Below are 72,089 nucleotides of genomic sequence, written 5' to 3' on the forward strand. Positions count from 1 at the left end.
CTTTATGATATAGAGGTGTTATATTTTGACTTTTACAATCCGCTGGGGCCTTTCCATAATCTAGGGAATTTTGGTACATTACGAACAATGCATCCACTGTCTCTGCAGCCACTTATTTTAAGACTCAATGTTGCAGCCCATCATCCTGTGTAGCTGCCAGTCGTTCATCCCATCAGATTTCCCAGGGCTTTTTCTCTAGTGACAGTGATTCTTTTAAGATTTTCCACCGCCCTTTCCGCTTGATTTTCTTCTTTTATTATGGGACCACTTTTCGTGCCTTTAACAACGAAGAAAGCTGCAAAATCATGGCTGAAAACTTTTGTCTTGCTATTTTCCATATTGTTAATCACACAACCCCATCAACTAAGGGGCTAACACTTACTTTAAATGGTATTTTATACTCGTTTAATCTTATTTGCCAAATTATTCTTCCTTAAGTGATCCTTTTCTGGCTTCAAATAAAACCTATCTCTTGACCTACAATTAAACTTCACTGCATAGAATGCCTTTTCTTTACACGTGACTCTATCCATAACTTTCCTAGTTAACCACTGATGGTTGGCCCTTCTCGTGGGGTCTTTCTTTCTCAATTGACTGTACATTTGTTGAGAGTTACAAAATATCTTCCTACATGTCTGACACTGATTCGCTACTGTCTTATCTTTAAACATATTTCTCAATCCACTGTTGCCAACTTTGTGCTCATATCTTTGCAACTGTTGTATTAGCGTTTCAGATACCGGTTTCTGACCCAAGCTTCTCACCCACAAATTGAATTTGAAATTCTATAATGTTGTTATGATTCTTTCCTCGGGGATATTTTTCTCTGAGATCATTACACTTCATCAAATGTAAAACAGCCTGTTTGAAGGTTGGCTCCAGAAGATATAGACTCATCCTCAATGTGACCTTTGCCAATGTGATTCGTCCAATCTTCGTTAAGGTTAAAATTGCCATCGATTATTGCAGTAACTTCCTTACAGTCCTCCATAACTTCTTTACTTATGCCATTTCCTACAGTGCAGCTATTTTTAGGAGACCTTTAAGGTGATCTTTCCAGTGACTTAATTCCTCATTATTTCTTATCCCCAACATATCATCCATCATCTTGAACTTCTCAGCCATGTGTTTTTTTTCTCTCACAACTGTATTGAATTGCTCTGACATTAACAGAGCTAACCCACCTCCTTCGTTTCTTCATATCCTCCTTAAATGGCAATACCCTTGAATATTCATTCCGGAGCCTTGATCACCTTGCTCCCAGAATTTTGCATTTATGTTAATTTTGTTATTAATTCATCCATCATCCATCTTATCAATTGCAGAGCTTGGAGCTGTTTGCATTGGAGAATAGAACTATTTCCTTTCCTTGGCACCAGCTGAATCTCTTATATCAACGCCCTACATCTACAACACCTGTCGTAGCACTCAGATTATTAAAAACGCTTTCTCCTGTGCTCTGTCCCCCGAAAATACCGATCCCCCGCCACCTTTTTTCTGGTCAGCTTAAAATTGCTCTCAGTCGTCGAAAGCCTCCAGTGTAATACTCCAAAACCATCTTTGTATTCACTCATTTCATGCTTCCCTGTAGCGTACTGTAAATTCACTCGGCCCGATGACACCGCCCCAGAAACCTAACGTTTTTCTGTACCGTGATTACCTTCCCTTTTCCTTGCTACTGGCGGATGTGCCATTTGTCAATTAGCCCTCAACAAAATTAAATTGAAATGAATGGTTGCTCATCCTGGTTTAGTTAAAGGAAAGTCAGCTGGATTATTCTGCTGAACTCAGAAAGGGCACAGCTTCAAAAGAGCGATGTTTTATCAATGAGAGTTCAATTGGATGGCACTCCAGAATTCGCCATTGCTGCAGCTTAGAAGGAACCAAATATAAACCACGTGATCCACTTACTCTTGGGTTGCTTTTGCTTTTGCCGAGGCTCACTTTGATTATAAGTAAATTGCTATGCTACAGCTTGAAAGGAAAAAAAACAGAAATAACGTCTTTTTTTTGGTTTGGTACAGCAACACGCTTCCAATTGGAAAGAGCCTCTCATATAAGCAAACACCTCAAAACTTTTTGGAGAGGCTCAATTAACGAGGAAAGGCAAGGCTGGAAGCGGGGCGCATCAGAATAAAAGGTGAGGCCAAGCGGTGGAGAGGAGCAGAATAAAAGGCGAAACAGGAATGAAGCCAAGCTGCATAAACGGGCAGCACAGGAGCAGAGCGAAGCAGCTGGATGCTCGTGATCCCATTGTGAATCTGAATGTAACGATGGGAATAAGACATTCACAGTCATATGAGAGGTCAATGAATCAGATGGGCTGAGTGTACTGGCAAATGTTTTATTTAATTTACATGAAACAAATATAATGTAAAGCTAGATCAAATAATTAGTATGAAAACTAAAGCCAAAATGATAACTTATCACGCAATCATGGCTCAATTAATTAATCAGACATACAAATAAAGTTGAATGCAATAGCAAGGGTTAGTAATAATAATGAATTCTAATATTATGGCCAAAGGAAATCCAAAATATATAGTTAAGTAAGATTAAGTAAATATTCAAGTTAACTCTCTAAAAATAAAATTGTGTCAACAACAATGAAGCAGCTGATCTGCGAGGAGTTTGTGCCTCTATTATTTAAATGCCAAGCTTGTTTCCGTTAAGTCAGTTAATTGTCTTACAAGTCGAGGCATGAAATGTCATTTCAGAATTTTGGAATGTGCACCCAGCTTCAGGGCACGTCTCATGTCCGAGGCAGGTACATATGATTGAAGTCTCGTCAGCTACAGCAGATTGAGGTCATGGTTTCTGAGCTTGAGCAGCAGCTGGACTCACGGCGGTGCATACACAAAGCTGAGTGTTTAATGGATAGCAACGTTAAAGCAGTGTTCAATCAACAGTCTTACGGTAGGCCGGTAGATAGCATATTGATGAATACCAGGCAGTCATCGAGGACCATTTAAGCAGTGAAGTCATCCTCAGAGTGCAATTCATTTTCCAGCTGCTATTCAGTTCTGAACACTAGTGAGATTGTTGACTCCTCTGCTTAGTGCAACCAGACTCAAGTCCATTTCACAAGCTTGGCTCAGCTCCTAACTGTATAGGAGGAAGAATGGGAACAACAGTGATTGAAGGTTCTAAAGTTGAAGGAACAAAGAGAGATTTCTGGAGCTGTAGATGTGAATCCAGCACAGCATGTTGCCTCCATGATTCCAGGGCAAGCGCTGAGCACTCTGAATAGGGAAGGTGATCAGGCAGTTGTAGTGGTCAATATCACTAACAACAGCATATGTAGGGTGGCAGAATCATACTTAGGGGTCGAGGTACGAAAATAGCAAGCAATATATAAAAGCTAGTAATCATTGGATTACTTCCAGCACATGGTGGCTTTTAGTATAAAAATAGGAGGATCGAGCAGATGAATGTGTGGCTGGATAGATGGTGAAATAGGGAGACGTTTAGATTACTGAGACTTTGGAATTGATTTTGGTGGTGATCGGACCACTACAAGGCAAAGAGATTCATGGAAACATTCTATTCGGCTAGAGCTAAGATATAATACCTGTGTCATTGCATTCGAGGATGCACCCTGTAGGCCACCAGATAGTGGGAAAGCTGTATTAAAATGAAGGGGAAGATATCACAGAGGGGCATAAAAACTGTAAAATAGTTATAGTAGGAGCATTAATTGCCCTGATTGGGATATTATTAATGCAAAGGGCGGAGAGGTGGAATACTTTATTAAGCCTTCTAGGGAGAATTTTCTACAGCAATATGGTCCAAATCTAACGTGGAAAGAAGCATTCATGGACCTGGTTCTCGGGAAGAAGTGCGTCACGTGAATCAAGCTCAAGAAATGAACCTTCAGGAAAAGTGAACACAGTATCACAAGGTTCATGTTAGCCATGGAAATGTCCAAGGTGTATTCCAGTGTACAAATAATTAGTTTGGAGGTGAGGGGTAGGGGGAAGTCAATTTCAATGTCGTGCCAATGGGTCTGGCTCAGGTAAATTCGAATCTGATTAGCAGGCAACATTTTAATGGGTTAAGAGGCTTCCTTTAAAGAATAAATAGTTTTGTTGCAGAAGAGTTACATTCCCACGATAAGGAAAAGCAGGACAAGAAAAGCATGAGTTCCCTAGATTGGTTTTTATTCATTCATGGGATGTGGGCGTTGCAAGTTAGGCCAGAGTTTGTTGTCCATCCCTATTTGCCCTTGTTCAGATGGCATTTAAGAGCCAATCACATTGAGGTGGCTCTGTCGTGATATGCAGGCCAGGCCGGCAGATTTAATTCCCTAAAGGAAATTAGTGAACCAGATGGGTTTTTGTAACATTCGAAATGGTCATCATTAGACGTTTAAATTCCAGATTTTTATTAAATTCAAACTCCAGCACTTGCTGTGGCAGGATTCGAACCATGGTCGGGGAGCATTACTCTGGGTGCTTAGATTACATATCATTGGACTAGCAATCCAGAGACTAAGGGTAACGTTCCAGGGACTTGGGTCGAATCCCGCCACGGCAGATTGTGGAATTTGAATTCTATAAACATTTTGGAAGTAAAAGTGCAATAATGACCATGAAATCATTGTCAATTGTGGTAAAAACCCATGTGGTTCACTAAAGTCTTTTAGGGAATGAAACCTGCCGTCTTTACATGCCCTGTCTTATGTGGTTAGCTCCTAAATAACCTCTGAATAAATTAAATTTGGAGTGGGCAATAAATGCTGGCCTAGTTGGCGACGCCCACATCCCATGAATGAAAAAAGAGAGATAGAGTAAAGTGAAACAGGCAGAAGAAAATGGTGTATATCACAGATGTTATTCAAACAAGTGAGAACCGGGCTGAAAATATTAATTTCAAGGGGTAAGTAAAAGAAGAAAAAACAATAAGAGAAGCAAAGCTAACGCATGAGAAGAGGCAGCTAATGCAATAGGGAACACGATAGTCATCCACCTACCTTTAAATAATAAAAAGGATGACAAAAGGCAAATTGGAGAGTGTAGGAGACTAATAAGTAGATTTGTGCGTGGAGACAGAGTTCATGGTTGAAGAATTAGATGAACACTTTGCATCTGATGCATCAAGAAAGACGATGCTGTCAAAGTCGTAGTGAAAGAGTAGGCATTTGATACACTGAATGGGCAAAGAACTGATAAAGAGGAAATATTGAAAAGGCTGGATCTGATGAGATGCAGCCAAGGAAACTGAAGGAAGTAAGTGTGAAAATTGTGGAAGCACTAACCAGAATCTAACAATCACCCTTAGATACAAGGGCACTGATAGAGGACTGCAGAATTGGAGTTGTTACACCTTTGTTCCCTTAAAGGTGTAAGGCGAGTGTCTTTAAGCTCGTTGGTGTGAAAGCTTATAGAAACAAAAGTATCAAAAGAAAATTAACAGCCAACTGGAGAAACAGGTTTTAATTAAGAAAAACCAGCTAGGAAAATCGTGTTTCCTTTGATTACGTATTTCCTTGAGTGACAGAGGGGGCTGATGAGCACAATTTCGTTGTTGCAGTGTAACCTGAGGGTATATTTAAAGATATCATTGAAGCTGGCAGAAAAAGTTAAGAAAGTGGCACACGGATACTGGGCTTTATAAATGGAGGCATAGACTATAATAACAACAAAGTGACAGTGAACATTTATAAGCAAGTAATTTGGCCTTAAGGAGAGAATGGTATCCATTTCTTAGGGCCCTGCTTTAGGAAAGCTCTGAAGGGATTAGAGAGGGTGCAGGAAATATTTGTGTGAATGGTTCCTAGATGAGTGGCTTGAATTTCGTGAAACTATGAAATGTCTGGGACTGTCCTACGTTGAAAAGAAAAGTTTGAAAATGGATTAGATGGAGCTGTTCAAAGTCATGAGGCTACAGATTTGATAGGAAGAAACTGTTCCCATTGTATAATGGTCGAGAACCAGAAGACACTGATTCCAGGCGATTGTCAAACGACCAAAGAGAACATGAAGAATAACTTCTCACAGTGCGAGTGTTTAGGCGTGAATGTACAGCCTTAACTAATGAATGAGGCAGGTGCCATCGTGGGGAATTCAATAAGAATACGAATCGGAAAATGTCGCAGGCTGTGGTGAAAAGGCTTCGAGTGCGAGAAACTGATTTGACACTGGGAGAGCCAGCGTGAACATAATGGAGTGAATGGCTTCCCTCTGTGCTGTAGCCATTCTATAATTCTATCATTAATCCAGGTGCTGAAGCTTCTTTGGTGTAACAGCAGAGTCACATGATCCTCTGACGTCAGAATTGAAGATGATGCGGATTCGGATCGAGATGTGAACATTTGTGCTCCTGTCGGGACATGAAGCTGGAGCTTTTCAAAGCTGAGAGGAAGAACACCGGCAAAATTATCCATATAACGAGTTCAGTAACATTTATGCAATGAAATCATCAACTTCTAGCTTTAGCCTCAGTCTGGATTCTTGCAGTGACTTCAAGTCTCTCTTCCTGCGTATACCGACCCCACAACCTGAAACAAATGACACAGAAAATAAATAAACAGGTTTCGCAACAGTTTATGTAACATGCAGACTCGCTCAATATTTCAAAAGTAATTACAGACAAATATTACCCACATAAATGATATTACATTGGTCAATAACAAATACTAACCCAACCCACTCCAGACTCCTGCAGCTCATTATAAGACAGCGGAAAGCAGTGACAGATCGGTCTGTGAAGAAGTTTGATTCCAGGGACAGCACTATCAGTGACTGGTTTATACTGAGAGCAGAGGTGAGATCCTCGACACAAGAATCTGTGAGGGCGTTTTCGTCCAACCTGGGCCCGGAGAAAGATAAATAACATGAATTATATGGGGATTATAATGGCATAGTGGTATTATCACTGGGCTAATAATCTAGGTACCCAGGGTAATGCTTTGGAACCTGTGTTCGAATCTTGCCATGGCAGATGGGGGAATTTGAACTCAATAAAAAGAAATCTGGAACTTAAAGTCTAATGATGACCATGAAACCATTGCTGATTTTTGCAAAAACCCACCTGGTTCACTAATGTCCTTTAGACAACGAAATCTGCTGTCCTTACCTGGTCTGGCCTACATGTGACTCCAGGCATTTAAGGATGGTCAATAAATATTGACCTAGCTAGTGACGTCCACATGCCATAAGTGAATATAAACAAATAGCGTAAATGATTGGCACGTCATTAAACATTCACCCCTTCCACCAGCGACGCAACGTGCCCATACACGAGATGCACTGCAGCAACTCAAGAGCGGTCAGTCGACAGTAGTTTTTAAACCTCCAACGCCTGCCATCTAGGAGAAAAGCATCTGGCGGAAGGGAACACCACCGCCCGCGAATTCCCCTCCAAGACACATACTATCCTGACTTGGAAAGTTATCTCCTTTCCTTCCCTGTCGCTTACATAAAGCCGTTGAAATCCCTTCCCAACAGCACTCTGGTGTGCTAACAACAGTTGATCTATAACAGTTCAAGAAGGCAGCTCACGATCATATTTCCAAGGGGTAATTAAGGATGGGTAAGAAATTCTGGCCTTACCATCGACGCTCAGATCTCATGGAAGAATGAAAAAGTCACCAACGTTGGCTAATGGCACTAATTTTGACGGTAAAAAAATACTGTGATGATTGCAGGTTATTCGCAGGTAACTATTATGGGATGGCTTTCCACTGTGGTAATTGGCATGAACGTCAGGAACGGAATAAACCAATTACATAGGAAGATACAAATTAGGAGAAGGATTAGGAAGGAGTAGGCCACTCGCCCTTTGAAACTTCTCCATTATCCAACAAGATTACGGGTGATCTGACTGTCAACCTCAACTCAACATCTGCGCCTACCCCCGGCAGCTTTCCATTTCCTTGCTAATCAAGGATGTATCTGCCTTTTGCCTAAAAATATTCAAACATTCAAATGATTTGCTTCCAATGCCTTTTGAGGAAGAGAGTTACAAAGGTTCACAACACTCATAGAACAAAAAAGATCTCCTCACCATTCTTAAACGGGCGACCCCTTATTTCTAAACAGTGGACCCTCGTTCTTGAATTCCCCACAAGAGGAAACAACCTCTCCACAACCAGCCTGTCAAGACCTCTCAGGATTTTAAATGTTTCAACCAAGCCGCCTCTTAATTTTCTAAATTCTAGCAGATACAAGCCTAGCCTGTCCAACCATTCATCATAAAACAGCCTGCCCAATCCAGGTGTTAGTTCAGTGAACGTTATCTGAACCACTTCCAACGCATTTATACCCTTCCTTAATTAAGGTGACCAATATTGTAGAGAATACTCCAGATGTGGTGTCGCATAGCTGAAGCAAAACCTCCCTACACTTGTATTAAATCCCTCCTCGTAATAAATAATCCATCCCATTAGTGTCCTTAATTATTTGCGGTACTTGCATATTAACCATTTGTTCTTCTTGCACGACGGCACCTACATCCCTCAGCAGTTAGAGCTCAGTAATCTCTCACCATTTAGATAATATGCATCTTTATTTTGTATTTGTCAAGCTGAAATGGGAACTTTCATACTTCTCCACATTATACTCCATTTTTTTTAGTTCTTTGCTCACTCACTTAACCTATCTATATCACTCTATATCCCTAACTTGTGGTCTTCACATCTTACTATCTTGCCGACCGTTGTGCAATCAACAATACTTTTTCTGCATGCTCTTGAGAAGCCGGGGGTCAATAACTCTCCGATTGGAAGGGCGCTGATGTAAACAAACTCTTTCCACTGTTTGTGCCTTTATGTATCACCCTCGTGTCTGTTTCGTTCAAATGTTCTTGTTGCTTTCCTGATTATCCTATGCAAGCTCTTTCCAGACACCAGCTTCCACATTGTCAGCCAGAGTATTTTCAAATGTTATTTGAAGAGTCTGCAAGATGCAGCTTGGTCTCACCCATTAGAGTGATAGACTGTTTTTGACCCTCTGTATTCTCCATGGAAAGGGCATGCCCTACCCAGCATAACTGACGTTTTCAAATAAAACGTTCAATATTGGGCAGATTGGGCCTTTTCACATCACAATTTCATTATTTGTGATGCTTTGCTACCATCTGACGTTCATGATACAATGAAGACACGTAAATGGCAGCGATCTAACAGTCACATTTGCTCCCTCTGCAGAGCCAATTGCTCTGATCCATACTTGAGGGTGGTGATGAGAACCACTTTGTATAAATGAGTTTTAGTAGAGAAGTGTAGTGAATGGTTCGCGAGTCACACTTCTTGAGGGGACTGAAGGAGCTGTTTACCAGGGACATTTTATTCTCTATATCCTTGTTGACAGTGGTGTCATGACATCATGCAGGTGTTTCTTTCTTTACCGCCCATTGGCAATATCATTGTGTGTGAGTGGTGTGTGTTTTCTTACCCTCAGAGTGATTGTCTCAATTAGCAATATCCAGCATCAGGCTTTCTTGAGTATTTTAAAATAAAGAAGGTTATTTATTATCACATAGTAATCCCGGATGCTAAACTGTGCAGTCTTATCACTCGTCACACACGTACTATCACATGCAGATCAATTGGATACATGAAGATAAAACAATGCAATTGCAAACTATTATTATTTCAGTATTGTTTGTGCAGAACCTGTAGGTTCTTAGATGAATCAATGCTTAAGTTGAAGTGAAGGTATTGTAAAGCAGAAAATTCACAATAAGCTGAGAGGCTTCTTCTAGTCGAATTTCCAGAAGTTATTCATTCAATAAACTTGAAAGTTGAAAAAAATTGAGGAATGGAAGCAATCATTCTTCCATTTTAAAGATCTTTTTCCCCTTGGCTGGTTTGGTGCCTGGTTCACTGTATTTCTGATGGAGCCTTGCTTGCTGACCAGCTTCTTCCTGTTATTTTACAAGCAGATAGCAAAGTGGCTGCCTCAGACTATGACTTCCACAAGTTCAAAGTTATTTGTTTTTAAAGTGCTTTGTTGATTACACATCTGCGTTGGAATTTGACACCTGGAAATATACTCAATATAGTTTGGATGAGGAATCCATCCTAATATAATGAAAGGTCAACCGGATCCATGCACATTCATCAAAACATATTGAGCTTCAATGTTTTTTTGCCCATGGTTGCACAGAATATCTGGAATGATCTAGTTCTTCTGTTTATGATCCATCCTTAAAATAAAGGATTTCCCCGGATGCCTCTGAATGTATATATTTAACTAGGTACCTGCTTGAGACTCAGGAATATCTGGACCTCAAAATGCGAAAGGTCACATAAGCGACCATTTCAACTGTCTGTTTGTGTTCAAACGTTTAAAGCATTGACTGAAAGTTCATAATAGACTTGAATGTGACAGTACCAACAGCTGTGATAATCTATTCTTGATATATAAGCTGTTCTACAGCATTGAACTGGTCTTTGGAAATATTGATGTGCGTTGGATTGTAACGTATTCGGGGCTATAATGGGTATTTATATTATATTTAGGCTAATATTAAAATCTAAGGCATTTTCCGCCTCAACAAAACTGTTTATAATGAAGGTATTGTCTAACCAATGCACGCGAGAATGGCAAAATCATGAGCAAACAGGAGCTCACCAAGAAGGTCTTCCATGGTTTTGGAATTTGCCAGAAGCCCTCGCAGGTTGAAAAGATGTTCATGTGCTCAGAAGCGAGTATATATATATGTCTTTTGTCACGGCTGATTTTGCCTCTTAGTGCATTTAACTGAAGAAATTAGGGAAACGGGTCCATGGCAGAAGTGACCAATGCTTAACCAAAGTGAAAATGCCTGGCAAGCTTAATTCAAAGAGGTTTTATGCTATTCTTGCAGGTGAAGAACTTTGGGGAGCACCTCAATCGACTTAGCATTTTCTAAAGTCCGCCCAGACTGACTGTATTGAATGATTTGGTTTACAGTATTAGCGTGCAAACCCAATTTTGTTCTCAAAAATCTCCGGATATGTTACACACAAAAAAAAAAATTGTCTGTAGATCCCTTGTTGGGCCTGCTCCGCGCTAATTTTGAGGCAGGCTTTCATCAGATATTGACGGAACAAATCCATTGCCAAGCACTCTGGTAACATTTTTGGTGTAAATGTTATTAACGTGATGATTCTGTAGTTTGATCAGTCAAACTTCTCTCCCCTGTTTTTTGTAGAGGAAAACAATCACTTCATTTCGAAGGCTCAGCCCTTTCTCCAACATGTTGTAAACAGATCTGCAAGTCTTCATGGATCGCATTTCTCCTCGCCTGTAGTTCCATCTAATCCATGGGATTTGTATGATTTAAATTGTGCAGTTGTGGTATTATCCCTTCATGGTTTGGGGGCTCATCTAGCTCAGAATTTACTGCCTTCTTGGTGAACTTAGCTTTTGATTCCTCCTGCACCATCTACTGGTCACTAAATATGCTCTCAAAATGTTCTGAACAAAGGTGCAAAATGGACTCTTGACCTATGAGCAGGATTGTCCCGTGAAAAGATTTTGCTGATGCCCAACCCAGTAGTAAGACACTTTTACCAATCTCAAGGCTTCGTTTAAGGATCCCGAGCTCTCCCTATCTGCATTAAATTGTATTTCTTATCGAGCGCTGTCCACCAGTTGTTTGAGATAACTCAGAGGTTGGTGTGCAGTGTGTGGCAGGCTTCCCTTTGTAGCATGGTCACCCGGTCATGCAAGTAGTCTGTTATGACAGTAATGTCTATTTTGAAGAAGCACTTGGACTTATATATTATTTTCATCGTCTTTATTTATTCCGGTTGTGAAACAAGCCACTTCTGCACTATTTTATTGTAGGACGGATTTGAACTGTTCTCACTGCTCTGTTGCGTTAATTGAATATTTATTTTGCACTGCAGTTTGAGACAATCGTTGGTTGCGGCAGGTCAGCCAGGTAAATTGAGACAAACCGTGCTTGGGGTAGCTTTACTAGGCTTGTTTCCATCTGCATGCAGCACAGCTATCCTTGGAGGAGGCTGCTCTGTCACTCAGGCGGCTGTTGGATGTTGCCGATCAACAGTCAAATGACCCATATTAATTAGCTACCTACATCGCCAGGATTGAAGCTGCGGCAGCTAGTGCTATCTTGCATGCCCCATTTTGGCTTCTCCACCAACACTGAAGAACTTTTCTTAACTTCCGGGCGAAGTTATTTTAAATGAAAATTTGACTGATGCCCGCCAGGCAACTTTGCACATCTTAAGCTCATCGCTTCAACATAAAGAACTGACAACCGAAACACACCTGTGAACAAATAACTGCTCTGCTTTGAAGATAGGCTCTATAACTAAAGGCTAGGAGAAGGACACTCCGACATAACACCTGCAGCCTCACCTTCACTTCTGCCATCTCAGCCTGCTGAGCCAATGTGCTGAAACTATTAGCCTAAAGAAATAATCTACTGTGTTTACTAATAACATTATTATCGGCCGTATTGCGAATGCGCACAGTCAGTTAACCACTTATTAAACACGAAATCACTCTCATCTGGTACCTACCGCAGATCCTATATTTTAAACTTTGGGTTCCTCAGAGCTTCGGACAATATTTTTATTCCTGAATCTAGCAGTTTATTGTAACTAAGGTTCAGAACCAACAGTGACATGTTTGTGCTGAGAGCTGAGGTGAGATCCGTGGCACAAAAGCTGTGAGGCCAGCCACAGTCAAACTGCATATCAGAGGGAGAGAAATAGCAATCAGTAAAATCGCATTGCTATTTTATGTTTATAATGCTATTCAGAACGTAAGGTAAGAAATACACTACCAAATTTTATTACTTACTGAAGTCCCTGTATTTTACATTTCGGGTTCCTTAGAGCCTCAGACAGCAGTTTAATTCCGGAATCTCCCAGTTTATTAATACCCAGGTTCAGGTCCCTCAGTGATCGGTTTGTACTAATAGTGGAAGCGAGGTCTTCAGCACAACAGTCTGTGGCAGCGAATGACTTCAGTCTGCGGATCAACGAATTGGAAAAATATAAAATGAAATAGCAGAAATTTGGTTCAAATATTAATTAATAATGACGCTAATACCCATGCTAACAATTGTAACAGTAATAATACACCGTACTTGATAATCATAATTATAACAAACAAAACCTCACTCTGCCTGGTACTTACTCTAGTTTCTCTATTTTACAGTTTGGGTTCCTCAGAGCCTCAGGCAGTAGTTTCATTCTTGTCTCCCAGTTCATTGTTACTCAACCTAAACACAGAAAGACAACGTGAGGAACGAAGTGTATGAATCCTTCATTCACATTCAAAATTCCTTAGCTCAGATGTGACAGGGCAATTGGAGGAAACATGATAAAATGAAAGCAGTGAACTTCAAACCCAAGGGAGATCCTGTTAACTTCTATCGATACTATGGGCCCAGGGCTATCAGATCAACCTCCCGTTATACACCTCTCTTGATTTGCCTGTTGGTTAGTTATTGGTAATTAACATTTTAGCATAGTATAAACTGACTGGCCATTCATTATCAGCCGTCTCAGGTTACTGATGAAAACTAATTTCTCTGCTTTCTATATTTAATAAATATTTTATAAAATTGTTGATGCAAAACGTGGCCATGCAATTATTATTCATGGAAAAGTCTGTAGGCTTAATGCAATATCTATGCACAGGTCAGAGAAGTGATAAATGGAACTTGATCTAGAGAGGTGTGAACTAATGAATTTGATGAAGACAAAGCACACAAGGAAATAAACAACATGTTAGGATTCTGAGATTTGTAAATGAACAGGTGGAGCTTGGACTCTATGCGAACAGATGCCTGAAAGTTATCAGGACAGGTAGATAGCGTGAAAAGATGACATACTTTAATCAAAACAGTATATTCACTGAAGCTGGAGTACCGTGACATTCAGGTCACTGCATTGCTGGAAGGGTGTGAGCGGACTGGAGGAGCTTTGCAAATGTTGCCAGGACTAGAAAACAAATAACTATGAGAAAAAAAATGCAGAGCCTTGTATTGTTTCCTTTGGAAGAGAGGAGGTTGAAGGGAGATGTAATTGAACTGTATAAAGCTTTGCGGAACATGGTTTGTGTGGACAGTCAGGACCTAATTCTGTAAGCAGCAAATACAATAAGCAGGGACATATATTTAAAGCTAATAATAAAGCGATTATAGGGGAGTTGACAAGAAATGTTTTCACGGACAGGCATAGTAAATTTGGAACACACTGTCTGAAAACATGGTAGGGGAGGAATCCGACTCTTAATTTCAAAGGGCACTTGGATATGCAATTGAAATGTCATAATCTACACGATTGTGTGGCAAGGGCGGAATCCTCTATCCAGTGGCTCAGACACACTGGAGCAAATTGTCTTTTTTATGTTGTACATTTCTGTTGTTCTATAATTACATGTAATCATTTTTTTGACTGCATGAAAGCTCTAAATTTTCCTCTTTTCAACTCGCATTCCCTGATGATCAGGATTGCCGTCCTCTCGTGTTTGTGGAAACTTGAATAATTTCTGCAGTGACGTAATGGGAATGGTGTGACTGTCACTGAATCAAATGAGATAGTGTTGATTCCCTTTACTGAGTACTTTGTGCATTATATTAATCTGCATCTCGAAAATAGTTATAATGTGAAGCAATATTAATTTTGGTGCTAAAACCAGCCCTGAAGAATTTTTATGTCCCAAGGCAAGTTTATTTCGCCTGTTACATGTCTTAAATTCTACTTCAGCCTCACTTTCCAGGGAAGTGGATCCTCTGATTATATTTATCATTGAAGTATGTCTACATTTATTCAAAGTCCATTTATATTCTGTGGAATTTCCATGGGTCCCCTTTGCATCTCTTTGCTCCTGGCGTCTGCATACACATTAAAAAAAAACAAGTTACAGCTTTGCACATACTTCCATCTCCAAACCCTACTTGCCCATGCCTGAGACAAAATCTCCAACAGTTCACTTACTCTGGCAATTTCAAGGTTACAACGGTTTAAATGTTGGTCCTTCTTCAGCAACAACATTTTTACAGTTACCAATCTGCTCATGAGCGACCTAACTTCCATTTTCGGTGACCTTGCCCCCGCCCCCCCCCCCCCTTTGAAATATTGGTCTATCTCACATTAGAGATGAATATATGAGCCGAAATGTAGCATAAGTGATCAGGTTTCATCGCCAGGTCTGGTTATACCATATAAATTACTATAGGATTCTGCTCTAGTTCTAAATACACTGCTGAATTTCCAGGATCATTCTGGGGTGCAAATGTCGCCATGGGTTTTCTTTTTCTTAAAATTCTAAACTGTCTTTTTAAACTCCTTTTCCCCTGTTTCAACGATTATCTCTAAGAAGTTGAGGATCTCAGAAAGGTTTTTTTCCAGTAAGATTGAGACCTTCCCTCCTTTACACTAATCCACAAGACCAAAAGGTTTATAATATTCCTCGTGTTATAGCGATGAGCTTATAACGTCCTCTAGCCTCTCAGCTCTCTCCGCTCATGCTCTCTCGGGGCTCTTTTTGATCCCACGAGACCCGCTTCATTCTGGCTCAACCCTATTCCCGCTATGCTGCTGAACAACTACCTTCATGATTAACAATTAGGTGATATTGTTTACAGTTCTTTCTCCTCTGATGCTGACTTATTTCCATCAAGTGTTCGTTCATCACACCTCTCCCACCCCCTCCACCAAAAAGCACAAGTTGACGCCTCCGTCCTTTTATACTGTTGGCACCATCTCCAGGCTTCCTTTCCATTCGAAATCCTTGAAAATGTTGTATCCTCCCAAATTTGCGCCCATCTTTCCAGGAACTCCTCATCTGATTCCCTTCAATTATTGTTCAATTTGTCCCGCCAATGGGCTAAAAGGTATTCTAATAATAATCAGAAATAATATTCCATATGACAGTGACCAAGGTAAACTATATCTCGTCGCCCTCCTGAAACTGTCTGCACAGTTGACCACACCATCCTCCTCCAATACAGATCCAGCTATGTGGGACTGCTCTCATTTGGTTCCATTATTATCTATCTACTCGTAGACATAACATTACCTGCAAGGACTTCACTCACTAAACTCACAACAATACCTGTGATGTCCTCCAAGGGTTTATCATTTGCCCTCTATTTTCTTTGTGATTAACATGCCATATCCCAGCAAAAACATCAAGAAACAGAGCATCATTTTCCACATGTGCACTGATGATGAACAGCTTTAACTCACCACCACATTTCTCAACCTCGCTATTGCCTCTAAATTGCCAAATTGCCTGTTTTCCATCCCATGTTGGATGTAATTCCCTACAGTTAAACATTGGGAAGTTTGAAGCCAATGGCTTTGATTGCTGCCACGCATTCCACTCTTTAGGCATACACTGCATTCTTCTCCATGCAAAGTGTGTGAGGTTGAACTGTGTGCCATATTTCTCCTCAAGATGAGCTTCCAACCATTTATTCATATAATGATTAAGGCATCCCATTTGCACCAATGCAACATTGCCCGTCTCTGCTGTCTGCAGCTAACCTGTTGTGGAAGCCCATTTGATGTCTTTGTTAACGCAACACTTGATTATTATAAACCATGATACTACTAACAAGATAACCTCCTGTAAACTTGACGCCATCCAAAAGTTTGCTGCCTGTGTCCTCACTCACACCAACTGCTGTTCAACTATTACTAGTTGCACTCTAATAACTATTGTTTCACCGAGCTACTCTGGTTTCCTGTTTGGCAATAGCTGTTTTTTTTCTCACAAACCTACATCACCTCTTCCCTTCATTTCTCTGTAATCCTCTCCAGCCGCTCAGTCCTTGGAGATATCTGCGCAACTCTAATTCTGACATCGTGTGTGTCACAGATTTTATTCACTGCACCATTGCGGACTGTGGCTTTAGATTAGTTCGCTGTAATGTCTGGAATTCCGTCCCCTATCCTCCTTGCCTTTCTGCACCACGATTCGCCATTTAAGACCTTTTGTAGAACATTCTTCTTTGTCTGAGAATTTCCTTGTGTTTCTCCGTGTTATATGTTTTTTTTCTTTGTAAATTGAAGCATTTTGAAAAGTTTGCTTAAGTAAAAGGCGACTATGAAATCTGGTGTCCCACTAGTGGCAGTTTGGAGCGTCGCTGGTGCAAATCTAGGACTATCCCACCTGGTTGTTCAGCGTAAGCTTGTTTCCTGGGGTATATTTGGACAAGCAGAGTGTGCTGATGGCTTTAAAAAGAAATCCAGAATGTTAATTTATTTAACGTGCAAAATTGGGAAGAATTCTACCTAATTACAGGTATAAAATACCTTTTTGGTTAATATTGCCAATCAGGGATGTTTTGCACTCTACCGTGAAGAGATAAGCATTCCAAATTCCCCGGAAGTCCGAATGCTGTTCGTAGGTTTTATAGCAATTTCTTGCATCTGTTTAGATTACTTTATATGCACGAACGTTTTGTATGTCCAGCATATTTTTCCACGGTCGGTTATTAATGAAAGGCGCATTACTTGACAAAAAAAAATAATGATTAAGCATTTTCAGTTGCTTATAAGAATTGCAACATTCCTATTTGCATATTCAGATGCTTATGTTGTTTAGAAAAAAAAACATGTTACCTCACATTGGCTGAATTGAAGTTTCCACTCTTTTTTTTTAACCATAAAATTTAAATGAAACAAACGACGGTCTAAGAACAAGATTAAAGGTACAGAAACAAATAAAATGTTACCTCAGAACTTGGCACTTGTACAGTACTTCCAAGCGGCGGAGTTCTTCATGTTGAATGTAGCAATTCTGTAGATCAAAGTAATTTATTGTATCACATAGTCCAAAAAATGGTGACAGCACGGCACAGTCAATGGGTGTAAACCGTAAAGATTTGTGTGGGTCTGAGTCTCCAAGTTTAAGTGTTTGTATGGAACTCACGACGGCACAAGCCAGTGCATTGTTCTGAGATGCAAATAAGTAGTGCAGCGCATTCAGGAGGTTTCATTTATCGATTTTGCTCTCTACATTCCCACCATGTGCTATACAATTCTCCTTCACCCAGTCGGTCATTTGACAAGTTGCTTGATGTAAAAATGGACCCAGAAGTTCCTCCAGAGGCCAAGCTGACTGTGATGAGGACAGACTAGCAGCAAAGCGGAGAACTACCTCAAATAGTCCATCATCCTTGCTGTGGGATTCACTGAGGAGTTTATGCATAGCTCTGGGATCCCTGGTCAGGAATTGTGAGAGTGCAGCCACAAAGTATTGGATTGTGACGTGTGGAAATGTGTACACCACATTGTGGAAAGAATCATCTCTCTCCAAAAGTTCCACCAGGAACCCAGACAGGAACTGGGAAGGTTGCAAATTTTATTTGATTAAATCCTCATTTCTAAATACAATCTTCTTCTCGGAAACTCCTGTGAAGGCCATCTCACCAAGCTTCAGTAACACATCACAGGGGCTTTCAATCTCTCGGCCATGGTATTTCAGAATGTTGTAAATATAATAGGAACATAGTTGGGTGAGGGTCTTGGGAACTTTAGGTTGTTTTTTTATCTCTTTGTGTAAAGAGGGGACCGAGTGATAGACCGAGGATAGAGAAGGGTTGTCCCACGTGGTGTACAGGATCTCGTTCTCCTCACCGTGTTTGTTAACAGTTGCTGCTACAGTCTGATCTTCAAAAACTTGTTAAAATATTCCATCCATTCTTCACCAATAAATCCTAAGATTTCCGCCCAAACACTGATCTGAGCATTTTCGAATAAACGTAATGCAGGTAGGAGTGAGATTCGGGGAAATGTCTTCCTTCAGTCGGTGAAAATCTCTGGAATTCTCTGCCTCCATGGTGTACGGAGGCTCGGAATATTTTCTAGCCTGAGATCGATAGAGGTTTGGGTATGACATGGGGAAACGACAACCAAGTGGAATGATGTCCGAGGCATAATCTTACTGCATCGAGATGTTGGCTCAAGGGGACATGAAGCATACCGCTGCTCCTAGTGCTTATGCTCTTTTGATTTTAAACTAATCAAACTCAAAGTGGATGAAACCGTTGACTGCAGGACCCTTAGAAAACAATAGTAAAACCAATGTGACACACATTAAATAATTCGTTCGAAAAATGCATAGTGTAAGGTAAATGGCAGGAAGCTAACGTCACATCCATCTTTACTAAGGGAAATATAATACTGAATAGCCAGCATGTAATACATAGGAGAATATGTTGCTTGACCAAGCTGACTGAAAAGTTTCAAGAGACAAGAAAACGAACAGGCGTAGGTAATGTTGTTATGTAATCAATTAAGCTTGCCCAAATGTCTTCCCTTAGTTGCAAAAAACTAAGGAATAATATCAGGCCATGCGCAATCAGGCTAGCTGGCTGCTAAACAGCGAACAGGGAGTTAGGGGTAAAAGGTAGTTGTCCAGAGCAGTAGAAAATGGGGAGTGAGGTCCTGCAAAGATCTATAAATGGTGCCGTTCAACATTTGTACATATTATTTGGATTTTGAAGTCAGACTTGTCATCTATAAATATGAAGACTACCTCAGTTTGGTGATGGGATGGTTTGGGTGGTCGTCAATACTGAGGAGAATTGCAACACATTATAAGAAGATGCTAATAAAGTAGCGAAAGGGGCATACAAATGCAATACATTTCAAGAAATACGTATGCCTAATGGCAATTTGATTAAAAATATCGCCTACGGCATGGAATACTGAAATCAATCTCGGGAAACTTTAGTGCACTCTTTCGAAATTATTTGTATCCTTCCATATGCAAAAATATCTAAAACCTACACAGTATTCCTCTTCTACTGTGCATAATATATAATTTTAAATCACATTCAGATTCCGTGCTGACCTGGACTTTCTACCTACTAATTATTGAATGTAGATGGTTATTAAATAATTTTGTTTTCCCGACACTATGGTCCAGAACCACGTGAAAGACATCTCATGAAAAATGCATGCATAACTCTTTTGTCTTCTTGAGCAGCGTGTTCTCGAGACAGTGGTTGAGTCATCCTTTAGTCACGGATACGAATTTGGATAGAAAATTATGTTTACACAACACAGCAAATGTGCCTTCCATTCATATTTAATTAGCAGACCTCTGTTCATTGCAAATCTTCACAGTCTCTAGCACAGTTTGGGCAATAGATAAAATGGGTTAAATAAGATTATCAACTTACATTAAATTCTCTATCCTTTTACACCACAACTGATTTTTATTTCCGGAATCATATAATGGGCCTTAATATAATAAGCTCCGAGTTACAGTACCAACCAAAGCCTCCTTTGGCACCTAGGTTTCACGATGACAATGTTGCCATAACTTTAACCGACGTAAATTTGCAACTTTTAGGTCTTTTGTTCAGTAGCTGTGAATTGTTCTTTAACTTCATCGGAATAACTGTTGGAAATATTGACTCTGATAACAAGACCCACCATATCAGTGTGTAAAGCTTGTACGTGTTGTCCGAACCCCAGTATACAAACTACCCAAAACAACCTAATACTTCTAAACATTTGCCATCTGTCTTTTTGCAGCGATAGTCATTAGGTTATTTTCTATTTCTTTATGAAGTAGATAACGCTTTTGGATTCCTCTGTTGATTCCTCGTACAGGGTTGTTAAACATAAGCTACTTGTGGAAAACTTGAAATCAACGAGTATAATACCATTTAAAACAACTCATTAACTTTGCCCATATCAGTGAGGTGTAACTCATTGTGCTCAGTCATAAAAAACTGCTGAAACATTTTGTGCGTGCTGGAAATCAAATGTTATATTTGTGTAATATTATTACTGCAAGGATATCGTGTTTAATCTAATAAAATTACTTTGTAATGGTTTATCAAAGGTCAGCTCCTACTGTGTATCTCCCATTTATTACATTGTGGAATTTATTAAAATGAATTATAATCAGTGTATTTTATTTCCTCGTTTGCTTTCTGGGAGAATTTTGCTTATCCAGATCTCATCCGGGAGATCCCCTTGATTTAACACCTAATTCAATTTAACTTCGATAAAGGCAACATAGGTCGTTAGAGTTGTGTGGATAGCTTTCTTGAGGTCAGTAGTGAACTATTTCACTTCACCTCTAACCACAAGATTTGAGTTATTGGGACTGGACATCTCAAGTTTTGAGGGCATCTCCATGCTGTACACCTGGATGCTGTCAAACTTGTATAGGAGTCAAAAGTGCATGAGCATCCTAACAGGTGATAGTAGACTTTCATAACAGATAAAACTATGCATGCGCATTAACTGGAGTAATGACATATCTAGAATTTTGCAATGAACTTCAGAATACTCCATGCATTGAGATTTAAATCTGCACAGAGCGTTTCATGTGATAACAGGTCCAGTTGTGTTGAATCACACCCTTGAAATTAGAAATCAGACATTCTGTCAACCTTCAGATAAATTGATAGGGTTACTTGTTTAGATTCCCTGAAGGAAAATGCTACGTTTAACATTTCAATCACAGTACTTACCTTTCAATTGTTCAGGAATTTCCGATAGATTTTCTGTCAGATTTAAATCTTCAATTGCATCAAAACCTGTTAAGATTCAGTTGAATTGACGTTACCAGCTTTAAACAATATTCTAGTAATGAATAAACATGAAATTGAAACCAAATGCAATTTCACCGTACCTATTTCTTCCATTTATTTTAGTATTTTGTCTAACTTTGGGACTCCATGGCGCATTTTCACAAAGGATTTCCACATAGCCCTTCTGGCCCCAGAACCTTTCTCCATCAAAATCTTTAGAAGAAGTTTGGAGCTGCGCGCTCTGTTTCCCTTCTCCGCGAGCTCAGTGATTTTCTGTAAAGAAAAAAATTAATATGTTAAGGAAAGAGAAAATAAAAACACAATGAGCGTAAGAAGGAAATGATTTGTTCCATGGTGGGGCTTTGCAGGTTTTCATGATTTTGTAGAAATAATGTTGAAATGACTGAAGAGTACTGCTCTGTATTGTACATTAAAATAATTGTGTAATGCAAGGATTGCTGGTATGTGGTATTCAGTGAATTCAGTATAGGAAGCTTTTCATAGTATTGCTGTAAAAAGAAACATTTTGGCAAAGCTTTATTCTTGCACTCATTGGGACAATTCGCAAAAAAAAACAATGACGGGGAAACAATATATTAATACAACATGAGAAGAGAGTGTTGATTGGTCGGCAACATGACTCTATTGGTAGAGGCATTGCCATGGGGAATGCACCAATTTAAGGTGACTGGCAGTTAACTGTCAAACATTGTTATAAATTTAAACCAGGCAGCTTGGATCTGATTGGTCAAGATCTTGCCCGGGGAAATGAACCAGAGAATGGTTGTCACATATCTGCTTAGCTGAAACAGGCACAATGTGTGTACGTGTTCATTTTGTCTGCAAAATACAAGACCCTGTGTATTCATATTTGTAACTTCTAGTACACGACAATGTGTCATACTGCGAGCCCAGCTGTCAATATTAAATTGGTTGTCAGCGTAATTCTTAGGACACTGAAGATTATGAAGCAAATGTTGCCTAATATCGGAATCACGTCTAATGTTGGACACTGTGTTTTGAGTTTTGTAAGCACAGGCTGGTTGGATACGATCATGCTGAAGGGACATGCTGTTTGATATGATACCACCACCCCCCACCCCACAACACCCGGTAGTCTTTGGGATGTAAGATCTTCATACCTAACATCAAACTGGCACTAAAATTCCCACGCCTCATTGCTCATTTATGTGCAAGGCAGAACGTGTTATTTGCTTGACGGTGGCTTCTTGTTCGTGGTGAATACCACTCGTGTTGCTACTACATAGTAGCAGCATGAAACATAACTTCAGCTGTTGCTCAATGTTTTTTTTTCCAGATACCTTGCCCTTCCAGTGTAATCTTGGGTAGACAGGACGCTATTAAGGGGCAAATGTGGAGGCCTAAGGCCTGTCCAGGAGTTTGCCTGTTGCAAAGTGCGAAATGATCTGATCAGGTTTGCTATTATCGTGTAGGGCCTCTTCGATACGTCCTATTTCAGCATCAAGCATGCATGGTGAGTAAATGGCTCGGACCCTATTTTCAAGGTTGCCAATAAGGGCAGTCTTATAGCGTATGGAATTGTAAGAGTCCCAATGCGTGTATTGACCAGTTAATGTAGGCTTGCAGTAGACCGTGGTAGAGGGCTCCCTGGCAGATACCTCAACTAGCACGTCAAGGAGGAGTAGTTAATTGAACTGCTCCATTTCAGAGGTGAATCTTAGCGCATGATGGAATCCCTTAAGTTATTCCAGGAGACTATCACATGCAGTTGCTTAATTAAATATAGCAAACATATCAACCAGATATTGGAAAAATGCATTAGCTAGGTGTCCTTCCATCGAAGACACGTTTCTCATGGAACCCAACAAAAATGTTGGCGAGAGAGGCGACATTGCAATTCTATCTATTTGGGCCCACATGGTATCATTGAAACCCAACTCAACTGCGCGATTTTCTGAGTTAATAAGCTCAATGAATACTGGTGTACACAATGTTGGCAGGTCCAAATCGCCTTGATATAGTGCTGCAAAACAAATACCTATGGTTTCTTTAAGTCGGACATTGGTGATTAGGCGAGTTATGCCAGATCAGCACATAGGCAATGTTCATAGTTCTGAAAAACACACTCCTAACCGCAGAAAACAATAAAACAACATAAACACTAAATGATAGACATTTTACTTTACCAAATAAGTAACTAGAAAATTGCTTTTCACTGTTCACTGAACAAAGAGAAATAATGATTGCTGTTCTGTACTCTACATGGTGAAGCTGCTAAAAGCGTTGATGCACAAGAGTTAAAATTGAAGGAGTCAAGAGATGTAGATGTTTGTACATCGGGAGGAGGTTATATTTAAGAGATAGGCAGTTAGAGCCAAGGAAGGATTTGAAAACAAGGATGTACACGTTAAAGTAAAGGAATTGCGCAATCAGCACAGCCAGTATAGGTCAGTGACCTTACCGGTAATGGTTGAACAGAACTTGGCATGATTGTTCATATGAGCAGCAGCGTTGTGGGTCCCCTTGAGAACATGACGGGTAATGATTCTCTGGAGATTAAAAGAATAAGTTGTGTTTTCATCCAGATATACAAAATTCTTACAGGGCCCGACAGGGTAGATGCAGGGAGGATATTTGCCCTGGATGGGATATCGAGAACCAGGGGGATAAAGTATCAGAATAAGGGGCAGACCATTTAGGATTGAGATGAGGAAGAATTTGTGCACTCGGAACGTGTTGAATCTTTGGAATGCACAGCCACAGATGGCTGTGGAGGGCAGTCGTTTTGTGTGCTCACAACTGAGATCTAGGGGTTTCAAATATTAAAAACCTGAAGGGTGGGGATCGGGTAGGAAAATTCCATTGAAGTAGAAGATCAGCCATGATCTCATTGCATGCCATAGTGGGCTCGAATGACTGAACAGTCTACTCCTGCTCGCATGTCTTGTGATGAGAAGTAGGCCAGGAGAGAAATTGACTAATCAGGTCTAGAGAGATTGACAACACATATGAAGTTTCAGTAGCAGACGAGATGAAGCAGTTGTGAAGAAGCTGGTGTTACGGAAATAGAAATTAGCAGGCTTAGTGATGGTGCAGATATATCACAAGTCCCTTTGTAGAGCACACTTATCACTGTTCTGTAAAGTATATTGAACTAATTGCAGAACGCTACAATCACTGCTCTGTGCAATGCACTGTACTAAATGTAGAACATGATCACAGCTCCGTATAGCACATGGCACTGCTCAAGGCACAATAATCATTTCCTGGTGTAGTGCTTTGAACTGTCCGTGCACTATAATGGCCACACCCTTATGTATTAAATTTAAATGACTGTAGAACACAAAAAGGCATTGCTCTCTACAGTACATTGATCTAACTGTCAAGTACAATTATCTATTTTCTGCCCTGTACACTAAACTAAGTGTAGAAAATGATGTGCAATATTCTATGATGTGGCCTACTGCAAGACTTAAAGATCAAAGCTGTGAACGGTCCATTAAACTTTAGATCACAATAATCGCTTCGCTGTGTCATGAAGGGAACTAACTGTAGCATACAATGATCACTGTTCTTCATCTACATTGACAGAACCACAGCAAACAGTTATTTATGGTTTGTGCTGCACTCTACGCACTCTGTGTTTGAACTGCCAGCAGGGAACACGTTGGATAATAACATCTCTTCATGTTGTAACACCTATCTTAGTTTCTAATTTATTCAAACATTCCTTTACTCTTCTTTGAGTCAGTTTGTTTATGTCACAAATATTTGCTGGAATCTTGACATGTTCATACCTAACTCTATATAGCATTATATTTGACCAATTCTATATGAATATTCTCTAAGAATTGTTCATCATTTTGCCTTGAACTCTATCTTTGTTTCCATTCTAACAACAGCTCCAACGTGTAATATTGTTCTCAAATTCCCACCTCTGCGATTAACAAGGCTGAAGGTCCTCAATACTTTGTTTGATTTTCCATGTTTATTAGCGGCTGCAGAGTAATCTGAAGATTGCTTAGCTTGTTGGCTCCCCTTTGAAACCTTTCCGTGTTTCCCATCTTTGATTCTCGTCCAATTTGCATTGAAAGTTTATATCTGCTAGATTTTAATTTGCACTAAGTGTTATTGCAGAAGCATTACTCTCAGCTGTTAGTGTGTAGACTCTCATGTGATTGATCGTCATTTGCACTGTTTATATTGTTATTTCAGGTGCATATTAGTTGGTATTATCTTTCTGTCTATTTCATTTTTTGCTGTTCGGGAAAAAATTCTATAATTCTAAGATCCAATGTCAATTATTCATTCTGAAGTTTCCTGAACTCTTCCTATTTCAATGTTGCTGAAAAGAGAGATGTGTCGCCAGTGTGATCATTTGAAATTTGATATTCTTGCATTTGTCCTGATGAGTGCAAGCGTAGAGCGAAGGCAGCATTTCTCTCTTTTCAGCAATATTCAAGTTATTTATATTTCCCTGTTGCTTACCCGATGTTCTTGTCCATTGAAATGATTCTCATATGTTAGCAATGAGCTGGCTCCATCAACTCCTGTCTCATTTGCCTGTTCCAGTCGACCTCGGTATAATTTAGTCAACTGGAACACTTGGTAATCGTTGCACTTTTTCAGGATGTTACTGATTTCAGAGACCCTCTCTGAGAAAACAAATCGAATTGAATGTAATATTGAGGTTATGGTGTAGGAGTTAAATCGGAATGGAACTTTTTCCTTTGTTTCTCCTTTGCAATGCAGTCATGTTCTGTAGTGCTCCATTGTGATTTTATATTCAAAAGAAAATCAATGTCAAATTTACCTGAAATTATTTAATTGAATATCTTGGAGATGCATCTGCATTTCCAATTTTCAAGCCCGGGGGAGTTGAGTTGCCCACATTATGCCATCAGTCAGAGCACAAGTAAATAGGGTCTGCCCTATTTTATTATCTATCGACAGATGCTGTCACCATCTGCAACTTCCTAGTAGTTCTGTCTCCTTCTCTAGCTATGCCCACGTCCAGCTGAACACCTGAGTCCCACATAACTTGACTGAGAAATGGTCAATGTAAACGGGACCGATTGCGAGCTATGAATCGCAGAGCATAATACATTATGAAAAGGAACGTGAAAATTATATCGCAAAAGATTCCTCATGGATCAATTGAAAATAATTAGTGTTGACAGACTGCAAAAGTCTGCTGTCCACGAACCTTTTGTAAGGGGTATTGATGTTGATTCCCAGGAACGCCTATACTGCGCCCAAGGGTACAGAATTGTCCGCTGCCAACTACAATGGAATTACCCCACAGATATCCATTCTACAGAAAACCTGGCCATTTGGGGGCAGACAGTAGCATGGCCATAATTTCTTTGAGCTCGCAATCCACCGGTCACGGCTCTGGGAACATGAGTTCAAATTGCAGCTGCGGCAGTTTGTAGACTTTAAATTCAGTTAACTCGTTATCTTAAGGGTTGAACTCCAGCCTCGGGAATGGTGGTCATGAAATTATATTCGATTGTGGAAAAACAACATCCAGCACTACATGTGACTGCAGATCCCCAGCACTGTGGATAAGGTCCTCTGAAATCGCCGAGCAAGACACTTTTTTTCCAGGATAAATAAGTATGATCACAAATTGTATTCTTAACAGTGACGCTCGCATCCCATGAAGCAATTAATAGTTAACACAGTGTCCTCATTGCTGGTATTTCCTTTGTGAGCTGGTGTTCATAAAACTGATGTCTGAAACTATTTTTTTTTAACTCCCTCTTACTTTTCCTACCTGTGACATTTCTTGTTCCTGAAAGAGGTCGTACAGTTATCTTCCGATTCGGAACTCCAGCCATTGTGGTAATAGACGTTCTTTGGTTCTGATGCCCTGAAACAAATGTAAATGTTATAGGACGCTTAGATGGATATATTAAAATAAGAAGGATGTTAATTCTCCTTACCATATCAATGGATAAACTGTTATTCTGTGGGAAGAGAATTTCCCGGTCTAATGATTACTAACCCACTTCAGGTGGGGCCCAGCAAAGTGCAGAGTAAATTCATTTGGGCCTGCCAATCCCAACATCGGCCAAGGTATCCTTCAGATGAAAGTTCTCACCAGCAGCAGAGTCTGGTGAATGTACTCCGGCAATGCAGCCAACAACTGTTGTTTTTTTTTCCCACTGAGGCCAACATGGACGAACATCACGGGGGAAGCACTAGATTTTGAGGTCTCATAGATAAGCCACAAATGGGGTCAATATGGATGGAATTCATGTATTACGACTGGTGCATCAGGGTTCGGAAGGTAATTGACTCATTGACAAATATCAACAGTGTTAATGTGCAGTCGGAGCTCTTTGTCACAAAACTCGTGAGTCAGAGTGTAGGGGAAAAACATTGCAATATAATGACGGGACAGCGTGTGTGGTACGTTACTGAAAAATCATTACTGGACCAGGACGATGTCGGTCATCGATAAACCGCTTGTAAAACGTAGGCGGACGATCATTTAATAAACTCTGGCCTAGCAGTGTTTTGATCATTGGTAAACCAATGGAGTGGTAGGCTATGTAAATTCCGTGATGGAGCTTTAAAGGTGCTTGGAGTGGGGATGTATAGATTGCGCAGACATATTAAGATACTGCATATTTCAGAATATTTCAATTAGAAACATGAATGGCTGAAACTTGAAAGTCTCCTCATTTGCTCTTTAAAATGTAATCTTGTCCGAACAAAACGACTCTGATGAATGAGGCTAGTGATATCATTAGAGCAGACTTTCCAGACTAAACAATTCACTCAATTCAGGAAGAAATACAATTCTCTCTCAGTGTGGAAGGTGTCAATGATTATATATTAATGATGAGGTGAGAGGAGGCCCAGCCAAGGTAAAATGGAACTACTGACTGACAGGATAATCTATGGAACAATAGATTAGGTTTTAAGAAGATACAGGCTAGGTGTACACCAGGAAGGTTGAATGGAAAGGGAACCAAAGCAATGGTTCTTTGGATGCTGGGAGAGAGAAGGCATGAAATAAAAGAGCAGTGGCGTATTTTAATGGTAAGTGATTTTTTTTAAAAGCGGGAACCAGACCAAAATTGAGAAATCAAGTTGGGAAGTGAAGAGGCAAATATAGCAGGCAAAGGATGTATGTGCATATAGAGGGGCAATTAACATAAGAAGGCAACACCCCCAAAAATACATGTATATTACTTCGACATGTAAATAGTAACAGGTAAGATGAAGTGGGGTGGATCATGTTAAAAATAGAGTGTGGTGCAGGGCAAGACTAGAATATTTAATTAATATTTTGCATTGGTGTTTACTAAGCGCAGAGATGCTGACAGAATATCAGCAGAAAGACAGATGGTAGTGGTTCCCGCGAAACTTGATAGGAAAGTTGGCTGTGCTCATTGTGACTAAGTCGCTTGGTCTGGCGGGCTGACATCCCAGGTTGCAAAGTAAGTGGAAGTGGAGATTCTGGAATGGTTTGCCAGAATTTTCCAATCTTCCCTATATGATTTTGGCCTTCATTCTGGGATCAGAGAACTGAAACACTGGTTAGATGGTTCAAATAGAGTCGGACTCTGTGAGTGTGCTGGGGATGGAAGGTTCATTTAGACACTTAGGCTCATAAGGGGATTAGAGTATTCTAAGGAAATCAGACGGGAAAATCTATTGTTTGCCAAAAAGCAGAATACAGGAAATCTGATATTAAAGTTAAAAATTCTGGATATTCTCAGCAGGTTAAGCATCCATCTGCAGAGAGAGAAACAGAGTTAATGTCTCAGGCCTGTGAACTTTCATCTGAACTGGGAAAAGTTAGAGATGAAATCAGTGCTCAGCAAGGTGTGGGTGGAACAAGGGCAAATGTAAGGTCAGTAGTTGGGTGAAAGGCAAGAGAGGTTGAGTGACAGAAATGTTAACCGTCCAGGGCACAAAGACATGGAGATGGGGCAAGAAAAGAATGAAATGAAAGGTGTGACCAGAGCAAATGTCATGAGTGAAAGCAAAAATAAGAGAAACACCGAAACAAGAAAATGAAAAGGGAAGAAAATGGGTGGAAATAAAATGGTCTGAATTTGTTGACCTCAATTTTGAATTATGAAGGCAGAAACTGGTTAATTACAAGATTAGGTGCTGTTCCTTTAGCTTACATTGAGCTTCACTGGAGCAGTAGGCCGAGGACAGAAGTGTCAGAGTAAGGGCAAGGTGGACAATTACAATGTCACGCCAGTAAAAGCCCAGCCGCATACATGTGGACCTAATGGAAGTGTTTCACAAAGAGGTTACCCAATCTGTATTTCTTGGCCTCAGTGTAGAGCAGACTGTATTGTGAGCAGCAAATATGGGAGATTAGATTGTACCAAGTACAAGTAAATCACTGCTTCATATGGAAGAAATGTTTGGTTTCCTTGTATGGTGAGGAGAGTTGAGGTAAAATGGAAGGTGTTACATCTACGTTTGCATGGAAAAGTAACGTGGGAAGGGGACTGGTTGTTGGGGTAAAGGAAGAGTGGACCAAGTACTCCCTGGGGGTAAATGTCCGTTAGTAATGCTGAAAAAAAGGGCCAGGGGAAGATATATTTGGTATCATCTCGCTGGAGGTGGGGGAAAGCATGGACGATTAAGAATTAAACATAGTGGCCAGTAAGATGAAAGGTGAAGACATGGGGAACCTTTCTGTTGTTCTGGGCGGGAACTAAAGTGGTGAAACCAGATCTGTGAGAAGTGTGGCGAACATGGTCAAAGGCCCTGTCAACCACAGTGGGGAGGGAGAGGAGGAGATCCTTGAGTGAGGAAAAAGGAACACAGCTCAGAAACAGTGTTGTGGAAGTTTGCATCGACAGAACAGATGTGACAGAGTAGAGGGAGCTGGGAAAATGACATTAAACACTTAGAGTGTAGAATGCGAGGAAGTGCAGCCGATGGGAAGTCAGTGGGCTTATATTGAATATTATTAGTTGATTGCCTATCACCATAAATAGAGACATAGAAGTCAAGGAAATGCACCGATATAGTCACCTATTTATAGTCAGTTATTTTGCATTTTAAAGATGATACATAGTTTAATTTACTTATTTTCCTGGAGCAGCCGTGATTCACATCAGAAGCCACTGTGGGCCAGATGTGGGCCGCAAGCTGTAATTTGGTCAGCTCTACCCTATAAAAATCCAAGTAAAACGTCGTGTAGCTGCAGGGCAAGTTATCGCGCTGACAGGCCCAGGCAGAACCATCAGCACTGGCTCCTTTGGAGCACGTTCAGGTGCAAAGCAACTTCCGGATTAGAGCGTAATTGGGTTCCCTGTAAGCTCCAGCGCTCTTATGGCCCAGAATAAAGGCAAACATCCGAGCATTCGTCGTTATTGGGACTGAAAAAGCCGAGCCAAAAATCAAAGGGGACAGCAAAAATAAATAGGCACTTGGGGAGATTTTAGTTAATGCAGAAGAACCAGCATGGATTGTCATAGGTAAATTGTTCTTCACTAATGTAACTGAATGTTGTGATGAAGCAAAGGAGAAGGTTGATGATGAGACTGCGTGAATGTTGCCTGTATGGATTTTAAGACAGCATTTGATAAAGCTTCACATAAAAGGCTGGCTAACAAAATTGAGCTCCTGGAATGGGAAGATAAGTGTCAGCTTGGATTTTTAAATTAATGCTTAAAACAGAAACTGCAAATTATTGTAAATGGTTGTTTTTCACATTAGAGGATTATAGATAAACTTGTTCATTGAAACATAATATATGATTCCAAAATTTGCCGATGATGCCAAACCTGAAGTTTGTGGCAAAGAGTGACGATTATACCAATAGTCTGCAACAGTAAATCGATATATTTACCGAATAGACAGGTTATTGGCCATTAAATTTAATGCAGTGAAATGTATGATTCATTTTGGCTGAAAGGGAAGGAAGAGGAAATGACATGTTTTTAGCAGCGTACATGGGCAGAGGGATTGAGAGTTTATGTATAGTGATTTGAATGGATTGAGAGAACAATTCACAAAATATATGGAATCTTGCACTTCACTAGTTCATGCATTGAGTACAAATGAGGGGAAATTTTACTTAATATTTATGATGCTCTTAATGGCCACAACCATTATGCCCAGTTCTGAATATCACTGGGAAGAATTTGATGGTCCTTGAGATGGTGCAGAGGAGATTAACTTAAATAGTTCCAGCGATGAGGCATGTTAGCTAGGTTAGGTTGGAGGAGCTGGCATTGTTCTGCTTCAAACAAAGGGGGTTGAGGGAAGATGCGATCGGGGCGTCGAAGATTATTGGAGGTGTAGGTACGATAAACAAAGGAAAAACATTGTTCATGTTAGCATATGGTACAAGGACTAAGGGATGCAGATTTAGAGTTTCGTGCAGGAGATGCCAGTGGGATGTGAAGTTGATTTGTTTTTTCCACAGCGAGTGCTAATGATGCAAAATAAAACGGCGCTTGAAGAGTCGACATAAATTTCAGACGGAAATTGCAATGATATTTGGGGTAACTAAACATGCAATGTTTCTGGGATTGAGCGGGAGAATGGAACCAAATTGATTTGTCTGCAGAAATCTGGCATGGCCTCGATGGGCGGAATGGCCTCGCTCATTTCCTACTGAATTTATGATAGCCGAAGGCGGATCAAATTCTACAAGCAAGTTATATATATGTGTTGACCTAGGGTATTCGGGTCCTCTTGATTCCTAATTTAAAGTTGCATATAACATAAATAACAAAACATTATAACATACCTCCCCATGCCTCCGTGTCTTAAGCCCTTCCCGGCTTCTCCATACAATTTTTTTCGGCACCCCGTCTCCGGTTCCACTCATATTGTATTTCTGGCTTCTGATTTTACCTTCCCGCCCCTATCTGCTACAATCCTAATTTTCCATTTGGACCTTTCAATTTCTTGCATGGCTCCCCGATATTTACTGTCTGCAGACTATCCTCCATTATCCTATAATTATTGTTATCTTGTTAATAACTGGCCAGCATTGGGAAATAACTTCCAGTCTGGTTTTCCTACTTGTCTCTTGTGGGGTTCCTAATTCTGACCCATATCTGTTTGCCCCCGGACCTTGATCTGCCTTTCCTGCATCCGTTTTTGTTTCCAATCAACATTTTCCAAATATCTTAATTGTAGTTGCTTCCATATCCATTCTGATTAAATGCCATATTTCTCATTTATTAAGCAAAATATACCAAATGTCTTCAAAGAACTCCAGCGCCACATGACGCCCATGTATGTTCCTACATAACTAGGCTGAAAAAGTCCATCTCATATCATTGTCATATAATGCAGTCACCGGCTGGGAAAATAAGATACTGGACTATCATCTACCAAGTCTTTCTCCTCATTGTTATTATTATTATTTTGATTACACATATCCATATTTATTTACTTATCACTTTTCCGTTTGTTTTGGTCTTTTGTCTCTACCCATCCCAGCCTTGTTCAACACCATGCTAATCATATTGAAAAACACTGTTAAATTGACAAATCATTTAACCATTGTAACACGGAATCTGTTCCTCCGCAACTCTCCTGCCTGTTGATTAGGAGGGAAATTGTGTAACGTTGCCGGGACAATTTTATGTCATCAAGTCAATGTCAACACTCATCATGAAACCTGCTGTTGTATATAATATTTCCCAAATAAACCACCGCCTCGCAACTCAGTCCTTCAAATCTTTCATGCCAACGAACTAACCCCAGCACCATAAAGACACTTATTTTCAAATCGAGAGCGCAACAGGACGTGAGTTTACCAGAAGGGTGACGTGCATGAATTACCTTCCTCTAGAGGTGTGAATTTCTGAGCCTATTTAGGCTTATTGGAAGATTCACTCTCTCAGATGTTCAGTCCACCACCAATTCAGTTCTCTGTACCTGGTATTAAGTTGCCACTGAAACAACATGACAGTGTAAATTCTGTAGGTTATGACTACATTGCATAACAGTAGTTGAACAGTTGAACACCATTAATAGCTGAAACAAAAACAAAATCTGTTGGAAAAACTCAGCAGGTCTGACAGAACCTCTGGAGAGAAACACAGAAGAAGAGTCACCTGGACTCGCAACGTTAACTCTGTCTTTCTCTCCAAAGGTGCTGTCAGCCCTGCTAAGTTTTTCCAGCAGTTTGTGTTTCTGTTTCAGATTTTCAGCATCCGCAGGATTTTGCCTTTACCATTAATAGTTGTCCCAGCTAAGCCGTTTCAATGCATCTAACGTTGCCATACTGAATAAAATTCATGACTGAAGCAGATTAACCTGATCAACAAAGGTGAAACAGGTTGCTTTTCAACAATTATACTATCAGCTACCTCACAGAATCAGAAGAGTTATAGAAGGACTTTTCAATAGTGTTATCTACTGTCAGCATTGATTCAACAAAGAGCTGTTCATTTGTCTTCTGTTATTTTTGCACCTGAAATCTTCAGGCCAGTGGCATAGTGGGAAATTTTGTGGTGCAAAGTATCTAAGCAAATGAGTTTAACATATCATTTCTAGACCTACTATTGAGTTCATTTCCTATGCTTTAATCAAGTAGGTCCCAAAACGTCAGTAAAACTATGTTTTTAAGGGAAACATACTGGTGCTAGCAGGTGTTTTATTTCGAATCATGTGGTATTTTGTATCATTAGTCTTTAGCACAGCTAGATATTTCATTATGCATCGTTTTAACTATTTAATTCAAGCCTATTACAATATCATTTGCTGACAAAATTACTGACTTCTGACTGCGAGATGGTATGTACAGGGGGAAAGACTTTTCTTGATTGATATTCCGAACCTATACCCGGGTGTATGGGGCAGAACTTCTTAATCTGAAGATGCTGCAAGGCTTGGATTTATTGTATACTGTGCAAAGGATGGTGAGAGGCTTTAGGAGGATATTTACAAGTTGGTGGAATGAGCAGACACGTGCAAGGTGGAATTGAATGTACAGAAGTGTGAAGTGATACATTTTGGTCAGAAGAAAGAGGAGATGTGACATACAATAGACGGTACAATTAGAAAGGTAATGCAAGAGTACAGGGACCTGGGTGTATATGCACATAAGTCATTTAAAGTGGCAAGGCAGGTTGAGTGAGCAGTTAATAAGTTATAATGAATACATGGTTTTATAAATAGGAGCACAGAGACCAAAATCAAATTACGGACCTTCATAAACTGTTGGCTCATTCAACGGGAAGTATGTGAATGTTTATGAAAAAGTGCAGAAATGATTTACGAGAATGGTTCCAAGGACTTTAGTTAAGTAGACAGGTTGGCAAAGCTGGGACTGCACTACTTGGAGAAGAAAAGTTTTAGTGGAAATTTGCTAGACGTGTTCGAAGTGATCAGCAATTTGGATAGTGTAAATGGGAAGAAAGTGATCCCATCAGCAAAAAGTCGAGAACATTAAGGTGATTAACAAAAGAACCATAGGCGACATGACAAAAAAAAACGTCTTTATGCAACAAATGTTTTAAATCTGGAATGCACTGCCTGAGCAGACACAAATTCAATTCACGTTTTTAAAAGCGAACTGGATAGTTGTCTAAATGGCCTATTTCTCTGCTGAGATCATACTATTACCGTGTGGAAAACCTTGCTTTAATGTCCTGCCATCCATCTACACAATGCCAGAAAAAAAAACTTATCATACCACATTAATAGTGAGGACAATGGGAGGCAGCAGTACTTAGAGGGATCAGGTCAATGATCTATCGCCAGAAATGGCATATTGTGTAACGTATTGTACCTTGTATAACGTGAATCCACATTTGCTTCACGTTATTTATATCTGGCCAGTTGGAATATCTTGCTTTATACTCCACACAATTTTGGAAGTGACGAGAGGATTTCCCCACCCCACCACATCCCCCACATCCCCGCCCCCTTGCTACAACACAGCCCCAAACCCTACTCCCAATCTTGAAACCTGATGGAAACAAGTAATTAATTTCGCACATTGAGTTGTGGATAATCAGACTTGCGTCAAAAACCCACAAGCACAAAATAAATATGCCATTTCTGGCGATAGATCATTGACCTGAAAATCTTAACAATGGTCCCTCCACAGGTGCTTTCAGGCTTGTTGAGGTTTTCCAGCATTTCCTCTGTTAACTCTTTTCTCTCTTCACAGAGAAGCTGACAGCACCACTCACAGTAGCAAATGGAATGCCGTAACAGCACACAAATTAAAGAATTAGTGATCATTCACTTTTTGAAAATGAGGAGAATTTTTTCACTTGATTGCATGTCACGCTTTAGTAAATAGAGCATAACCCTTGATATAACCGCTGTCAAAAGCCAATAAATGGTAAGTTGCTTCACTTGTCACTTGTCATCTTGCCACTTTTCAAGTAATTAATGCATGATTGAGAAACATGTTGATTTTAGGCCTCCCATGGGCTATACCCTCGATAACAGTGAGCAATCTGATTCTGCAGATCTTTTGAAATACGGGGCAGGACGTCCCACAATTAAAAGGCAACTGGAATACAGAATTTTCTTCCTTTTTCATCCTTCTCTGCTACCACTCTTACTCCTCATTAAAGGATTTGTCCTCACTCCATGAAGAAGCTTGATGGACACACTGCTGCCATTTTGACCCATCATTCGGCTTGAGCTTCAGAGTGTCTTTGGCACATGTTCTATCACATGGAACACTATACACATCACAGACTCACAGAATCACAGTGCAGAGGAGGCCAATCGGCACATCGAGTATGCACTGACACGTAAGAAACACCTGACATACCTACCTATTCCCATTTAATAGCAATTGGCCCATAACCTTGAATGTTATGACTTGCCAAGTGCTCATCCGCGTCCTTATAAAAGGATTTGAGGCATCCATTACTGTACATGACTGTTCCACATGGGGTTCGGTGTGAACATTTAAACATGCAGAGGAAGTTTTGCCCTGGCGGCAAGGATGAGTTTGAATTCTAAACTGGTTTTCGACACTGCTCCACAGCAATGGTGTGAGGCCAAGCAAGAGACAAGTCAGAACGAAATTTTCACACTTCAGGTAGCTGAAAATCTAGGAGCAATTACAACAAAAAAAAGTTTATGTTATTTCCCCCAAAGTAACAAATGTCTTCATCATTTTCGTTAAGGGAGCAGGATAATTCAAAGTAAATCGCTGGCTTCTCATTGTTTCATGGAGATTGAATACCTTTAGGCAAATCTCAGCGTCCATACTGGGACTACTGGAACCCTAGATACTCAAATTTAAGGTGTGATGCTTTTCCAGCTGAGCTTTTCGGCTTCCAGTGCATTCACAGTCTGAACAGCTATATCACACCCTCCTTTTCTTTTTGCGTTTCCTTTTTTGACAATTCACCCTCCGCAGCACATTTCCGTCACAGGCAAGGAGACAGCCTCCCTTTGGCTTCATTTCACAAATCTTCTCACTTGCACCGACTACTCGGTCCTTAACGGCATGTGATGTGACAACTGTTGTTACCCAGGTATCTGCACTGGGCATTCAACGCTTCCAAGGTTGCATTGATTTCGGAGAGATGTGAAGTCGCAGGAATTTGCTTTTGAAGCTGCAGATGGTCATAGATTACTATCGCGAGTTGGTGAACAATTTAAAACGGTGTTTGTTGTGGGAAGGTTTGATACCATCCCCTTGAACGTGAGAATTCTGGTTTGGAGTAATGTTCTACGGCTGTGCAAATCAAAAACAATAGGCATGTTAATGTATCCATAAAGCCATTTTTTTCCTGAAATATTTACACCATTTGTCCATCCCATCTTGCCTGCTATCGTGCAGCAATGTAAATCCGTGAATCTTCCCTTGCCAAAGCATAGTTGTAAAACGACTGGAATAGTAATCGAAAGGCCAAGGCTAATGCTCCAGACACGTGATCTGAAATAGCACCACGGCAGCCGTGGTAATTTAAAGTTAACCAATTAGCAAATCTGTAATACAAATGCTAGCCTCTTGAATAACAATCATCAAACTACCCGTTTGCCATCAAGAACAAATTGAATCACTGTTCTTCCGTGGGGGAAGCCTGTCATCCTCACTCCGTTTGGCCTAAATGTCATTCCAGGTTGCTGCAGGTTGAGTGTTAACTGCTCTCAGAAATAAAGTAGCAACTGACCCACTGTTATCAAACGGCTAGAGAAAGAAAAAAAAAACAAAAAAGAAACGCTTTGGGACACTGATACCAGGTGGATTGGAGCAGTTCGTGAAGGGGAATCATCACGGCCTTCTCAAGTGGAATCAGGGATGGGTAATATATGCGGGCCTTCTTTTTCCCATCCCATGACGAATTATGAAAAACAATCGCCCTGACCTAAAGTCACACCCTCCTCTCACTGATCAATCGTCAGACCTGTGTCCCGTTCTGAACATATGCGTTGTAGCTGCGGCCTAGAATAGTCTCCAGAAAAAAAACTACAAATCCCTGATGACCCGCAATGTCTACACCTCGAACTCCAGCTCAAACGTCTCGATATGCATATACTTACTGCATGTGTTGTTGTCCGGGATCAAAGCTTCTCAAAAAACTCCCATATCCTACAGTTGTAGTACATCATCTATATTTTCATCTCTAAATAACCTTTAATTATACATTTAATTAGTTACAGTATACAATTAATCAATATAGATAATAGTTTGCTTTAATGATTTTTTCATCGAATGGATATCATAAAATTAAGCGAGTTTTTAATTCATGTACATCATATAAATACAGGAACGCATTTGTAAACAAATCATTTTACTTTAACTTAACGATATATGGAATTGAATATTTACATGTAAGACAATTCCATTTGGGCTCTTCAGCAGTTATAACTTCCGTGGGCTAATATCTCTGGATCGCAGCGAGCGAACGGTGTTCAGTTCTGGTCACTGCATTATAGGACAAATGGGATCACACCAGAGAACATAGAAAGCACATTTAAGTGAATGTTTACCAGGTATGGAAAAGGTTAGCTATGAAGGAATAAAAAAAAAACTGCGGATGCTGGAAAGCCAAAACAAAAACAGAATTACCTGGAAAAACTCAGCAGGTCTGGCAGCATCGGCGGAGAAGAAAGAGTTGACGTTTCGAGTCCTAATGACCCTTCAACAGAACTCTGTGCTGAGTTTTTCCAGGTAATTCTGTTTTTGTTTTAGCTATGAAGGAAGGTTGAATAGGCTGGGGTTGTGTTGTTTGGAACGGAAAAGTTTGAGCCTAAATGAGATTTAAGTGTATACAATTATGAGGTTCCTATTTAGAGTGGGAGTGAACAAACTTATTTACCTTAGCAGAGAGGCAAATAGCCATGGGTTCCGAGTGCAAAAAAAATTGGTAGAAGAATTAGAGGAGATTTTCGGAAGAGTTTCAAAAAAAAATACTATTAGTTATTATATTAATTAATTATTATTATAAGACATGAGGTTGCTTTAGCAGATAATGTGAAGGTAAACCCTAAGGGTTTCTACAAGTACATTAAGAGTAAATGGATAGTAAGGGACACAATTGGTCCCCTTGAAGATCAGAGTGGTCGTCTATGTGTGGAGCCTCACACAGTGTATAAGGAAGGAAGGGAAACAAGCAGTAGTGTCATGGAACATATAGATTAAAGAGGAGGAGGTGGTTGCTGCCTTACAGCGAATAAAGGTAGATAAATCCCTCGGGCCTGACATGATATTTCCCTCGGACCTTGAGGGAGACTAGTGTAGAAATTGCAGGGGCCCTGGCAGAAATATTTAAAATGTCCTTAGCCACAGGTGAGGTGCCAGAGGATTGGAGGGTAGCTCATATTGTTCCGTTGTTTAAAAAAGGCTCCAAAAGTAAACCAGGTAATTACAGGCCAGTGAGCCTGACATCAGTAGTAGGTAAATTATTGGAAGGTGTTCTGAGAGATCGGATATATAATTATTTGGACAGGCAAGGGCCGATTAAGGATAGTCAGCATGGCTTTGTGCGTGGTAGGTCGTGTTTAAAGAACCTTGTAGAGTTTTTCGAGGAGGTTACCAAGAAAGTAGATGAAGACTGTGGATGTTGTCTACATGGACTTTAGTAAGGCCTTTGACAAGGTCCCACATGGGAGATTATTTCAGAAGGTTCAGACACTTGGTATCCATGGAGAGGTTGTAAACTGGATTCGAAATTGGCTGTGTGGGAGAAGACAGAGAGTGGCAATGGATGATTGTTTCTCAGACTGGAGGTCTGTGACTAGTGGTGTGCCTCAGGGATCTGTGCTGGGACCATTGTTGTTTGTTGTCTATATCAATGATTTGGATGATAATGTGGTGAATTGGATCAGCAAGTTTGATGATGTCACTAAGATTGGAGGCGTTGTGGACAGCGAGAAAGGCTTTCAAAGCTTGCAACGAGATCTGGACCAACTGCAAAAATGGGCCAGAAAATGGCAGATGGAATTTAATGCGGAAAAGTGTGAGCTGTTACATTTTGGAAGGTCAAACCAAAGTAGAACACACACAGTAAATGGTAAGGTACTGAGGAGTGCGGGGGAACAAAGGGATCTGGGAGTTCAGATACATAATTCCCTGAAAGTGGCGTCACAGGTAGACAAGGTTGTTAAGAAAGCTTTTGGCATACTGGCCTTCATAAATCAAATTATTGAGTATAGGAGTTGGGATGTTATGGTGAGGTTGTATAAGACATTGGTGAGGCCAACTTTGGAATATTGTGTGCAGTTCTGGTCGCCTAACTACAGGAATGATATCAGTAAGATTGAGAGAGTGTAGAGAAGATTTTCTAGGATGTTGGCAGGTCTTAAGGAGTTGAGTTACAGGGAAAGATTAAACAGGTTAGGACATTATTCCTTGGAGCATAGACGAATTAGGGGAGATTTGATAGAAGTTTACAAAGTTATGAGGGGTTTAGACAAAATAGATGTGAGTGGGCTCTTTCCACTTAGATTAGGAGAGATAAACACAAGAGGACATGGCTTTAGGGTGAAAGGGAAAAGGTTTAGGGGGAACATTAGGGGGAACTTCTTCACTCAGAGAGTGGGGAGAGTGTGGAACGAGCTACCATCTGACGTAGTAAATGCGGGCTCACTCTTACATTTTAAGAATAATTGGATAGATACATGGATGGGAGTGATCTGGAGGATTATGGACTAGGTGCAGGCCAATGGGACTAGCGGAATAATATTTCGGCACAGACTAGAAGGGCCGAATGGCCTGTTTTCTGTGCTGTGGTGTTCTATGGTTCTAGTTTGAAGAGCTGCACAAATTCGAGGTGCTGCTCTAATCTACGTACAGTATAATTGGTGGGGATCTATTATTTTGGCTTGCTTGTGGCGTTGTGCTATTCAGGGGGATACTATGGACAGAAGGTCTGTGCCAGGTGGAAGGGGCTTTGTATGTTGGCTGGACGTTATTAGTTGTAGGGTAAGTTTCAGTGAGGACAAATATATATGTTAGAGTGATTGTATCAGTTAGAGGGATTGTATAGGCTGAACCATGTATCTTACTTTAGCTTTTCTTTTACTTTAAAGTATGATAGAAGGTTGTAGTGTCATATTATATTCGGATTCTGTATTAGTATATGGCGTTGACTTAAATTCATATGGCACATTGATTTAATCCTGCAATGCGTATGCACAAATAACTCGCTTTATCTTATAAGTGAACCTTCACTGTTAATGGAGGCAGGCTGATCCCATAGTGCTGTAGAGAGGGACACGCTAACCTTTAGAATTTTTTTCTGCTGAATTGCTACGGCAGCATTGATGACATCAATACATCATTATGCGATCTAGAGATGGCGTATGAGTGGGCAAGTTCATTGCTCAGAGAATATAGCACCCCTTTTTAATTTGTTAATTATTATAACGAGAGCTATCTATTATTTGGTGCTTTTTAATGCTTTCTCAGCTAATCTCAGAAATAAACGTACTCTGTTGCAACATGGACTGATTGATCATAATGATGACAATTGATGTCATAATTTATGTGTTGAAGTTGAAAACAATGAAGAATGTTGCAACCTCAGTGTCTCAGTGGAGTTCCCGTAGGGTATAAGTTAAAAGCTCAGAGAATGTATCACTTCAGCACTTAATTTGGAGTGATTCACTGCAACGGGACTGAACAGATCAATTCGCACAGGAAATGTCTGAAGCATTTAATGATTTCAGGAAAATATATTACACGGCTCTTGCTGTTATTGGTGTTCCTGGTAAGCGACTATGTCCTTCGAAGTTGTTTAAGAATTTATGTGAGTTGATCTCTGGTTTGATATATGACAAATTAATGTTACATACAGAAAGAGCAGTGAGAATTTTACAGACACTGGACTGAAATCATTTTTAGCTGGCAAATACCCAAAATTATGTATGCTGTTTTATCACAGTACCTCAATTGATAATAAAATTACTTTCTAACACACAGTCTCGATGAATTGTCATCGCATTTCCTTTAATGGAAATGTGATAATGTTGAACAAATGTGCAAGCAAATTATAGTTAAGGTATTACTGGGATTATGTGTTACTGTATAATTATGATCAGTGTTGGTCACTAACTGGAATGGAACAGCGGACACCAGTGGCCATGTACTATTGGGAGCATATGTCCCTATAGAATTTACTTTGTGTGCTCACTAACCGAAATGCAACATCTGCCCCTCTGACCAAGGGGCGAACATTACCTGTAGAATGCGACTGAGTGTAGGCCACTAACTGAGGCCGAATACCCGATACAGTTGACCATTAATTACTGGGAGCTCCTGCCACTGTAATTTTTTTTTCTCATTTATGTAACGTGAGCATCGCTGAAATCGCCAGTATTTCTTGGTTATTCCTTATTATAATTAAGAAGTTGGTGGTGAGCTACAATATTGAAACGCTCCAATCCATGTAATATACGTGCACAAATAATGTTGTTAGGGACGTAGTTACAGTTTTCTGGCCCAGAAATAGTGAAACAAATGGTGGTATTAATTAGTTCAAATTTAAGATGTTCCTTGGTCGGGAGGGGAACATACAGGGGCTATGTAACAACGTATCCATTCCTATATAAAGGCTACCATTGTACAGGTAGTGAGTTTGGAAGGTGCCTTCAAAGGTGACTTAGTAAATCACTGACATGCTTCTCCCAGATGGTTCATACTGCCGACAACGTGAGCTGGCTGTGAAGCGAATTAATTTTGAGTGTGGTGGAAGGGGTATCAAACAAACAGGCTGTTTAATTAACGTAAGATACTGCGGATGCTGGAAACCTGAAACAAAAACGAAAAATGCAGGAAAAGCTCAGCAGGTCAGAGATCTGAAGAAGAGTCTTACGGACTCGAAACGTTAACTTTGTCTTTCTCTCCACAGATGCTGTCAGATACGCTGAGATTTTCCAGCATTTTTTGTGTATTGAAGCAGCCTGTCTCCCTTAGTTTGTGCTGATCTGCAAGTGTTCAAGTTGCACTTATCCAGTCTATTGGGGAACAAAAAGCACAATCCTAACTTGCATTTTGTAGATGGAAGACAAATTTCTGGAGCACTTATGTTGTTCATTTTTAAATTTTTCTATTCGCAAGGAGGAGGCATTCATGATTATCCCTTCCATTTCTCTCTGAAGCTTTTTAGTTAACGTGGGGCATATCGCTTATTAGGACCTATTGTTTCAACTTTACTTAGATATTAGGTCTCAATAAGAGAATGAGAACCCATCTTATACGTTTAGAAATGTCTTCCGAAAACACATTATCTTCATTATTACACGGAATGTTCGCATTGCTGGAAAAGACCCACGTTATTGCCCTCCCCTAATTGCCCTTGCAAAAGTGGCAGTCAGCAGGCTACTTCAACTGCTGCCGTCCACTTTGTGCCAGGACACCTACATTGCTGTTATAAACGCAGCTCAAGGGTTTTTAATCCAGCAACAGTGGGTGAAGGGCAATATAATTAACAGTCACAATGTTTTTTGTCTTGGGGAAGAATTTGAAGTGGTGATGTTCTTATGCATCTGCTACCTCTGTCCTTCTAGGTGGTAGCGGTCGCCAATTTGCAATAGGCTGTTGAAGAAGGCTACATGAATTTTTGAAGTGCATATTTTATACAGTGCACTAATGAGTGTTGGTGGTGGAGAGAGGGAATATTTAACTTAATGAATTGAGTGCTGGGCAAACAGTCAGCTTTGTCCTGGATTCTGTTGAACTTCTTGCGATTTACAGCCAGACTAATCCAGACAAGTGTAAAGTAACCATTGCACTCTTGACTTGTGCCTTGTAGATGTTGAAGAGAACTTGGGGAATCAGGAAGTTTGCTACTCGCCTCAAAATTTCCAGTCTCAGAACTATTCTTGTAGCCACAATATGTATATGGCTGATCCAGATCAATTTACGTTCAATGGTAACCCCAGAATATTGGTAGTGGGGCATTCAAGGGTAATAATGTCATTTAAAGTCATGGGGAAATGGTTAGAATTCCTCTTCTGAAGATGGGTATTGCCTGGCACTTTTGTTGTGCTAATGTTGCTTGCAAATTATCAGCCTAAACCCAAACGTTGTCCAGAGCTTGCTTCATGCAGATTTGGACTGCTTCAATGTCTGAGGAGTTGCACATGGTGCTGAACATTGTGCAAACATCAGCGAGAATCCCCACTTCTGATCTTATGATGGGGGCAGGTCATTGATGAAGTAGCTGAAAACGATTGGGCCTAGTACGCTACCTGGAGGAACTCCTGCAGTGGTGTCATGAGGCTGAGATGATTGGCCTCCAAAACACACAATAATTTTCCATGTTGTTGGGTAGTTCTCCGGCCAATGAAAAATATTGCCTGATTCCCCTTTATTTTAGCTTTTTCTGGGCTCATTGAATCAAACTCAGTCAAATGCCGCCTTGATGTGATGGACATTCGCTCTCACTTCACATCTAGGATTCAGCGCTTTGGCCAAAGATGTACAAAAAGGAGCCAATGGGCCTGGGAGAGCCAAAACTGAAAATGGCTGAGCAGGGTATTTCTGTTCAAGTGCCATTTGATATTATTGTTGATGACACCTTCCAGCACTTCGCTCACCACTACGAGCAGACCGACAGGCAGGTAACTGGCCACTTTGGATTTTCCTCAGTTAATTAAAAAGCTTGCAGTATTATGAAGGATCTGGTGACTGTGATTAATTCATACTCACATTATGGAGAATTGCAGAGGATTTGTGGTACATAATTACATGGGTATTGTGGCTATTCAGTCCAGCTGTTTTATTTGTCTCTCTTTATGCTCTATTGGAGCCTCTCCCATCTCGACCCATCCATCCCTTTCAGCATAACCTTTCACCGTCTCTCTTTCATGCACTTAAATGGCGTTGACCTCGTCTATTCCATTTGGTAACAATATATTCATTTGCACAACATTCTCAGCAAAGAAGCCTCCCTTTAATTACTTCTCAGATTTATCAGTGAATATTTTATGTTGATGAACTCAATATTTAAATGTGCTCACAATTGGAAAATGTGTTTTGTGTTTCATTGTCCAATCCCCTTTGCAACTTGAATGGAATCTGTCGCGCCACCCCTCAGCCACCTCCGGCATGGTGAACAAAAAATTGTAACCTGTTCTACGTTTTCTGCTGCTTCTAACCCTTCAGTTCTGATACTACCCTGAGAAGAAGAAAAAAATAATGTCAACTTCTCCAGCGCCCCGATATCTATTTTCAAAGATGAAGATGAGAATTATGCAAGTATTTAAGTGTGGTATAAACAAAGTTCTGGGTATATTGTATGTTTCCTCACTGTTTTTATTTCACCTTGCCATGGGTCCAGTGTTTTGATTGAATTCCCAAAGCATTCTTAACCTCCTAATTTATATAGTTTGTGATTCTTTTTAACCACGGGAACTCTTTGACCTTTGCAGATTTGTTTGATTGTTTCCGAGCCCCCACCACGTCCTCCCCATCGGGCGATCATTCCTTGCACTCTGGTTATCAAGGTCCTCGGCCATGTCCGTTCCAGTTCCCAAGGACACGTTTTTAACCCCTGTCCTCCCTGCCAGAACCACGTCAGGATTTCCTTTGTTCTCGCCTCCCAGTTCAGCCGTTTCGACAGTCAACATATCTTCATCCAACATGTTACCATGTGCAGCAAAAATCTTCAACGAACACATCTCTCCCTTGCCACTTGTCCCCCCAGTAACTTGCTATGAACTGGTTCACCCTCTCATCACCCAGCTCTGGTCCCGTTCCCCTCAGCACCTTCCTGTCCAAGCACAGTAGATGTAACCCCTGTCCAAATCATTCCTTTGCACTGTCGAGAGCCACAAACACTCCATTCAGGTGAAACAGCAATTTTCCTGTACTTCTTCGAATTTCGTTCGTTTATTGTCAGACCACATTGCACTCGCTGTACTTTGGCAATGAGGAAATGCAAACTAAGTGATCTTTTTACTGAACAGTTCATTTACCTGTACTCACGGTTCTGAACGATTGTTGCTTCTCATTTTAATTCAATATCCCCTCGCACTCTGCCCTTTCAATTCTCGGCCCCTTAAACTATGCCACATTTAAGCTCACTGAGGAACATCAACGCTTTGTTTTTCTACTATTTGCTGGACGCATCGCTGATCATAAGTTTCTGATTACGACCAGGGCTATAAACTTATTAGATGGCATGTGCTGGTAATTTTGGATGGTGCACCAGAGTCTCTGGGAGAGGAGCGGGAGTGGGCTGATGTTTGGAGCGGGAAGCCCCTAATGGTGCACAAGTTATAGATTGGAGCTGACCATTGGGATTAACAAACTTTCTCTTTCACGTTCCCGTATGGACTGGACCATTCGCCTCATGGCCAGATTTTTCATGGCACCCCAATACCACCCTCCCATTCTGTGACTCTGCTGTAAGCATTTACACCTGGTCAGAACCCATCGTCTGCTTCTGCAGTTCCCTTCTTAGAGTGGCACCATCATGCCGTTAGTGATTGAGTCACTCCTGCCCTCCACCAGAAAACAGGCCTCCTGTTATCCTATTTTCTTCCCTTATTCTTTTTCCTGACTCTGTCGCTGTCCATCTCTAATTACTCTAGTTATGAGATGTTATCTCTGTTTATCTTTCCACAGGTGCTATCTGATCAGTTGAGTTATTTCTTAATTGTCTGTTTTGATCAGATTACCTCAGTATTGGATATTTGCTGCAAACATTAATTCGGAATATTTACAGGGTGTAGACAGTCTTGTGATGGATTGTTAACAGTAAACCTGGATGTATGGTTTTCTCCACGGTCTGTGGAATTTCAAATCCACAAGTTGTAGGTGTGTTGCATGGACAAGATGGGCCGAATGGCCTCTTCTGTGCTGTAACGTTTCCATGGTTCTACGGGAGCAGTCTCGAGTAGGCTGTACAATCATATGTGTCTGAAACACGCCTACACCCATCCACATCCCAAAGATCCCTACCCAGGGATGGACTCAAAGCAAGGGGATTTTCATTAGTACAAGGCCTATGTTCTCTACCCGGGAGAGAACAGGGTACAGAGGAACAATTATCACTGTGAGTTATCCGAGTTCGGGGAGTCCTTTTTTCCTGGGACGTGCTTTGAATTCGGGGAGATCTATTGCCCCTCGAGTGGTCAAAGTTCGGGCTGCCCAGTTTTAAGTGCAGTGATGCACATTCCGCAGGGTGCGGGGCAGATGAGTGTGGATAGGGTGGTGGGGGAGTGGGGGAGCGGTAGAGGGTTCGGGGGAAGGGAGGTGCTGCGGGGTAGTTCTCCTCCAGCGAGTGAACCAGTTCTGCGGCGATGTTTCATTTCATGCAGGGCGGAGAGAATAAAACGAGGTCCCCAATCCAGGGAATAGGTCTCATCCCCTACTTTCAAAAGCGGATGCTGCCTACCTCCAAAATTAATACGGGGCTGAAGGGTTTATGGAGCTCAAAAGAACTGGCAATATGGCATGGGTAGTGACAATACTGGGTGGGATGCCAGACGTTAATTTCCCAACTGTAGACAGAGATATAGAGATAAGACCAGCGGCATCTTCGCAGAGTGTCGAGCCTCATACTGGACTTTGTCGGGTTCTTACTTATAAAGCATTTGCATACAATGACAGCACGCGAGTGGGATTTTACTATCGCAGCCGAAATCAGTGGAGTTTAGAATGGCTCCCTGCATTTTACGGCCCCGTCCCTGAGGTCTCTGCCCGAACGGGGCCATTAAATTCTGACAAAACTCTTCTTAATTACCGTCCTTCCTTTCAGATAAATTCAGATTTACATGAAGAAGAAATGGCTGCGGAGATAATAGAGGCATTTTTTATAACTTCCAAAATCTTTTAAAATTGGGACGTTTATCTGCATCTGTACAGAGCCTTGGCGAAATCACATTTGGAACGCTGTGCACAGATTTGTACTACCCATTTGAAAAGAAAACTTATAAATGTGTTAGAAGCAATTTAGAGAAGGTTCACTCGACTCATTCTTGGTATTAAGGGCTTATATTATGATGAAGGCTTTTATCATGTTGGGACTGTAACTATTCAATTTCCGAAGAATGAGAGGTGAACTTATTGAAATATAAAAGATCCAGGCATAATTTTTCAGAGTGAATACCAAGAGCATGTTTATTTTTGTGGCGGGAAAGTTGGGAGGTGGGTGTGGGGGTGGTGGTAAAAGAACTTTTCACTCTCCATTCTAAGATTAAAATGAAGAAACATCTTTCCGCTCACGGGGGCGTTATCCTCTGGAATTCACTTCCCCAGAAAGTAGTGGTGGCTATGTTAACATCCATTCAAGGCTGAGTTTGATAGATCTTTTTATGGATAAGATAGCGAAGACTCATTGAAGACAGACGTGGAGGTCCAGTTAAGATCTCATTCAGACCTGCCATGATGTTGCTGAATGGCGGACAAGGCTTGAAGGACCGAATGGCCTCTCCTGCTCCTAAATCTTATATTCCTCCGTAGAATTTTGTGGCATCTGGTTCACTATTGTTTAAGTCTGGAGCACAAAAGTCGGATTTGTGCAGTTGTATTTAACGTTAGCAGTTTCCCTTTTTTGAACTCTATGGCGCTGAGGAGCAAGCAGGAGAACGGCAGATTACATGGAGGCCCGAGAAATGTATTGGTGAGTCAAAGGTCAGGCGGAATGTGCTGTGGAATCGGGGGCGTGGAGAACTGGGAGAGGTATCCAGGGGATTCAGATGTTGAGGTCGGAGGCATGAAGGGGAGAAATGGGGAGGGGGTAGAGTTCACAGTGTGGGTAGGAGGGGTGATGGGAACAGTCAGTCAAAGTAAGAAAATGAGGGGCATTAAATGCGGTATCAGTACGGTTGAATTGTGTGTCCATCTCAGAGTGCTTGGTAGCACACACTGCACAGGGCTATGATTTCACCTACATTCCAGCCATGCCTGCTGATAGTAATCTTGGAAACGTTCCTTCGCAATGCATAGAAGGGAATGCAAACTAATCCTTCAAGCTCATCCATATTTCACAGATTAACAGTGCACAATAAAATGAACGATCTTTAAGACCGAACAAAAAGCACAAAACTTTCTTCCACAAACTTCCCTGCAACCACGCCGCATATTTAGTTAATTTCATTATCTGACTAAACTGGTGTCAGCAGCATCTTTAATACACATATGATAAAGTAAAACCAAAGTAACGTGAAATGTTTACACGTAAAATGTAATTTTTAAAGAATATCCATCACACCATTACTCTCTCAAACATTTTCTTAATGGAATTGCAGTCGCACCGGAATATTGATGCCGCGATGCAGAACCATCGTGTTTGAACAGAGTGTTCTTTCTTTAACCCACCCGCTGCTGCAGCATTTGCAAGAGAAAACGGGTTTCATCAATGAAAAAAATTCCCGCTGCTTAATCACATTTGCTCCCTTGTACGCCGCTGACGCTTAAAATTCCAATCGCAAATCGTGTTGAATATGGCAAGAAGAAAGATAGTGCACATTTTCGGTTACGCCACTAGGAATAGAAATCTCTTGACATAACCTTACCAGTGTATGGGTCAGGACCTAGAACATTCGAATCCCAGACAGCCCCCTGAGCAGATTGTGGGGATCGAATCGGTTTTAACTGCAGGGGTTGCAAACCGGGAGTCCTGGGTTTTTCAATTCATTTTCCATTTTCTGACATCCCATTATGGGTGCGGCTTGATTATTGTTCCCAGGCATCATTGTGCCATCGGTGGCACCTAAATGGGAACATTTGCGCACCAAAGTGCTATCTGAAGCTGGAAGTGCCACTAAAATATTAAGAAGCTGCTCTGTCCCTTTCCCCATCTCTTTAACTTGGAAGGGGGTATATTGGAAGCGGATTGAGGTTATGGTTGAAAGTTCTTAACAATTGAAGCGACCGCAAACCAGAATTGTTTGGCGCTAAACTTCAGTTCTTACTGCCTGTGCTCAGGCACGGAGATATTTTGATCAGTAACTTCCAGCATATTGACGGTCTCTTTCTTACAGTTAATGCAGTGGCGATTGTGATCCTATCGCGGGGAAAGTGTGGCCTTTCCACCTGCACAACTCGCTACCTGGTGGCCATGGCATCAGCAGATCTACTGGTCATTATCACGGAGATTATACTGAGGCGTTTCCGTTATTACTATTACCGGACGAGCGGTTATTATTTACTCATGCATGTCCTGGACATCACCCCTGTATGTAGCGTCATCTATGTCCTACACCGTGCAGCCATAGATTGTTCGGTATGGTTTACTGTCAATTTCTCCTTTGATCGGTTTGTCGCTATTTGTTGCCAAAAGTTGAAAATTAAATATTGCAACAAACAAACTTCAGCTATGGTTCTAGCAACAACCTCAATTCTGCTCTTTTTAAAAAATGTTCCCTTTTACTTTAGATTTGAACCTAAAATGATAATCAACAATGTACCGTGGTACTGTTCTAATAAGCCAAGATATTTTACTGACTTTGGGTGGATTGGATTTAAGATGATTGACAAGGTTTTAACCCCACTGATCCCTTTCACTTTAATTTTGTTGCTCAATGCCCTTACAGTTCGACATATTTTGAAGGCCAATCGAGTCCGCAAAGGACTGAGAAGTCAGAGTAAGGGCGAGAAACAGAGAGATCCAGAGATGGAGAGTAGAAGGAAATCTGTGATTTTACTGTTCACCATATCTGGTAGCTTCATACTTCTGTGGTTTGTGAATGTTTTGTATTTCTTTAATATCGCACATCACTTCAATTATGATTCCTTTTATATTTTTGAACAATTTGGATTCATGCTACGGAACTTAAATTGCTGCACAAATACAATTATTTATGTGGTGACTCAGTCCAAGTTCAGAGGTGAATTCAAGAGCGCGGTGAAATACCCAGTTGCATCAATAATCCAGTGCATTAATAATCAAAAAGCTGAAAGAAGCTCAAAATCCAGTCGATAAGGGCTAAGATGTGAAAGGCGGTTGACCACAATGAAATGGGCTGTAAGTGCAAGGAGATGACAACGACTTAGTAGGAAAGAGGCAAGAGGGGACCACTCAACGATCGTGAGGAAAGGACCTGGTTAAGCTAAGAATGCGAAAGGCCTATGAGCGAATGCCATGCAGTTGGAGGACCGCAGTAATACTGTCAGGATGAGTCAGATGCACCAAAAAAGATTGATAGATAGGCAAGATGTGACATTTGAAGCCCATTACAAAATGATGGAGGGCGTGAGTCACTGTTTCCCCTTTAGGACATTAAGTTAATCACGAGACATAGTCTGCTCTCTACCACTATTGTATCGATTTTCAGCCACTAACACCTTTTCAGAAAGAAAAGAAAAACACAACAAAGTCAGATAACACAAAATATTTACAACATTTGAATAGTTGTGTTTGTGCAGGAACAACTTTAATTCCTTTCTTTCTTGAGACACATGTGGAGCTCAGAATCGAAGCAGTCGAAGTGGAGAAGACCTACAAACATAACAAGGAGAAGTAGGAATAGACCATTCCGCCCCGCAAGCCTCCTTCGTTATTCTTCAGTTGAAATGGCCAAGCAAGCCATTCAGTTGAAGGGCAATTAGGGATGAGCGAAAAATGTTGGCCTTGCCATTGAAACCACATCCCATGAAAGAATAAAAAAAAACATATCTCACTGTGGTCTCTATTTTGCAGTGTACCGTCTATACCTTTTCTGACTCCCCTTTGTGTCAAACTGAAACATGGATATATTCAATGACCCTGCCTCCACCGTAATCTGGAGTAGAGAATTCCAAAGGCTAACGACCCTCCAAAAAAAGTCCCCCTTAACCCTGTCTTCAAGAGGAGATGCTTTACTTTTCAATGTGTATTCTAGGTTTAGTCTTTCCCACAACATTATTTCAACATGAATCCTGTGAAGAGCCTTTAGGATCTAACATGTTTCAATAATATCGCCTCTCATTCATCTAAACTGAAATGGTTACATGCCCAACCTGTTCAACCATTCCTCATAATACAACCCCTTCATGCCAGGGATCAGTTGAGTGAACAGCCGCAGCAAAATTTGCATACCGTTACATCCCACTCCCCTTGAAATTAACAATAGCATTCCATCTGTTTTCCCAATCGCTTCCTGAACATGCACGCCAACTTTTTGTGATTCATGTGCCAGGACAGGCAGAAGCCCGTGTGCCCCTACCGCAGATCTCAAAAACCTCTCTCCATTTCCTCTTTCCCTCCTTTTGATAACTTAATCTCTTAACTGTCATGTGTCGTCAGCAAATTTAGCAACTATATATGTGTTACATTCATCCAAGTCATTTATGAAGATTGTGACTAATTAAGGCCCCAGCTCCGAGCACGCTGGTAGTCCATTGTTACATCTCATAAACCTGAAAATAACCCATCGAAACCGACTCTCTGTTTCCTGTTGGCGAACCAATCCCCTAGCCATGCTAATATGTTATACCCTCCACCATGAACTTTTATTTTGTGTAGTAATTGTTGACGTGAAACCTCGTCAAATGTCTTTTGGAAATCCAAGTATGCCACGTATATTGGTTCTCCATCATCCATTGTCTCTTACTTCCTCGGTGAATGGGTTGTCTTTCAAAGAATCATTCTGTCTGATTGAATTAAAATTTTCTATGTCCTCTGCTATAACTATTATGCTCTTCCTCTCAACGTAAACCTGTCAAAGATTGGTGCAAAAATAATGCAGGTTATTTGTTGAAGATATGACACAGATTGGCACAGTCAATGCGAATCAGGGGGATAACTCTCCGCTGGTTGGAGTCATACCTAGCACAAAGGAGGATGGTTGTGGCTGTTGGAGGTCAGTCATCTGAGCTCCAGCAAATCACTGCAGAAGTTCGTCAGGATAGCGCCCTAAGCCAAAAAATCTTCAGCTACTTCATCAATGACCTTCCTTCCATCTTGAGGTCAGAAGTGGGGATATTCGCTGAAAATGTCATAAAGTTCAGCACCATTCACGACTCCTCGGATACTAAAACAGTCCATGTCCAAATTCAGCAAGACATGGACAATATCCAGGCTTGGGCTCACAAGTGCCAAGTAACTTTTGCGCCGCACACGTGTCAGGCAATCACCATCTCAAAACAAGAGCGAATCCAACAATCGCCCCTTGATGTTCAATGGCATTACCATCAACAATACCCCAAATTCAACATTTTTGGGGTTACCATTGACCAGGAAATGAACTGGGCTAGCAACATAATTACTGTGGCTACACAAGCAGGTCAGAGGATAGGAATCGTGCGATAAGTAAATCTCATAATGACTACCCAAAGCCTGTCCACCATCAACAAGGCACACATCAGAAGTGTTATGGAATACTCCCACTTGCCTGAATGAGTGCAGCTCCCACAACAGTGAAGAAGCTAGACACTGTCAAGGACAAAGCCGTCCGTTTGATTGGCAGCACATCCACAAACATTCACTTCCTCCACCAGAGATGTGCAGTAGCAGCAGTTGCACCACCTACACGTTGCTTTGCAGATTTCAACAAGTGCCCTTCGACAACACTTTCCTAATCCACGGCCACTGCCACCTATTAGGACAAGGCAGAACATAGATGGGAACACCACCACCTGGAAGTTCCCCTCCAAGTCACTCACCATCCTGGCTTGGAAATATATCGCTGCCCTTCACTTTCGCTTTGCAAGATCCCTGGAACTCCCTTCCTAACAGCACTGTGGGTGAACCTATACCACGTAGACTGCAGCAGTTCAAGTTGGCAGCTCAGCACCACCTTCCCAAGGGCAACTAGGGATTGGCAATCAATGCTGGCCCAGCCAGCGAAGCCCACATCCCGTGAATATATATGACTATCCACATATAAAGCTAACAGGGAAACTATTATACACGCATTTTACTCCTAGTCTTGCTCATCGCAGCTGAGTATAAGTCATGGAGCTACACAATCATATCCTATGCAGATGGTAATGATCTACAGCTGCTTAAGAGGAGCTCTCATAAAAGTATATGGGTGTTATGTCACAGCCTTCCCCTTTGTTCTAGCTAAAGTTTTATCATAAAAAAAATACTCGCATAAAACGAATTAAAATAATACTGCATCTGAATTTACTGTTATATAAAAGTAACACATTTACACGTCTCTGAAACAGGCTTGCCCAACCGGCGGCTCAAGAGCCACATTGTGGCCTGATATGCCCATGTACCTGATCCCCATGGCTATTGTGCAAAATGCTAATAAGAGAGGGATTCAATGTTTTGCAAAGGGTTGTTTCTTCAAACACAGGCGGTTCCTTCCCACGTTGGCTGCTGCTAGGCTCAGTGCTAATGAGCGTGATAACCATTGTCCTATTACAGGAACAACGAACATCACCTGCAGTGAATATTCTGAGGGCTGCTCGGACTCGGAGAATGAAGATGCGGTGGTGAATGTTCGTGTGTGTGTTGTTGGGGGGCCTTTGGTGCCTATGCTGGGGCGGCCGTATTGGGAGCGGGGTAGTCAGTGGATGAATGTGTGTTTGCATGTGTGGGAGAGAGTTAATGAGTGTGGGTGTGTGTGGGAGGGAGTGAGCGAGTCTGCGTGTAGGGGGTTGATAGAGTCTGTATATGTGTGCGTGTATCTTTGTGTGTGTGTGCGTGTTTGTAGCAGAGATGGAGTCTGTGAGCGTGCGTGTATGGGTGCGTAGCAGGGATAGAGGAAGACAGAGTGTGTTAATCTTTGGGGAAAGTAGTTAGGGAGGAAGTAAGCGTGTGTGCGTATGTGTGGGCGTGAGTGAATAGCCGAGATTGACTGAGGCAGTGGCTGTGTATGTGTGTGTGTTGCGGCAGGAGACAGCTTTTAAACAATATTCGATAATGGCTTGTGGACATCGCTGGCTAGGCCTGCATATATTGCCAATCCCTAATTGCCCTTGAGAAGATGGTGGTGAATTATCTTCTTGAGCAACTGGAGACCAGCTGTTCTAGGTACGCCCATAGTGCTGTTAGGGATACAGTCACAGGGTTTTGACCCAGCGACTGTGAAGGGCCAGCACTATATTTTCCATCTGGATGGCGAGTGGCTTGGAGGAGAACGTACAGGTGGCAGTGTTCCCATGTCCTCCTCGATGATATTCGTCATGGGTTTGGAAGGAGCTGCCTGACGAGTCTTCGTGAGTTCCTGCGGTGCATCATGTAGGTGGTACATGCTGCTGCTACTGTTCGTCGGTGATGGAGGTACTTAATATTTGTGGATGGGGTGCCAATCGAGCATGCTGCTTTGTTCTGGATCGTGTCGAGCTTGTTGCATGTTGTTGTAATTGCCCTCACCCAGGCAAGTGGGGAATATTGCATCACATCCTTGATTTGTGGCATAAAGATTGTGGGCAGACCTTGCGGAGACAGGAGGTGTTGCCGCAGGATTCTTAGCCTCTGGCTGGCTTTTATGGCCACACTATTTAAGTGGCTAGTCCACATAAAGTTCTAGGAAATGGAAAACCCAGGATGTTGAAAGTGGGTCATTCAGCGATGGTATCCATGGAGTCAAGAATGGGGCTGAATATTGTGTAATCATCAGCGAACATCTTTACTTATGAGCTTGTGATAGAATAAGAACAATTAATTAAGCAGCTGAAAATGGATGGTCCTAGGGCATCACACTGAGGAGCTCCGCCAATGATGTCCTGGAACTGAGATAATTAAACTCCAACGAACAGAGCCACCATCATTTGGGCTATGTATGACTCCAGCCAGCAGAGAGCTTGCACGCTTATTCTCATTGAGCCCAATTTTGCTTTGGCTCCTTGATGCCAAAGTCGGTCAAATGCTGCCTTCATATCAACACCAGTATCTCACCTCACCTCTGCAGTTCAGCTTTTTTATCCATGATGGAACGTAGGCAGCAATGACGGCAGGAGGACGGCGCTGGCAGAACGAAAATTGAGCGTCAGTACATGGGTTGTTGCGAAGCAAAAAGCAAAGAAATGCAGATGCTGGAAATCCAAAACAAAATTAAAAATACCTGAAAAAACTCAGCAGGTCCGACAGCATCTGCACAGAGGAATGCAGTTAACGTTTTGGGCCCGTATGACCATTCTTCAGAACTAAGGAAAAGTAGAAAATAGATTAAATATAAGCTGGTTTAAGGGGGTGGGGGTTGGGGGCAGATAGAGTTGGAAAGAGGGCCAGTGATAGGTGGAGATTGCCAAAAGATGTCATAGATAAAAGGACAAAAAGGTGTTGACGGTGGTGATATTAGCTAAGAAATGTGCTAATGGTGACATTAAGGATAGAAAGCAAGACGAGAAAGGGACAGATAGCCCTAGTGAGGGTGGTGTGGTGGGAAAGGATCGAAATAGGCTAAAAGGTAGAGACAAAACAATACATTTAAAAGTAATGGAAATAGGTGGGAAAAGGAAAAAACATGTATAAATTATTGGAAAAAGGGAGTTGGGAAATGGGTTGGGATGAAGGAGAGAGTTCATGATCTAAAGTTGTTGAAATCAATATTCAGTCTGCAAAGCTGTTAAGTGCCTAGAGGGAAGGTGAGGTGCTGTTCTTCCACGTTGCGTTGAGCTTCACTGGAGCATTGCAGCAGGCCAAGGACGGACATGTGGGCATGAGAGCAGGGTGATGTGTTGAAATGACAAGCGACAGGTAGGTCTGGGTCACGCTTGCGGACAGACCGAAGGTGTTCCGCAAAGTGGTCGCCCAGTCTGCGTTTGGTCTCTCCAGTGTAGAGGAAACCACCTTGGAAGCAGCGAATGCAGTAGATGAAGTTGAGCGAATCGCAAGTGAAATGCTGCTTCACATGGAAGGTGTGTTTGGGCCCTTGGTCGGTGAGGAGGGGGGAAATAAAAGGGCAGGTGTTGCACCTTCTGCGGTTGCATGGTGAGGTGCCGTGGCAGAAGTTGAAGCGTGGGGGGTGATGGAGGAGTGCACCAGGGTGTCCCGGAAGGATTGATCCCTGCAGAATGCCACCAGGGAGGGTGAAGAGATGATGTGTTCGGTGGATTGCATCATTTTGCAGTTGGCAGAAATGGGGAAGGATGATCCTTTCAATGCGGAGGTTGGTGTAGTGATAAGTGAGGACAAGGGGGACCCTATCATGATTCTATGAGGGAGAGGATGGTGTGTGGGTGGATAACCGGGAGTTGGTCCTGACACGGTTGAGGGCCTTGTCAACCACTGTCAGTGGAAATCCTCGGTTAAGGCAGAAGGAAGACATGTCAGAGGAACTGTTAATGAAAGTGGCATCATCACGACAGATGCGGCGGAGGCGAAGGGACTGAGAGAATGGGATGGACTCCTTAAAGGAAGCTGTGAGTGAAGAGCTGTAGTCAAGGTAGCGGTGGGAGTCGGTTGGCTTGTAATGAATATTGGTGGACAGTCGATCACCAGAAATTGAGACAGAGAGTTCAAGGAAGGGAAGGGAAGTCTGAGAGATGAACCATGTGAAATCGATGGAGGGGTGGAAAATATAAGCAAACTTATTAAATTTTTCCAGGTCCAGACGAGAGCATGAAGCAGCACCGAAGCAGTCATCGATGTACCAGAGAAAGATTTGTGGGAGGGTGCCGGAGTAGGACTGGAAAAAGGAATGTTCTACCTACCCCATAAAGAGACAGGTGTCACTGGGGCTCATGCGGGTACCCATAGCCACACTTTTTAATTGGAGGAAGTGAGAGGAGTTAAGGAGAAACTGTTCACTGAGAGAAGATGTTCAGCGAGACGGAGGAGGGTTCGAGGAAGAATCGGAAAGCCCACTGACCATCCCATTGGGGGATGGAGGTGTAGAGCGGTTGGACGTCCATGGTGAAGAGGAGGCGATTGGGGTCAGGGAACTGGAAACTGTTGATATGATGTAGGGTGTCAGAGGAATTGCGGACGTAGGTGGGAAGAGACTGTATAAGTGGAGAGAGAATGGAGTCAAGATAGCAAGAAATGAGTTCCGTGGGGCAGGAACAGGCTGACACGATCGGACTGCCAGGGCAGTCCTTTTTGTGGATTTTGTGTAGGAGGTAGAAGTGGGCCGTCCGAGGTTGGGAGACTATGAGGTTAGAAGCTGTGGAGGGAAGATCTCATTACGATTTGAGGTCAGTGACATTTTAGAAACAATGGCTTGATGTTCAGTAGTGGGTTCATGGTCCAGGGGGAGGTAAGAGGAAGTGTCTGTGAGTTAATGCTCAGCCTCTGCCTCGGTGCGGCTTCATGCTCTCGTCTGGAAATGGAAAGGATTATTAATTTTGCTCCCAATTTCCACCCCTCCATCATTTTCACATGGTTCATCTGTGACACTACCCTTCTCTTCCTTCACCTCTCTGTCTCAATTTCCGGTCATAGACTGTCCACCAATATTCATTACAAGCCTACCGACTGCCACAGCTATCTTGACTACAGCTCCTCACACCCCGCTTCCTGTAAGGACTACATCCCATTCTCTCAGCTCCATTGCCTCCATCGCATCTCTTCTGATGATGCCACTTTCAAAAACAGTTCCTCTGACTTGTCTTCTTTCTTCCTTAACCGAGGTTTTCCACCCACAGTGGTTGACAGGGCCCTCAACGTAGCAGGTCCATCTCCCGCTCATCCGCCCGCACACCTTCTTCTCACTCCCAGAAGCATGATAGGGTCCCCCTGGTACTCACTTATCACCACATCAGCTTCCGCATTCAAAGGATCATCTTCCGCCATTTCCGCCTACTCCAGCATGATGCCACAATCGAACACTTCTTCCCTTCACCACCCCTGGCGGCATTCCACAGGGATCCTTCCCCCCTGGATCCCCTGGTCCATTCCTCCTCACCCTCTACACATCAAACCCCTCCCACGGAATCTCTCCATAGAACCGCATAAGGTGCAACACCAGCCACTTTACTTCCCCCCTCCTCACCGTCCAAGGGCCGAAACACTTCTTTCAAGTGAGGCAGCATTTCAATTGCAGTTCCTCAATTTAGTCTACTGCATTCGCGGCTCCCGAACTACAAAACGCAGACTGCGTGGCCGCCTTTCGGAACACCTTTGGTCTGTCTGCAAGCATGACCCAGACCTCCCTGTCGCTTGCCATTTCGACACAACACCCTGCTCTCATGGCCACATATCCGTCCTTGGCCAGCTGCAATATTCCAGTGAAGCTCAAGGCAAACTGGAGGAAAGCACCTCATCTTCCGACTAATCACTTAACTGCCTTCCAGATGGAATATTGAGTTCAACAACTTTAGATCATGAACTCTCTCCTCCACACCCACACCCTTTCCGATCCCGCTTTTTCCATTAATTTATATATACTTTTCTTTTCCCACCTATTTCCATTATTTTTAAATGCATTTCCATCCATTGTTTTGTCTCTACCTTTTAGCCTATTTCGATCCCTTCCCCCCACCCCACTAGGGTTATCTGTCCCTTGCTCGTCCTGCTTTCAGCCCTTAATGTCACCATTAGCATATTTCTTAGATAATATCGCCACCGTCAACACCTCTTTGTCCTTTTCTCCATGACATATTTTGGCCATCTCCACCTATCACTGGCCCTCTATCGAGCTCTACCTGTCCCACCCCCCTCCCCCTTTAAACCAGCTTACTTTTCACCTCTTTTCTATTTTTCCTTAGTTCTGGTGAAGAGTCTTATGGACTGGAAACTTCAACAGTATTCCTCTCCGCAGATGCTGTCAGACCTCCTGCGTTTTTCCAGGTCATTTTGATTTTATTGCGAAACAAATGCGGCTTCATCGCACTTTTGTGCCACTTTATATCATTTTACCGATCATCGAGAGTAGACTGGTGGGTGGTTAATCGGCTGGGTTGGATTTGACTTTTTTTGTGTGGTTAAGGCCAATTTTCTGCAGCTGAGTAGATGGAAGTTTTGTAACTGTACTGCAACAGCTTGGCTCAGGTTTTGGCAAGTTCTGAAGAGGTAGTCTTCAGTACTATTGGCGGAATAGTGTCAAAGCCCATAATCTCTGAAATATCCTTGCTTCCAGTTACTTATTAATAACACGTGGAGTGAATCCAAATGGCTGAGTACTGGCATGTGTGATTCTGGGGAGGTCCAGTAGAGGCCGGGACGGGTTATCCACTGGGCACTTCTGATTGAAGAATGTTGCAAATCCTTCGGCATGATCATTTGCAACGATGTTCTGGGTTCCCTTTTCATTGAGGATGAGTATAGTTGTGGAGACTCGCCCTTCAATGAATTGTTTAATTGTCCACCAACATTCATGACTACATGTGGCAGGGCTGCAGAGCTTTGATCTGATCAGTTGGTTGTTGCATTGATTTTGTTCGACTATCGCATGCTGCTCACGCTGTATGTCACGCAGATAGATCTGGGTTGTAGCTTCGACAGGCTGTCACCTCATTATTAGGTATGCCTGGAACTGCTGCTGCCATGCACATCTTCACTCTTCACTGAAGCAGGGCTGATATGCTGGCTTGATGGTCATGGTAAAGTGCGGTTTCGCCAAGGCTATGAGTTTGCAAAATATGACTGAGCACAATTCTGCTGCTGCTGATGGCCCAACGTCCTCATGGATATCCAGTCTTCACTTCATTGAGCTGCACACAATCTAGCTCATTTTGCACGGTCATAGTGCCAAGCAACATGATGGAGGGAATATTCCATGTATAGACAGGATTTTGTCTCCTAAATGACTCAATGTCCGTTGGCCCCTCCTATCAATTCTATCATGGGTAGATGCTTCTGCAGCAAGTAGATTGGTGTTGATGAGGTCGAGTATGTTTTTTTCATTTTGTTGGTTCCTTAACCACCTTCCGCAGGCCCAGTCAATCAGCTATGTCATTTAGGACTAAGTCAGCTCAGTCAGTAGTGGTGATACAGAGCTTTTCTTGCTAATGGACATTGATGTCCCCAACGCAGAGTCCATTCTGCGCCCATCACCCTCTCAGTGCATCCGCCATGTGGAGTTAAACATGGAGGAGCACTGATTCGTCAGCTGCGGGGAAACGACTATCAGTACATGATAACCAAGAGGATGTTTCCTTTTCCGTGTTTGACCTTATGCCATGACACGCCATGGGGCCCGGAATCGAAACTGAGATCTTCAGGGCAACTCCCTCCCCATTGTATTCTATGGTGCCGCCACTTCTGTTCTACCTGTTGTGTCAGTGAGACAAGACTCACCAAACATTGGCGATGTTGGTGTCTGGGGCATTATCTGTAAGATATGATTCTGTGAGCATGATTATCTCAGGTTGGTGCTTGACCTGCCTATGGGAGAGGTCACCCAATTTTGGCACAAGCCTCTATATTGAGTGAAGAAGCGAGTGTGTATATGCGTGTGTGTGTATGTGTGCATCCGTCTGTGTGCCTGGTCACTCTTAGTTTAATGACTCTCAGTCACTCTGACCTGCGCACACCAACACATACTCTCACCTACTGTCACAGGGATTCTGGGTGAGTGAGTAAACACGCTGAGTAAACCAGAAAAGTTTTCGTCCTCTTACAGCCTAATGGGCATGTTTATTTATTGTTCTTTAAAATTAGATATTTATTGATTTAACAACACACACATATATTAAAGTTGAAGAAGCCGGCTCTAAATCACATTCGCTGTTTGCTTATCCTTACAGATATTTGTCAAGCTGAACTTTCTTGCAATCTGATCTATAATTTCAGGACAATTGTTAGGGTTCCTTTTCTTGTATTGCGTTTTAATTCATGGCTAGGAGTTTTCCGAATGACGGGGTTTACCTTCTCCCCGTTCGAAGAGTCGGCCGATAACACATCCCCAGCGATACTGTCTGGTCCGCGCACACTTAACATGCGTCAGTTGGCTTCAGGCAGCCCTTCCACCCTTCCAGGTCCTGAGACCAGCAGAACCTAGCTGTTGCTGGACTCCCTGGATTTAGGCTCTCGGAACTGCCTGCAGTGCAAGAAGCTGTTGTGGACAGGAATGGGACAACAGCAATTCCCAGACCCAGGTCCCGCAATTCCAGGCAAAGGTAAGTTTTTGTGGTCTTGGTGCGGAGAGGGTAGTTGAAGTCTGGGGAAGGGACAGAGGGTTTTGATGTGTCAGCCTAGTGGGTGGAGGCGGTGTGGTGGATCCGCCATAGTGGCCAGGGGTGTTGGGGTGCCCCGATATTAAACGGAGACTGTTGATTCTCGCCCGAGGTTTGATTTAATTTTTGGTTTCCCGCATTGCCGCTGAACTCCTCCCATTTGTCCAAAAATTGACGCTGCGCAGAAAACAACCCTTAAATCGTCAATAAGTAGCCCACACTTAAGGGCTTCCAATGAGGCAAAGACCAGGTGGCCTCATCCGTCCCAGTGTAAAATTGCAGAAATTTGGGGTGGCCGTGAACCCGTCGGGAAGGCCATCAACAAATTTTACGCTCACCCCACCGATAAATCCTCCGGCGGGGCAATTTGAAATTCTGCCCATGGTTACCGTTCAGTTTAGATTTAAAGTTACGATCAGGTTTAGCATTCTAGTAGGGATTATTTTGTATTAGGACTATGGTTACAGTGACGAATAGGTCTAGGGTTAAGGTGAGCGTTTATGTCAGAGTTAGGGTTAGGTTTAGGATTTTAGTTAAGGTTACAGTTAAGATAACGTTTAGCTATGTTGAGTTTTTATCTTGGCTTTAGTGAATTTAGGGTTAGAGTAATAGTTCGTTTTGATGCTTGCCGTGTTCTGAGAGGTATATTTAGGGTTTCAATTGAGGTTCATATTAGGGTTGTAGTTAGATTTAGTCTCTGCATTTAGGTTAGCTTTTGGGGTAGATTAGAGTGGAGGAGGATTTCCTGGAGCGTGAATATGCTGGTCCTTCCGAGCAACATTTGAGGAACGAACTAGGAGCAGACCACACTAGATGGGTATTGTGCAATGAGGAAGGATTAATTAGCAATTTTAGGGAAGAGCGACTATAAAATTACTGAATTGCTCATTAAGATGGCGAGTGATTAACGTGAACCCGAAACTAGTGTCGTGAATCTAAATCAAGGGAACTAAGAGGGTACGAGGTGCGAGCTGGCAATGATAGACTAGGGAACCTTACTTAAAGTATTGACGGTGGAAAGGCAATGCCAATATTTACAGAATGTATGCATGGATTACAAAGATATTTCCTTCCTATCTGGCTCAAAAAATAAAATAGGAAATCTGGCACAACCATAGATAACAAAATAAATTATGGAAAGTATTATATCCAAAGAGATGGCGTATATAATTGCCATAAAATGCAGCAAACCTAAGGACAAGGTGCCGTTTAGAATTCAGCAAAAGTTGACAAAAAGGTTGATCAAGAACGGGAAAATGGACTATGAGAGTAAACTTGCAGGGAAGATAAAAAAACAAACTGACTGTAAAAACTGCTTTAAATATGTGAAGAGAAACTGTTCAGAAAAGTCAAATTTAGGTCCCTCAGTCAGATACGGGGGAAATTATAATGGGGGACAAAGCAATGGCAGAAGAATTGAGCACATATATTGGTACTGTCTTCAAAAAAGAGGACACAAATTATGTTCCTGAAATGTTAGATAACTAAGGCTCTAATAAGAGGGGTGAACTGAAGACAATCAGTATTGGAAAAAAATGGTGCTAGAAAAACCAATGGGCTTAAAGTTTAAAAAATCCCCAGGGCCTGATAATCTACACACCAGAGTAGAAAAGGAAGTGGCCCTGGAAATATTGCATGCATTGGTAGTCATCTTTCTAAGCTCTATGGACTCTGGAGCAGTTCCTACAGATTGGAAGGTGGCAAATGTAGCCCCATTATTTACAAAAATGAAGGAGAGAGAAAAACAAAGAATTACAGGCCAATTAGCCTAACATCAGTAGTGGGGAAATGCTAGCCCCTATTATGAAATACTTGGTAACAGAACACTTGGAAAGCATTAACGGGATTTGACAAAGTCAGTATGGGTTAATAAAAAGTAAATTATGCTTAACTATTCTAATAGGGTTTGTTTTGAGGACGTAACTTTTTGAATAGATGAGGCAGAACCAATGTATGTGGTGCATTTGGATTTCAAATAGGCTTTTGATAAGTCCGACATAAGAGGCTAGAGCGCGAAATTAAAGCACTTGGGATCGGAGTTAATATACTGGAATGGATTGAGAATTGATTGACCGGCCAGAAACCAAGGGTGGGAATAAATTGATCTTTTTTTCCCGATGGCAGAGGTGACTTGTGGTATCTACAAGTTTCCTGGCCACACAAAACTGAGGGGGCTGTGTGAGTTGCGCAGATAATGCAGGGAGGCTTCAGGACGATTTAGACAAGTTTTGTGCTTGGGCAAAAACATGGCAGATTCAGTATAACGTGGATCATTGTAAAGTTATTTGTTTCGTTGTGGAAAACAGAAAGGCAGATTATTTTTTAAACGGTGATATGTTGGAAAATGTGGATATACAAAGGGAATTGGGTGTCCTGTACACCAGCCAATGAAAGTAACCAAGTAAGGGCAGCAAACAATTAAGTATACAAATGGTATGATGGCCTTCATTATAAGATGATTTGAGTTCAGAAGTAGGGATGACTTACTGTAGTTATAAAAGACCTTGGTGAGGCCACAACTGGAGTATTGCGTGCAGCTTTCATCTGCCAACCTAAGAAAGGATATACTTGCCATAGAGGGAGTGCAGCGAATGTTAACTGAGCTGATACTGGGGATAAAAGGACTATCGTATGAGGAGAGATTGGTTCGACTGAGCATGTATTCACCAGAGTTTAGAAGAATGAGTGTGGATCGAATTGAAACGTATAGAAATATAAGAGGGTGAGACAAGCTTGGTGCAGGAGGATGTTTCCCCTTGGTTGGGGAGCCTAGAACCAGGGGTCACAGTCTCAGGATAGGGGATCTGCAATTTAGGACTGAGATGAGGAAAAATGTTTTCACTCAGAATTCGGTCAATCTCTGTAAATCCCTATCACAGAAGGTTGTGGAGGCCGTGTCACTGAATGCATTCAAGAAAAAAATTGACATGTTCTTTTGGACATTAGGGACGTCAAAGGGTATGGAAAGAAAGCGGGAAGATGGCTTACTCTTTTTCCAGCCATTTATGGTCCAGGCTGAAAGGCTGTTCTGCTTTTACAATGGAATTGACAGAGCCATCGTCGATTTACAACTATTTTTTAAACTTGCCAATCTCTGCACTTGCATGGCTAATGTAAGTGATCCACATTGCACTCTTGACTGTTGACCTTAAATTGGTCCTTACTATAATTCTTAGCACACTAGAAATTGTTCAGTAAGTGCCGCCCTGCTGTAGGTTGTCATCTCACGTAGGAGACTATGTTGTGATTTTGAGTGCAGGCTTGGTTGACTACGGTTAGTACTTTACCTATGTGATCATTCGAAGGGATATCCTGTTTGATACGATTTGCCAGTCATTAGGACGTAGTATCTAGAGACCTGATATCACACTGTCACCAAATTCATACATCACTTTTCTTCTTTATATGGTAGGCTGAACCATCTCTTTGGTTTCATCGTAGCATCGTGTTCGTGGGCAATATCACATAAGTTGCTACTGCATAATAGCTGCATGAGCGGTCTTGTTTTGCACAATGTCCTCAACATTGTGGGACTGCTAACCTTTTACGGGCAATCCGAAGTACAGTAGGCGATTTTCAGGAGCGAAAGAAATGTCATTAGTGCATGTCAGATGTTTGCTCGATATTCAGCGAGCAATGATCTGATTGGACTACACATTATTCTGCAGGATAGCGTTGGTGCGCCCAGGTTTAGTATCAACCTTACATGGAGAGAAATTGGCTCCAATCCTATTTATAGGATAGGTTATGCAATAATGTGCATCAGACTGTAGCATGGAGCTGTAAGAATCCTAATATGAGGATTCAACAGCGATGGTAAGCTAGTGGCAAAGAATCATAGAGAACCCTTTAACTGTTATTCTCAATAGCAATTCTTGGAAAGAGAGCTTGTTAGTGTCCCACGTCACACCAACAGGTATACACACATAAACACACACTAAAGGCCAAAAACACACGCACAAACACAGACATAGAGACAGACACACATGCACACACAAACAACGAAACACACATACAAGCACAGACACACAAACACAAACAGGCACGTTCAAAAATACAAACAAACACAAAGACACACCTTCAGCACCGTTAAACACATACACTTTTAGCACATACACACACACGAGCATACACATACCTATACAAACAAACAACAACACACACAAGCGCACAAGCACACGCATACAAACAAAATACACGCACATACATACGCACATACATATGTACATACAAGCACACATACAAAGAAACAGACACACGCAAACCTTCAACACACACACACACACTTTCTCTGCTGTGAATTCTCTGTAAAGCTGTAAAATCCTTCACGAATCTATAGATCGTAGATGTACCTTTCCATGAGAATATTGCCACGAACAACGACCACAAAGTCCCTGCAGAAATGATGTCCTGGCTTCATACTGATTATGCACTCCACCGTTATGCATGGCACTGCCACCATCCTAATTGGATAGATTTCGGACCGGTCTAGCAGCTCAAAGCTGTGAATTCTTGAGACCCGGCGTGCATTACAAGGTGCACGATTGTAGAATCATGACCTCATGTACCGGCATGTACTCAGCCCTGCATTGAAATGAGGCAGGCGGATCAAAACTGATACAATGAGAAGAGCAGAACGGTAGGTCAGAAGAAGCATCGGATATCGCTGAAAATACATTTCTATCTGGTGAATTTAAAATGCAGGACTACTTGCATGTCAAACACTGGACGCAGCATGCAATGTACAGAGCTAAGATATTCCACAACCAACGGATTACCTAAAAGCTCTGCAGTCCTGTCATATCCAGTCGAGAATGATGGTGCATAAGTAACCAACTAAGCGGAAGAGGAACTCCACAAATTCTCGATCCCGGTGGCCGAGCCAGCAGATCATTACAAAAGAAACGGCTGAAGCATTTGCAGCCTTCTTTAACAAGGAGTGTCGAGCGTATCATCCATGTCGCCTTAGCTCTGATGATCAGAGAATCACATATGACTGTCTTCAGCCAATTATAGCACATGATATAACCATACGGCTGTAGTTTTGGGATATTGCAGAGGCCATAGGCCCTGACAGCATTCCCAGAATAGTAGTGAAGAGTTGCGCATTCGACGTAGCCAAGCTGTTTTCATACAGTTACAGGAGTATCATGTACGCTTCGAAGTGGAATCTAAGCAGATTGTGTTTCCTCGCCATAAAACAGGACAAATTCAACCCATCAAATAACGGCCCCGTCAATCTATTCTCTATCGTCAATAAAGTGATGGAATGATTTTCATCAGTGCTATCAAGCAGCACTTACTCAGCAATTATCTGCTCACTGACGCTCAGGTTGCATTCGACAAGTCCTCTCAGTCCCTGAACTAATTTCGGGCTTTGTCCACACTTGGACAAACGAGCTGAATTCAAAGTATCTGGCGGGTATTGCTTCCCTTCACATGAACGCAGCATATAACCAAGCACGACCTCAAAGAATTCTTGAAAAGCTGGACTCCACGCAAAATTGGGAGAAAAATCTCTACTGTTTAGAGTGATACCTATCACAAAGGATGATGTTTGTGTTTTTTGAACATACATCATTCAGTCCCAGAACATACCATAGGAGATCCACATAGTTGTCTGCCAGAGACAAGCATCTGCATCAATGATCATATCTCCAATCCAGTAATAGAGATGTGGATGCTCATTGATGATTATAAAATGTTCAGAACCATTCGGGACACCGCAGAAACTCAAACAGTCCGTGCCTAAATCACGGACAAGATTTACGCCGGGACTTGTTAGTGGCAAGTAACACTTGTGTCACACAAGTGCCATATAATAACCATCTCCAAAAGGAAACATAACTACCTTCCCTTGACATTCAATGGAATCACTGCCACGGGATCCCCCACTGTCAACACATTGTGGGTTACGAATGACAAGATTGACCAACTATATAAATACTATGGCTACAAAAGTGAACAGAGACTCGGAATTCTGATGATAGCAACTTGTGAACTGTCTCCCTAAACATTGTGCAACACATAAAAGGCAAAAGTCAGGAATTTGAATGAAAACTCTCTATTTTCCAGAATGAGAGCTGTTCCAACAGTGCTCAAGATCCTCCGCATCATTAAGCGCAAGGCAGTTCACATCAATGACACCCTGTACACCATCTTAAACATCAGCTCAATCTACCACCAACGCAGCATTGTGTCCTATCTAGAAGATGCATTACGACAACTCACAAAAGATCCTTCGACAGCACTATGCAAACTCGCAGCATCAGCCTCCACAAGTGCAAGGGCAACAGATGCATCGGAACGTCAATGCCTGGAAATCCCCTCGAAGCCACACAAGATCCTGACTTGGAACTATGTCGCTGTTCCCCCACTGTGGCTGGGTCATAATCATAGAGCTCTCTTTGTCATTGTACTGAGTCTACCAACCCGGCATGGTCTGGAACAGTTCATGAAAGCGGGTCGGCAACACATTCTGAAGGGAAATTCATGATGCGGAATGCATTTTCGCCTCGCAATCGATGCCCACTGGTCGTGAAGTAATAAAGAACAAAATCATTTCCGCACATTCCACCCCCCACCCCCGCCCCACCCCACACTCCCCCCACCCCCCAACACACACAAAAACAAAGGCCTTTAAAATATATTTGTCTTTCCTGAGCTGTGGGAAAATCAGAGTAGATCAATTTTTAACCCAATTTAGCCGTCTCCCACTCATCTCTCTCCCTTCCTCCCCCAACCATCCCCGTCCCCCACCCCCACACCACCCACCCCCTTCTCTCTCTCTCTCTCTCTGTCTTTCACTCACCAAGTATTATTTATGCCTGTGAGGAACGCGATCCAGAGTGAAAGCCCAGTTATCATGAAGCTAGCAGGGCAGCTGAAAAGTTGGTAAGAGGGCATTGTAATGCACCCCTTTAATTTCCACTGGAGAAAAAATACTAGCAAGGGGTTATGGTAAAACGGTATAAGACACAAATATTTTCCTGCATCGATCTGGAACCTTAACTCTCTTTCTCGCTCCTTTGAAGCTGCAGAAGCCAATTTGAACTTCTAGCACTTTCTGTTTTTTGTTATATAGAACACTAGTTAGAGCGTATTTAGGCTGCAGTATGGACTGATATTCACCACATGACATATATCACCTACGCCTGCTCTTTTTCTCTTACTTTCATATGTTCTATACTTTGTCCTGATTCTCAATTTACATCATTCGCTCTCCATTACACGCCCACCTCTGTCTCTGCCCTGTCTATTAAACATTTCCACCTTGGGTTTAGGAGAAAGAGAAGCTAATGGATTTGTATATTTACCTTGTACCTAACCTCTTCTCTTCCTGCCCTGGGAGTACTTGAATGGATAGTTAATTGGGAGATTTTCTTTCTAAGTAACTGTACGCTGAATTTCTCTTGGTAGTGTTGTCTGGGGCAGAATACGACTGGTTATATGGCATCACGAATTTAGAACGTTGAGAGACTTAATGACTGATTTCAATAAAATGATGGAATATCATGGTGTAGAGGGAAAAAACTATATCCGTTGATTAGAGAGCAGAGGACAAGGGGGTCGGTGTCTATAATGCATAAAAATATTAATGTAAAATAAAGACTTTTCAGGAGTGAACATAATAAACACTTCTACCAAGTAGTGCTGTTGAATAATTTACATACAAGCTGTTCCATAATTTACAGACATTTATGGTGTGGTTGCGAAGGGCAGGAAGGTGGGTAGCAGGGGCTTGTAGAGGTGGCAGTGGGGGGTGAGGGGATGTTGGAGTTTGAAAGAAATAATGGTGAGGTGGAACTGTGTGTCATCGTTTTACATGTGGTAACTAATGATTAGCATTTTTATTATATTCTAAAGGGGCAGCATGCAACAAAAAGATAGAGGCGAGGCGAGAGTGAGGTGGTGGTTAAAGAGAAAGTTAGATTCTTGGATTACACCAGAGGTAATGCTGTGCGAGTCGGGAGGGAAACCTTTGCAAATGATACTCTTGCTATTCTTATATAGATAAGAAAAGAAGCAGCGAGAGCACTCCGACCGAGCTGGACGACTTGGGTGATGGTGTGGGAGGATGGTAATGAGGTCAACCGTGTCAGAGGTTGCAATGTGGTTGACTAAGAAAAGCAGGAAGAGTTTACCTTTGTCACAGATACTCGAATGTCATTTGTGCCTCTGAGATGAGCCGTTTCAATACGTTAGCAAGCACGGAAACCCGATTGGATGGATTCAAAAATGTTGACTTAAAACTAATACAGGAGGGGGAGAGGGAGATGGTGTGAGAAGGAGAGAGAAGGGGAGAGACGGAGATAGAAGGAGAGAGAGTGTAGTGGCAGAACTGGCTGTGCAGGGGGAATACAAGAGAAAAAGACTGAATAATAAGACTCCAAAATGACTAAATTTCCCCCACCCGTGTAAGCTGCTCCTTGTCTAAACCACGTGGACCACGTGAACAGCCCCATGTCTAAGCAATCCTCGCCAATGTGTAGAGCCCCTTATTTATCATCCCACCTCTCATGTGAGCAACACGTTGTCTAACTTCGCCCCGCCAATTTACGCGTCCAATTTTCGAAAGAACCCGCCGATGTATGCACCCAGTTGTCTAGCACCTGCCCCCACGCACAACCCTCCCCCACACACGCCACTCCTGTCCAGCCACGCAGCTCCTCTCCAGCAAACCATGCATTTAAAATAGCTCTTTTCAGACAATCTGCCAGTTTTAAAAAATCTAAACTCAAACCACCCATGTGAACAGGCCTTGCATAACATATCACCCCAAATGAACAGCCCTTTGTCTAACCTTCGACCGCCCATTAGAACTGTTACTTTTCTAAACCATCCGCCCATGCGAATAACACCAAGCTTAGCTTCTCCCCCTCGATGTGAACAACTCGTATTCTAATGTCACCCGCTAATAAGAACTGGTCCTTGCCTAAACCTCCCACCCATGTGAACTGCCTCTTGTCTAACCTCCCTACAGCCCATTAGAACTGGACTTTTTCTAAATCATCTACTCATGTGAAGAACCAATTGTCTAACATCTCCCCGTCCACCTGAGTAGCCACTTGCCTAACCTCCCGGGCTAGCTGGAACTAGCCCTTGTCTAAACCATACGCCCATGCGAATAACCCTCTTCTCATTACCAGCTCGTGTAAATAGCCCATTGTCAATGACTACGGCCACCAACCTGTGACCAGTCTTCTGTATAATTTCGCTCCACCATTCTCGCAACCAGAATATTGTCAGTAAAATCCATGTCTTCTCCCTTTTACCCCACTTTCTCTTCCCTCAAGATCTCTTTGTGCCCTCTGCCCCCACCCCCAACCCACTCATAAGCAGTCACTTTCCCTCTCTCGTGTGCTATTTCTTCTCCCTCGCTCTACATATGTATAACTCCACACTCATATCCGCATGCAGCCATTAGCTTATTTAAATTCTCAATTTTAAACCTAGGTCAAATGATCTATTCACTTATTTTAAAGATTAGCCACTGCCTCACTCTTTCTAAGGAAACTCCTTCACATCCCAGCAGGGCAGGACTATAATTGGTCGTTCGAATTCTTAGTTCCCCTATCTGATTGCCCCAACCTAGAGTTGCACTTGCAATATAATGGCCTGCCCTCCATATCGATTACATCTTCCCTTGTGTACCTGAGGTTCTCCTCCTTGTGCACAGCCTAGTGTGTAATGTATCTGTTTTGAAACTCCTGCACTACCTCCCGACCCATGTAAAATCGGCCTACATATCTGTACTTCCATCTAGAATTCTCCCAGGCAGTACCAATCCTCCCTGCAAAGTGTTGCTATATATTTCCTGACATCGAAATCTAACTCATGGCCTTTGTTTCATTCATGTTACTTTATGTATGGAGAACAACAGGAACTCTATACAATGGCCTATAAACCCTGCAACCAAAAGCACCCTTCACTCAAACAACACTGCGCCTAAAAATTCACTCAATCTACAACAAATTCCAGCCGGCCTCTATAGAGTGAAGACAAACTAAAACAGGTTAACTGAAGTTATGACCGTACTGCTAATGAATCGTATGATCACAGTACGCAGGGACCGCGCCCCCTTACTTCAGAGAGATTCCAAATATAACGTTCTGCTTCTGGGAACAAATGGCAATAAAGCAATCAAAGGAGAAAGTTATGGTGAACCAGACAGAACATTTCATTGCTGTACAACTCGGGACATATATAATAGTGCACACAGGGTTGATGCTCAGTAAGCAAATTGTGAAATAAATGCTGTTGACTACGGTCAGTCTAACTTATGTGATACTGATCAGTTGACCCGCTG

General features: G+C 41.9%; 1 protein-coding gene across 1 annotated transcript; it reads left to right on the forward strand.

Annotated features, from left to right (window-relative positions):
- The first annotated feature begins 27,697 nt into the window (after nt 1-27,697).
- On the forward strand, nt 27,698-50,768 carry LOC144671999 (putative G-protein coupled receptor 139). The gene is made up of 3 exons (XM_078533934.1): nt 27,698-27,820; nt 29,199-29,329; nt 49,772-50,768. Exons 1-3 carry the CDS (start codon nt 27,698-27,700, stop codon nt 50,766-50,768), a joined length of 1,251 nt encoding a protein of 416 aa, XP_078390060.1.
- The last annotated feature ends 21,321 nt before the right edge of the window (nt 50,769-72,089 follow it).

Source organism: Cetorhinus maximus, chromosome 35, assembly GCF_964194155.1.
Source record: "Cetorhinus maximus chromosome 35, sCetMax3.hap1.1, whole genome shotgun sequence".
NCBI classification, from domain to species: Eukaryota; Metazoa; Chordata; class Chondrichthyes; order Lamniformes; family Cetorhinidae; genus Cetorhinus; species Cetorhinus maximus.

Bases quoted from the DNA above. Each gene is read 5' to 3' on its own strand.
- LOC144671999 (XM_078533934.1), top strand. From the start codon at position 27,698: ATGGGGTCAATATGGATGGAATTCATGTATTACGACTGGTGCATCAGG. The intron at 27,821-29,198 runs GTGAGTCAGAGT...TATTCTCAGCAG, and splicing joins AGCTCTTTGTCACAAAACTC to GTTAAGCATCCATCTGCAGA. The intron at 29,330-49,771 runs GTCAGTAGTTGG...GCCTGTGCTCAG, and splicing joins GGAACAAGGGCAAATGTAAG to GCACGGAGATATTTTGATCA.